The sequence below is a fragment of the Bubalus bubalis genome, chromosome 15 (genome assembly GCF_019923935.1).
Source record: "Bubalus bubalis isolate 160015118507 breed Murrah chromosome 15, NDDB_SH_1, whole genome shotgun sequence".
In the NCBI taxonomy this organism is placed as follows: Eukaryota; Metazoa; Chordata; class Mammalia; order Artiodactyla; family Bovidae; genus Bubalus; species Bubalus bubalis.
Genome location: NC_059171.1, coordinates 8,779,172 through 8,840,119, shown reverse-complemented (window position 1 = coordinate 8,840,119; position 60,948 = coordinate 8,779,172). Strand labels below are relative to the sequence as shown.

At 38.6% G+C, this 60,948-nt stretch overlaps 1 protein-coding gene and 1 pseudogene across 3 annotated transcripts; both read left to right on the top strand.

Moving 5' to 3' along the window:
• Positions 1-3,925: 3,925 nt before the first annotated feature.
• C15H8orf88 (chromosome 15 C8orf88 homolog) lies at positions 3,926-40,465 on the top strand. Of its 3 annotated transcripts, XM_045162772.1 has the most exons (7): positions 3,935-4,081; positions 4,602-4,711; positions 11,698-11,796; positions 15,104-15,177; positions 23,941-24,013; positions 28,507-28,613; positions 39,660-40,465. In XM_045162772.1, exons 3-7 carry the CDS (start codon positions 11,718-11,720, stop codon positions 39,681-39,683), a joined length of 357 nt encoding a protein of 118 aa, XP_045018707.1. In that variant the 5' UTR covers positions 3,935-4,081; positions 4,602-4,711; positions 11,698-11,717; the 3' UTR covers positions 39,684-40,465. The 3 variants fall into 3 exon arrangements, with proteins under 3 accessions (XP_025120796.1, XP_025120794.1, XP_045018707.1); XM_025265011.3 differs by lacking the exons at positions 4,602-4,711; positions 39,660-40,465 and adding an exon at positions 34,685-34,744 and having other exon boundaries at positions 3,926-4,081; XM_025265009.3 differs by lacking the exon at positions 4,602-4,711 and having other exon boundaries at positions 3,929-4,081.
• A 15,630-nt stretch (positions 40,466-56,095) lies between these two features.
• On the top strand, positions 56,096-57,883 carry LOC102392617 (annotated as a pseudogene).
• The last annotated feature ends 3,065 nt before the right edge of the window (positions 57,884-60,948 follow it).

Here is a 60,948-nt window from a genome sequence, read left to right as displayed (position 1 = left end):
CCAAACTAATAGATAGGCTCTGTCTGATCGTATGTGTCCTCTGTCCTTACAAAATTTGCTCTTTGTACTGCCATTCCTAAATATCACCTTTAACACTTCTAATTTCTTGATTATTCCAGTCTGTCATCTATATTTATCAATGAATCCCATAACCACAAAGATAAATGCCACTACATATTTTTGATCTTTACCTTCAATTACTCTCCAACATTGCTTACCTGTCTTCAGTTCTCTCTGCAAATTTCCTACATTTACCATTTGAAAACTTTAGTCCTAAGGCCCCTTACCACACTTTGCACAGCAGACCCCCTTCCTCTTACAGTGGTTTTTCATCTAATCTTCCTTTTGTTCCTTCCCTCCACCTACCCTCTAGATTCATCCCATTCCTCTTCAGGGGACTCACAATATTTTTTCATTATTTCTGAGATCTGTCTGGCTGCCTAAATCAACAACTAGCCTCACCATTTTCATTTTTCTTTCTCACACCCTCTACAATCCATTAGCTCTCCCTGTTCTCTAAAGTGTGTGCACTTTTCTTCATGGCTTCTCCCCTATCTTAATTGTGGCTCTCATCAACATGGCATGTAAAAGTCTATTTGAACTGGTCACTCTGCTTCTGTTTTTGTCTTGCCTGCTGCCTGTACCTCTCCTCAGTCCATTTTCCACATTAGTCACTTAGGTGATAATTTTCCATATACACATAAGATCTTATCATACCCTACCTAAAGGCCTTCAGCATCTCTCCACATCGTTAGAGATAAAAGGCTCTTCCCTTCCTCTGCCTAATATTGAACCACTACCCTAGCAGTGTCTCGTATTTTGTGTTTCTGCAGTACTGAATTACTGATATTTTTTGGTATTTCAATTCTATATGCTTCTGGACATGTCTTTCTGCCTGCAAGGACTATCCCTAACTTGGTAAACTCCTTTTTATCCAGAAAATCCTGCTAAGGCATTACCCGCCCTGTAAACCCTTCCATGATACTTTCCTTCCTTCCACCCACAAGCAGAATTCTTTCCTCATACTACTTGTATTCCATGTAAATGCTTCTGCTACATATACTACCTATACTTATTGATTTATACTCTTAGACTGTTGTTCTCTTCTTACTGCTAAACTTTGTTTCTCTCTCACCTCAGGACATTAATAGCTACACTTACTTTCCCCTAAATACCTTCTTCCTGTCCTACAGCAGCATCAACTTCTAGCTTAGATGATTCCTTTTCAAAGAGGCATTCTATCTCCAGTTGTACCATTCTAGTCAAGTTTTCTTTGCTTGCCTTTACACAGTCTCCTTTGGAGGTTACTGGCCTTTTGAGTCCCCTTTCTAAATACTTTTTTCTGGAATGGATATGTTTCTTAATCAGCATCCTTTCCTAATGTTCTAATTTATCTGTAACATGTATGTATATGTTATTTACATATGGGGATATATTTTCTCTGTGTGTACATAAAAAAACTCAACTTATCCTTTTATGTTGGCACGTTCCTTCATGTTTACAAGTTCCAGTCTGAATTCATCATTTCCCTCCCCAAAAATGTTCTACCTTTTGAGTTCCCTATCTTATGTCATCTTGTTATCTTATTCACTTGTTCACCCAACTCAGAAACCCCTATAGGTTCTCTTCTTCTTCACTCAATCCTTCTGTCCAATCTGTCACAAAACTGTTGATTTCACTTCAGCAACATCTCTCAGATCTATCCTTTATACTTCATTATTTATCTCAGATATCATTATTTCTATTGGAGTTGAGAAATGGAGTATTTCCTGCCATAACAGTAAACAAAGATTAAGCCATGAGGAAAGTCCAATGATATCACAGTCATCAGCAATTCTGGCCTTCCACATGTAAATTCCTGAGCCCTAATGGTACACAAGAAGACTAATACCTATGATCTGGCAGTCATCAGGCTGTAGCCACGCCCTACGGTGAGCTCAGAGGAAGTCAGGATGTGAAAAACACAGGATACTGGCCCCAGATAGCTGAGATGCATATGAAAGGAATGATTTCAGTGATCCCAGACCCTTGCATCTTACTATACATAGAAAAGCACTAAATTCCTTAACTTGGGATATCTGGTTTTCTTTAATTCACAAAAATATTTCTGATATTCAGACCACCTGCTTTTGGTTGCAAAGTTCTATATAACTTGACTCCTCCCCAACCCCAACTTCACAGAGCAGTTCTCTCAGGGCAACTTGAGATGCTGTCTCCTGGGCTGAAGTCCTAAAAAGTCCCACCAAATAAAACATAACTCTCAACTTTTAGATTGTGAATATTTTTTAAGCTGACAGAGTTATTGCAAACACTCCTGAGGAAGACTTCTGTGGCCTAATATGTCAACCACAAGTTGGCATTTGTCATGAGTGCTTGCCACCTACTTCTACAGGGATTAAATCATGTGCTGCTGCAGCTGACCTTCAACACCTTCTGAAGAAATTCAGGGTGGAAAGCAGAAATGAGGCACTCTATGCTCCAGAAAACTGGCAGAACAGATCTTAAGACAGAAATTCTCAGGAGTTGACCTTATGAGCTCAATATATTTCCCCACATTTAGAAAAGTACTAATATCCTTCATGGTGACAATTGTTTTTCGTGACTAGCAGAAGCTTCATGAGACCAGCAGGAACTTTCTATACAAAAATATGAGCTTGATTGCATACACTCCCTTTACCAATATCACATATAGACTCATCTTTTCTCCCTCCCTCTTTAGATCAGTTTCTCAGAGCTATCTGAGGTGCTGCTGACTCTTGGACTGTAGTTCTCATATTGCCCCAAATAAAACTTCACTCGCAACTCTTGTGTTATGCATTTTTCCTCAACAAATATTGCTATACCTTACACTCCTTCCTCCCAAATCTTCCCTTCATTGTGCTGTAAGAATGACCTTTCCCGAGTATTCAAAAAAGTAAGCTATGAAAGATTCAAACAGAAAACTTGTTTTCTTTCCCCACTGCTGTTTCCCCCAACTCCAACTACTGCTTACTAGGCAAGGTTTCTTTTCCCTTTGAACCATCTCTTCTCGCCTTCCTCCCCCAGCCGCAACAAACCAAGCATAAGCTGCTTAGAAAACAGCTGACATTCCAAGCCTAAGAGTCAATTCAGGCATTCCTTGCACTATGCTCCCAACTTTAATCTATTCCAACACGTGGCACACACGGCCTATGGCCCACCAGATTGTGAGCTGGGTAATGACAGGAATTTTCCTATTCACCCGTGTTCTGCCTCCACGTCCCCTAGTAGAGTAAAAGGACCAAAAGGGGGACTCTAAAACAACGGTGAAAAATATGAGTGAAGAGAATAAAGGTGATTAAAAAGAGGATTCGGATTCAGATGAAGTCGCTTCAACCAGTTTTGTTCAAGATGGCGGTCTGTGTGAGCTGTGTACGCCTGTCTGAAGTTAACCATGTCCCTTACTCCCTGACCGCTCTAATCTCAGCACTGCTTAGACTCAGGGCAGGGGCAGTGCGGGCAGCACCCACGGGACCTACCGGCCGCTCTGACGCGGAAGAGGCGCAGTCGTCAGCGCGCCCGAGGCCTGGCTCACAGAGGCGGCCTGGCTCACAGAAGCGGCCTGGAGCCCCCGCCCGGCCCCCCGAGCCGGCGGCTTGCCTCGCCCCCGCCCCGTCTCAGGCAGGTCGGACCTCCGGCTGGGGTCGTGAAGGCTGTTCATGCGGGCACGCCCCGTCCAGGGAGAGCCCGTCAGCACCTCAGAGAGGCCTCCCGCGGCCTCCTCGTCACCAGGAGCGACCTCCAAAGTGGGCAGCTTCGGCCCCTCGCGCCCCGTACGTCCAGGAAAACGCGCGCAGCCAGTTTAACGGTTCAGTTCCCGCCCGACTGCGGCAGCGCGGTAGGTCGGGCGCCCGAGGCTCCGCCCCGCGCGCGCCCCGCGCCCCGCGCCCGCCCCGCGCCTCTGGGAGCCGCCGTCTGCCCCACCCCCGCGGCTGTCAATCCCGGCCTCTAGCGAGCCGCCGGAGCCGTTCCCGGACGGGCACCCCCGGCGCTCCGCAGTAGTGTCTGGACTAAGCGCCGCGACGCGGCTGCCGGCCCCGAAACCCTCCAGGATCTTCAGGCGGTAGGTTGCCGGGGAGGACGGGCTGCGAGGCGAGCAGAAATCAGGACCGCGGGGAGTGAGGCGGCGAGTGGGCGCCGTCTCCGAGGACGGACACGGGGGAAGTTGGGGTGACGGGGAGAGAACTGGCTGGGGTCTGGGACGAGTCGGGCAAGGCCTCCACAGGGTCCCCAAGATGGGGCTCTTAGGACGCAAAGTGGGCGGGCAGGTCGGCAGGAAAGGCGCGGGGGCTGGGGCGGGGGAAAGCGGGAGAGAGGCAAGTGGCCCGGGGAGTTAGACTGCTGAAGGAATGTTGATAAAACAAAAATAAAACAAACAAAATGCCCCCAGAAGTAAGTGTGTATGGACCCCTGCCCCACGACCTGGTGGTAGGTAAGTGGGATGGTTTGAAGACTGTTTCCCGTGTCCTGGCATCGTCCGTACTAAACGCGACCAAGAGTTTGTTTTTGAGATTACTTTAGTTGTTTTTATTAATAATAAAGAGCAAACGAATAACTAATTACACTAAATTATATTCTGTAAGAAAAGAAAACCCAGTAAGAATAAAGAAACCAAAGACATATGTGGTCACTTCACAGAAGAAAGTCAAATGGCTAATGAACCGTATTTGAAGATGTTCTGTGCAACTTGTATGTAAGGATACGCGTTTTTACGAAAGTTGACATACAACATTTTGTTAGTTTCAGATGTACAACATAATATTTTATCAAAAATTTATAGTTGCTGATATTTTCGCAAAACTAAAAATAAAAACTATGAAAAAGGACAGTTACCTCAGTTTTGACAACCACCAACACGTATTACCTGGACAATTTATTCCAGCTAAATGTTAAATTGTATTTGTGTTAAAAGATGCTTCATAGGAAAAAAAAAATTTTTGTCAGAAAGCATGAAACAGAAAACAGAACACTCTCGGCTTATAACTTTTTGATATTTCAGTTTAAATATTTGATATTTAATTGTTCTAAATAATGACAACCTAGTTTATGGAATAGAAAACGTCTTTCAAGTCACGATTAGTTTATCCTTTAGTCCTCTGTATTTTCCATAATCAGTTTATGCTGCTTAATTACATCAGCATTTGGCTTTAAGAAATCATAACTTTGTAAAAGGTATTTTGAAGTTGAAAACTGAGATTAAATCTTACATAATCCTATATGGGAAATATACATGAGATAAATGAAAGCATGTTCTTTTCACTTCTCTCAGCATATTTCTTAAATTTTATATGCTCTTATTTCTTAATTGCAGCAGAACCATCAGCAGTTTCTAAAGAAATCTAGCATTTAAGTTGTATATTTTAAGTATAATACTGTTTCTAAGTGTAGTAGGTAGTAAGTATAGTATCTAATGGATTAGAATGGCAGTGTACCATGTCTGCAGAATGAGGAAAGCATATTAATCCCATAATATATTTAGTAGTCTAAGAAAAATTGAAAATTGAGGAAATGAAAATTATTAGCACACATCAACTTACTCAGAAGGTTTTATACATGTAAATGTTCTTCTCATAAATTTTTTCCATACAAGTACGGTCTATCCACACGGAGTAGTGGAGAGTCAGTTGTGTTTTACTTGCCAAACACACAAACTTAGAGACGATGGCATGAACTTTACAGTCAGAACCTCATTACTAACTGTGTGAACTTGTGCATTTCTCTTTTTCTTAGCTTCAGGTTTCTCATCTGTAAAGTAACTAATAATGAGTTTCTGCAACAGTTAATGTATGGCTCAAAATTAAATGAGGTAGTACATGTAAAGCATTTAATATGTAGTAAGATCTCATAAAAATTAAGTTTTAATTAAGAAAAGCATATATTGGGTAATGAAATTGTGCCCCATCTGATCAGTATATATGCTTATTATATCATAGTACTATATTTTAGAAAATTTTAGGTTAATTTATAATTTCAGAGTTGGTGGGCCCTTAGGATTCATATTTAGTTCAACATATTTTTTAAAAAAGAAATAATCTAAGATATAGTTAGTATTCTAGATGTAGAATAGCAGTGATATGGATTTCCTGACTTGCAAACCAGTGTTCTATTCATATCACTTGGCCTTAATAAGGCCTTAATAACACCATTTTAACAGATTGAAAGATAAAAACCATATGATTATCTCAATAGATGCAGAAAAAGCCTTTGACAAAACTCAGCTCCCATTTATGATTAAAATTCTTTTAAAAATGGGCATAAAACGATTAAAAATCATTTTAAGATGATTTGTTAAATATGTGTGAACTTGAAAAATAATAACCATTTCTCAGCATGTGTTAGTTAATATTATTAATTTTTGAGATATTGGATCAAAATGTTCTTTAAGAAATATTTATACCACAAAACTATATATTTACATTTCAAAGACAACTGTATGACAGACCCACTACTTGCTACCCAGTGGTGTAGGTAGGATTATGTTTTTTTACAACTGTTCTTTGTAACACTTGATATCATAAATGCCTACACTAGGTAGGACAACCCACTCCAGTGTTCTTGCCTGGAGAATCCCAGGGACAGGGGAGCCTGGTGGGCTGCCATCCATGGGGTCACACAGAGTCGGACACGACTGAAGTGACTTAGCAGTAGCAGCAGGTAAGACCAGTAGCTTCCAAAAGGAAAGGTCCAAAAGGAAACTTTTGGAATTCTACATTAGAGTTTGCTAAAGACTGAAGTTATTTTACATACTGATTTTGTAGTTCAGCTGTCTTTATTTTTAACACAATTAAAATTAAGAGAATTAAGAAAATTTTTAAGAGAATTAATTCTTAATTAAGAATTAAATTAAGAGAATTAATTAATTCTTAATTAAGAATTAAATTAAGAGAATTAAGCTTTGGTTTGTGGAGCCCTGTCCTTCATTATGATACTTGATCAGTTTTACAATAATAATTGCTTATTTATTATATAAGATAAGTACTTGCCTTTCCATTAATAACACTGTATAAGATATGATGCTGTTATGTAGTATGCATCCAAAACTTATTTCCTATAATATCACAGTCTCTATGCAGGCATAGTTTACTTTTAAAAAATCGTATTGAATAGAATATTGTATGAGATGTGAATTTATATCTGGAGACTTTGCTGTAGTTCTCTACTACAAATTGAAAGAGTGCATGCTTGCTAAATTGCTTCAGTCGTGTCCGACTCTTTGCGACACTATGGACTGTAGCCCGCCAGGCCTCTCAATTTGTAGTAGTTTTCCTACTACAGATTGAAAGGGGAAAGGGTAGGTGGGTACAGAAATATCTTTGGTGGGGTTTTTTTTTTGTTGTTTATTTATTGTATTGCAAACTCATATAATAGTCCTGTAACTCCTAAACTCTTGAAAATCCCTAGTTTGAATACTGTGGATTTGCTTTGCTCAGCAACTGGAATACACTTTACAACCTACCAACTCAATTTCAGCTGAGCAATGAAAAAAAAGTGTGTGCCAAAGTAGTCTATTGTATTCTTTTCATGGGGAATAGGATGGAAAGTTAATACTACTAATATTGACATTAGGGTCCTAATTTAAATGGTTAGGATACATATTAAATAATGACATATTAGATTGCTTTTAGGTCCATGTTAAAATATCTCTTTCACATAGAAAGTATTCAATCAATAAAGTGGTTTTTTTTCTTCATATACTTTTTGGGTTTCCTATTATATCAAAGTTGTAATGTCAACAAATACATACAGCATTAGTTTTGTTTAGAAGTTTGTTAATCACCATGCTGAAATACTAGTTAACATACTCATTACAAGTCTAGATGGGTGCTAACTTGGGTGGTTGTTGTTCAGTTGCTCAGTCGTGTCTGAATGTTTGCAACCCCATGGACTGCAGCACGCCAGGCTCCCCGTCCTCTGTCTCCCAGAGTCTGCTTGAACTCATGTCCATTGAGTTAATGATGCCATCCAACCATCTCATCTTCTGTCGTCCCCTTCTCCTCCCTCCTTCAGTCTTTCCCAGCATCAGGGTCTTTTCCAGTGAATCAGCTCTTTGCGTCAGATTTGCTTGACTCCAAACTTCAAGAAAAAGTAACTATTTTGTGCTTAGTTATCATTGCTAACTTTGAGAGGTTGTTTATAAATTTATGACTTTGACACTTGAATTATGTCCAAAGGAATTAGATGAGAGCATTTCTTTGGTGTGTAAAGAAAGTGATTAACCCCATTTTATACTTAGGGAAAAGGTCACTTAGACCAACTTCTGCTCAAGATCATACGGTTACAATCAGTTTCTGGAAAATTAAGTGAAAATCTGGTGGAGTTTTACTTTTGACTTCATCTTGATAGGCATCAAAATTTGGAAAACTTTTGATCCATTCAAACAGAAAATTTTCATTAAATAGGAGGCATTTAAATGTATAGATATATTTAGTAAAACTGATTGTGTTGTAGCTACTAAGATACACAAAGTCAGTTGTTTTATTTTTTACTTCAATTGTCTAATCAATTAGGCTTGTAATAGATTTTTTGTATGATATATTTTAGAAAAATTAATAGTCAAAATATAATATGGGCCACTGGAAAAAGAAAGAAAATCATTATTGTTGTTACTGTTCTTGTTATTTTACTATCAACCATTTGTTAGGAACTAGAGAACTTCATGTGAGCTTCATCTGAGCTTCCCTGGTAGCTCAGCTGGTAAAGAATCTGCCTACAATGTGTGAGGCCCTGGTTGGATTCCTGGGTCAGGAAGTCGCCTGGAGAAGGTATAGGCTACCCACTCCAGTATTTTTGGGCTTCCCTCATGGTTCAGATGGTAAAGAATCCACCTGCAATGTGAAAGACCTGGGTTCAATCCCTGGGTTGGGAACATCCCCTGGAGGAGGGCATGGCAACCCACTCTAGCATTCTTGCCTGGAGAATCCCATGGACAAAGGAGCTTGGTGGCTACAGTCCATGGGGTTGCAAAGAGTCAGACAGGACTGAGTGAGTAAGCCCACACAGAGAACTTTACATGAACTATTTTATTTAATGTTACTGTTGAAAGAAGAAGAGCAGCTGAAAGAGTGAGGGAACACCAGAATTCCTGAGTTTATAGATAAATGGTGAAACATAATAACATTTATGAATTCAACAATTTATTGAACATGTAGTGTATATTAGATGCTGTGGCAGCCCTTAGATGCTGTATATTAGATGCTGTGCTAGCTCTTAGAGAAAGTGCTGGAGCTATGATTTTATAGTCAGCTAATGTAATAAAAACCACACTGGAAGAGGGTATAAGGGTGCTTTGTGAACACATAAGAAGGGTGCTTACTGAAACCTGGACAGTTCTGCCTGTGTCAGCGGTGGGAAGAGAGGAAGGAGCTAGCTTGACTGAAGGGTGTTCTGTCTAGAAGCATGGGGATGAGCATATATGCCACTTTCTAGACTCATGAGCTGGGGCAAATTACCTAATTTCTCTAAGCATTATCTGGAAAATGAGGTTTAAAAAATCCTAAAACTAACATTTATTGAACTCTTATGATGTAGTGGGCATTGTGCTAATGATTTATACAGATTTTCTTGTGTAGTCTTCAAACCTAGGTAGGGGTTATTATTTTCCATAATTATATAACTAGGTGGTAGAGCTATGATAAGAACCCAGGTAGGCTGACCCAAGACCTGAGCTCTAACGATTAATAGTGCCTGATTTATAAAGTTGTTCTGAATATTAAATAATGTGGCATAGTTAATGGTTTACTGTGCATGAAACGTGGATGTTGGCTCATGTTTCTATTATCAATAATTCAGCAGGTGATGGGGAACTAAAGTTTTTGAAGCAGATATGTGTGTAAAGGGATCATAATTTGGAGAGAGAATAAGCTGTATTCTCCCATTTGTTCAGCAAGTGCTTGTTTTGCACCTACTTTGGATCCAGTCCAAGTACTGAGTTAGTTGCAAGGGACACAGGAGGAATGAAAATATTGTTCCTCACTTTGAGAAGAATCTGTCCCTCGCTTTGCTAGTATGGAAGATAAATCAGCCATCATAGTTTAGTATATAGTATAGTACAGTGTTCTCTAAATGCCGTGATGTGGCCATATTCATTTTGTCTCAGGTAAAGAGGTACATAGGGAAAGGCAGTATTTAATTAAATCAGACTAGGTGTTCAGGGAGATATAGTAGGAACTACTGGGAGACTAAAAGAGTAGTGGTAGGAGTAAAGAAAATAGATCTGAGTGATATTTTGATAGTAGAATGGAATTAGAGACTGATTATGGTGAGGGGCTCTAATTTAGATAAATTTAAGGAATACAACAGGAGGGACATCTTTGGAGTCAAAGTAATGAATTTAATTTTGGATATGTTGAATTTAAGGTACTTACTATAAGATATACATGGGAATATCTTTTGGCAATTAGATAGTTAATATAATAATAATACACTCAGGAGGTGATCATTCATCACCTCCTGAATTATTAATAATAGGAACAGAAGCCAACATCCATGTGTCATGCACAGTAAACCATTTACCTATGTCACATTATTTAAAAAGAGAGGTAGACGCGGATGTGTAAGTAACGGCATACTTATTATGTAGATAGGTAGTTGCAGTCATGAAAATAGATGAAAATAGCTAGGAGAATTAAAGCCAAATTTGGACTAATCCCTAAATTTAACTGGAGAAAAATAGGAATCATCTAAGGAAGTTAAAAGAGACAGTCAAAGAAATAGGAAACAAAACCTATAGAAAAGAGGGAAGTTAAGGGAGGGAAATGTTTTAGAGAGGGAATATTCAATTGTGAGAGATGCTGAAATGGGTCTCTGGTTGTTGCAGGTTGTTTTAAATTCTTGTTTTGTGTTTGTGTTTTCCACTTTAATTTATAAAATAGTTGTCTTCAAATGAATGTCATGGTTTTTTTTATTGTAAGTTCTATTTTTTTTGTCCTTTTTTCTTTTGTTCTTTTATTGAAGGATAATTGCATTACAGAATTGTGTTGTTTTCTGTCAAACCTTAACATAAATCAAACATAGGTACACATATTTCCCCTCCCTTTTGAACCTCCCTCCCATCTCTCTCCCCACCCCACCCCTCTAGGTTGATCCAGAGCCCCTGTTTGAGTTTCCTGAAGTATACAGCAAATTCCCATTGGCTATCTATTTTTACATATAGTAATGTAAATTTCCATGTTACTCTCTCCATACATCTCACCCTCTCCTCCCCTCTCTCCATGTCCATGAATCTATTCTGTATGTCTGTTTTGCTACTGCTGCCCTGTAAATAATTTCTTCAATACCATTTTTTCTAGATTCCATATATATATATATTATATATATATATATGTTAGAATATGATATTTATCTTTTTCTGACTCACTTCACTCTGTATAATAGGTTCTAGGTTCATCCACCTCATCTGAACTGACTCAAATGCATTCCTTTTTATGGCTGAGTAATATTCCATTGTGTATATGTACCACAACTTCTTTGTCCATTCATCTGTCCATGGACATCTAGGTTGCTTCCATGTTCTAGCTGTTGTAAATAGTGCTGCAATGAACAGTGGGATACATGTGTCTTTTTCAATTTTGGTTTCATCAGGGTACATGCCTAGGAGTGGGATTGCTGGGTCATATGGTGGTAATGTCATTGTTTTGTTTGTATATGTGTTAAAGCAATTTGTATTTTTCCCTCCTAAAGTATGGAACCTCAAGATCTTTATGATAATGGAAACCAAAAAGTTGATTGGTAAACCACTTCAACCAGCAAGACCTGTTCGTCATCTGAGTTCTCCCCCTGGTGAGTCTGGTATCCACATTTAAAAAATTAATTGGCTAATAGCTAATTAGTATTTGAAAGGCCAAATAATACATAAATAATATATATATAGAATACATAAATAGTTTATGGTGGATATTTAAAGATAATGAAAACCAATGATCTCTGAAGAATTTAGAAGTATTACCAATGAGAAGGGATTCTTTTTTTATTGATGTATATAATTGATTTACAATACTGTGTTGGTTTTAGGTATACAGCAATGATTCAGATTCAGTTTTTATATATATATATAGGTATGTATGTATGTATGGGCTTCCCTGATAGCTCAGTTGGTAAAGAATCCGCCTGCAATGCAGGAGACCTGGGTTCGATTCCTGGGTTGGGAAGATCCCCTGGAGAAGGGAAAGACTACCCACTTCAGTATTCTGGCCTGGAGAATTCCGTGGACTGTATAGTCCATGGGGTCGCAAAGTTGGACACAACTGAGTGACTGACTTTCACACACATATATGTATATACACCTATGCTGCTGCTGCTGCTGCTGCATCACTTCAGTCGTGTCCCACTCTGTGCAACCCCACAGATGACAGCCCACCAGGCTCCCCTGTCCCTGGGATTCTCCAGGCAAGATTTCTGGAGTGGGTTGCCATTTCCTCCTCCAATGCATGAAAGTGAAAAGTGAAAGTGAAGTCGCTCAGTCGTGTCTGATTTGTAGCGACCCCATGGACTGCAGCCCACCAAAGCTCCTCCATCCATGGGATTTTCCAGGCAAGAGTACTGGAGTGTGGTGCCATTGCCTTCTCCGATATACACCTATATATATATATATATTTTCAGATTATTTTCCATTATAGGTTATTATAAGATATTGAACATAATTGTGCTATATAGCAAATCCTTATTGCTTATCTGTTTTATGTATAATAGTTTGTTAATCCCATACTCCTAATTTATCCCTTTGCTCCTCCCTTTCCTCTTTGGTAACCATAAGATTGTTTTCTGTGTCTATGGGTCTCTTTCTGTTTTGCCCATAGATTCATTTGTATTATTTTTTAGATTCTATATATAAATGGTATCATATAATATTTGTCTTTATCTGACTGATTTCACTAAGTATACTATACTCTAGGTCCATTCATACTGCTGCAAATGGCAATGTTTCATGCTTTTTATGGCTGAGTAATATTCCACTGTGTATATATACCACATCTTCTTAGACCAGTCATTTGTTAGTGGGCACTTGGGTTATTTCCGTGTCTTGGCTATTATAAATAGTGCTGCTGTGAACATTGGGATGCAAATATCTTTTCAAATTAAAGAGTTTTTGTCTTTTTTGGATACATAATCAGGAGGGGGATTGCTGGATCATAAGATAACTCATTTTTTAAGGAACCTCCATACTGTTTTGCATTGGAGAAGGAAATAGCAACCCACTCCAGTATTCTTGCCTAGAGAATCCTGTGGATGGAGGAGCCTGGTAGGCTGCTGTCCACAGGGTCACACAGAATCAGACACAACTGAAGCGACTTAGCATGCATACATGTGTTGGAGAAGGAAATGGCAGCCCACTCCAGTGTTCTTGCCTGGAGAATCCCAGGGGCGGTGGAGCCTGGTGCGTCTATGGGGTCGCACAGAATCGGACACGACTGCAGTGACTTAGCAGCAGCAGCATATACTGTTTTGTATAGTGGCTGCACCCATTTACATTTCCACCAATGGTGATTGGAATTGCTCTCACCAGCAATTATTATTTATAGATATTTTCATGATGGCCATTCTGACCTATGAAGTGGTACCTCATTGTGGTTTTGACTTGCATTAAGAAATGGATTCTTAATGGTCTACTAGTCCATAGTCTACCAGACCAACAAAGATGGGAAGAACAGTTTTTGCTTAAGAGCAACTCATGGATTTTTTTTTTTAATGTCTCATTTTCATGGTTAACAACTGGCTTATGCTCAGAATGATACTGTCAGTGCAAATCATGTTCTGTGATTTTGATCACTGCTGATCAGCCATGCTGGAGAGAGCATTAGCCTTTTAAAAATATACCTAATTGAAAAAAATTAGTCCAAAGCAGATTAAGGCTGTACTTTAGCTGAACAGAAAGTCTTAATTTTTCAGGAAATCTAAAACTGAATTTTCTAAAATTAAAATATTTTCTCTTGTGCATAATACTAAACTTTTGGACAAATTCTTGAAATTCCAAATTGGAATAATAATTTTTTATTCTTTTTCATTACTAGCTATATATACTTATATTTTACATATATGTGTATAAAAATTACTTTAATTCTGCTTAGTCCATGTGTTCAACTGAGTAACTGGCTACTTAGAAAAGGGAAAACATAGCACTTTGATTGATTACAAAGATGAAGCAGAAAAGATAGAAATAACACAATTCCTCAGTCCTCCACTTGTTCTTCCATCTTTGGCTTCTACAGAGAAGATTGTCTACATTTTGGTCATGTTTCCTCTGAAGATAGCCGTGACTTAGGACAGACAAAATGAATTGAGATCTCTGGACCATAGTTCAGCAATGCTGATGTGATTCAGCATTCTTCTGGAACACTGAAGAAACAGTTGTATAGGGCCAAGTCTCATTTTGTCCTAAAGCAAAGGAAATAAAACCATTGTCAGCTACTTGTTTCTGTGACTAGGCTTTTTATAGTATCTCTCCCTCCCTCATTTGTACAGGTTCCATTTTTCACGGATGCTTTCCCTTGAAGGCTATTTTAGCGGTGGGTAGAAGTGGGCTGGTAGCCCTGATCTCTCATTTCATTATGCCCTCTTAAGATGTGGACAGGAAAAAAAAAAAAAGATGTGGACAGGAGTAGGGGTTTATTAAGCAGAAAAGTTAGGTAAATCAGAAATTAATTTTAGCATTAAAGCATACTTCTGTACTGTTTGGGCAACTCACATCCCCAAAGAAATCTACTTTTTATTCAAGACCCATACTGAATTATTTCCTTTTGTTAAGCCTTAGTTGTTAAGCCTTAGTTGATATGCCCAAAGCCCAATCTTCTCTCCCCTGGTATCTTCTCTGTACCTGTCACATAACTTATTGTTATTATAATCATTTTTTATGAGCTTGTTTTAAAAAATAGGCTATGAAGTCTTTTATCTCTGAACTTTTTTCATGTTTATAAACCCATCTCCTAACACAGTAGCTGACATTTCATTGTGTTGAGTAAATGAACTCTCAGAAAACATTTCAAAACAGTGCCTAGCATATCCTAGATACTTAAGGTTTTTTAGGTGGTATTATACCATTTATTGAAGTAATAAGTATTTAAAACAGTTTTTTTTTCCTCTCTCCTAACAGGAGCAGTATTCCCTTTCAACTTTCAGAATGAATATCCATGCAACACCCAGTACTTACAAAGTGGAGTTAGCAGAGTAAGTCTTAGAAGTTATAAAAAAATGAAGCATTGCAGACTGGAAAGTAAAATTTGTTAGATGGCTCTTGTGTGTCAGGTACTATATTAAATGCATCAGATACTTAAATAAGTTATGATATATTTCAGGCATACACTTAAGAGAATAAAATACTCATTATGCCCATTGCTCACCATTTTCAAATCTCAATATTTTTTTATTTTAGAAAATTAAAAGAAATCTTACATACATAGTTAAAAACACCTGTATATCCCTGAACCTTCCCATTTGCTTCCTGTACTTCCCCAGGATAAGTATCCTCAATTTGTCTTTTGCCATAACAAATAGACTTGTTTGTATGTAAAGCTACCACATTTCTTGTTCCATTTTTTTGTTGAGGGGTATGACCCTTGTTAAATAAGCAGGGTGACACTGTACAGCCTTGACGTACTCCTTTTCCTCTTTGGAACCAGTCTGTTGTTCCATGTCCAGTTCTAACTGTTACCTCCTGACCTGCATATAGGTTTCTCAAGAGGCATGTCAGGTGGTCTGGTATTCCCATCTCTTGAAGAATTTTCCACAGTTTATTGTGATCCACACAGTCAAAGGCTTTGGCATAGTCAATAAAGCTTCCAACCAGTCCATTCTAAAGGAGATCGGTCCTGGGTGTTCTTTGGAAGGAATGATGCTAAAGCTGAAACTCCAGTATTTTGGCCACCTCATGCGAAGCGTTGACTCATTGGAAAGGACTCTGATGCTGGGAGGGATTGGGGGCAGGAGGAGAAGGGGACGACAGAGGATGAGATGGCTGGATGGCATTACCAACTCAATGGATGTGAGTTTGAGTGAACTCCAGGAGTTGGTGATGGACAGGGAGGCCTGGCGTGCTGCGATTCATGGGGTCACAGAGTTGGACACAACTGAGCAACTGAACTGAACTGAACCGATGACCCTTGTTTATATTTTATAATAGAAATAGAAATATTTTATAATAAATGCTTTTATATAATAAATATCCATCTATATGTTATGTTTTATACATGTTTTAAAGGTCTTCTGGAATATAAACCTGGAGTAGATTTGCTATATACTGTCAGATTACCCTCCAGAATGATTTGTACAAGCAATGCATTAACTACTCTGATTTTTCTACAGCCTTACCTTGTTATTGTCAAACTTTCACTTTTTTCATGTTTAATGTGTGAGAAATGTGTCTTTCTTGGTTTTAATTTTTAATTCTCTATTACTTTGAAATGCAGCATCTTTTTTTTTATGTTTAATTTGGCCATTTGGATTGTCTCTTTTGTGACATCACTGCATATTGTCTGCCCATTTTTCTTGGTCTGTGAAAGAATTGTTTATTTTTGTGTGTTTCTTTTTTCAAATTTTAAAATCTTTATGTAGTCATAGTGTCAAATTTTTTTATAATTTCACTTTTTGTGTCACTGTATGAAGTCTTCCCTGCCCTAAGCTCAAAAGACATTTTTCCTACATATTCTTCTAAAAAGTTTAAAGTTTTGCTTTAATATTTAGGTGTATAATCTACCTGAAATTAATTTTTATATGATATAAATAAAATCAATTTTTTTCATATAGTCAGTTGTAAAGTACAAGTCATCGAATATTCTTTCCATATAGACTTATGCCATCTTTACTGTATAAATCTTTATATAAACAGGGATTGTTTCTGGACTTTGCTTTTCCATTGGTCTATTTGTGTATCTCTGTGTCAGTACCTTGATATCTTAATTATTCTTGCTTTATATAAATTTTAAGCCATTGTAATGTTTTGTTTAATCTATCCCAGCAGTTAAAATTTACCTACTTAATACAGTAAGAATATTGTATAGTATAGTAACTTTCTTTGGAACCCTTGACCTTCTTTTGAAAGCTTTATAAGTAAAAAGGCGTATGTTAATATTGCAAAACCTTATACAAAATAAATTAATTAGATTTACTTCTAAGCCTAAAATTTTGTCTGCTGCTTCAAATGTAATTCAAAAGCTACCAGAACCTATGTCAGAGATATCACATGATTTTTAACGGACACTTTTTACCAACTTTTTGTATTTTTTAAACCAACTTTGTTAAGGCGTAATTTACATACAGTAAAATGAATCCATTGGTTCAATGGGTTTTGACAAATAATCAATATATACCTCATGTAACCAACCCCACAATGAAACTGTAGAACATTTTCAGCTTCCCCAGAAGTCTCTTTTATTCCTTTTCAGTCATTTACTATTTCCACTTCCATTAATCCTAGTGCTCCCTCCTGCTCCGGGCATCTGCTCATCTGCTTTCTTTAGCTATAAAGTAGTTTTGGCTGCTCTAAAATTTCATATAGATGAAATCACACAATATATTCTTTAGTGTTAGGTGTTTTTTTTTTGTTTTTTTTTGGTTTTTTTTTTGCTCAGCATAATGTTTTTGAGATTCTTCCATGTTGTAGATATTGGTAGTGATTTTCTTTTAAATTTGGAGTAGTATTCTGCTGTATGAATATAGGATAGTTTATTTATTATGATAAATATTATGAATAATGCTCTGTGGATAGTTGTGTTCAAGTCTCTGTGTATACATACACACAATAACCAGAAGTGGAATTGATGAATCATGTTAAATCCGTTTAGAAACTGCTAAAATGTTTTCCAGAGTGGTTGTACCACCAGTAGTGTATGAGTGTCCTGGTTACTTCACGTCCTTGGTGACACTTGGTATAGTCAGTCTTAATCTTAGCCATTTTAGTGTGTTAGTAGTTGTATCTCATTGTACTTTATATTTGCATTCCCCTAATGATTAATGAAATGGAGCATTTTATCATGAGTTTATTTACCATCTGTCTTTTTCTTTTCTTTTTTTCTTTCTGATAAATTATCTGATCAAATCTTTTGCATGTTTTTACTGTTTGGGTTGTATACCTTTCTTTCACTGAATCATAAATTTGTTGACATCAGTATATCGTACATGTGTGAGTTTATTTCTAAACTTCATTATGTTCTACTGATTTATAATGTGTTTTCTCCAGCTTTATTGATATATAATTGACATATAACATTGTGTAAGTTTAGGGTATAGAATGTGATGATTTGATTAATACCTGTTTATGTTGCAAAATGTTTACCACAATGAGTTTAGTTAACATATTCTTCATTTCACATAATCACTATTTTGTTGTTGTTTTTGTTGTAGTGAGAACATTAAGATTTATTCTTTTAGCAGCTTTCAAGTATTCAATGCAGTATTGTCAACTATAGCCATCTTACTGTACACTAGATTACCTAGATTACGTATCTTTAGGTCCACATCAAACTTTACAGACTGTTGTAGCCAAGTCAGATAATGAAAATTCACCAACTTTATAGTTTTTCAGATTTATCTCCCTTATTCTGGGTCCTCAGCATTTCCACAGAAATTTTAAGTGAACCGGTAAATTTCTACCAAAAAGGCTTATTGGAATTCTGATTGTTTGAAATCAGTTTGAAAAGAATTACCATCTTAATATTGTCTTCTGATCCATAAGCAAGACATTTCTCTCTGTACTTTGTATTTTTTCAGCAAAGGGGTCTTGAACTCTTGTCAAACTTATAAGCATTTTGTATTTTTTTATACTATTGTAAGTGGTACTTTTTTTATAAATTTCAAATTCCACATTTTGGATGCTAGAATACAGAAATACTATTGATTTTTGTACATTGACCTTGTTTAACTCACTTCTTAGGTCTCATAACCTTTTTGTAGCGTATTCCCTCCCATTTTTCTCTACTGTCAGAATTTTACTTAAACTTGTACTATAAATACACAGTACATTGTTACTAATTTTTGCTTTTGTATACTATCTTAAAATAATTTTTTAAAATATAAGAATGAATTTTAACCTTCATTTATTCCTTTTCCAGCACTCTTAATTTTTTTATGTAAATCCATTTTTATGTCTGGCATTACCTTCCTTCTGCCTGAACAACTTCTTTTAGTCTGGGTTTTTTTTGTTGTTATTACCTCACAAAAATTACTTGAAAACATTGACTTAACAATTCCTTATTATTATCTTTCATGGATCTGTGGCCTTAGTGGTTTCGGTGGCCATTTCTCAGTACTGTGGTTGCAGTCAGATAGGGTCTAGGCCTGGAGTGCTTTAAAGTCTTGACGGGATTGGATGGCCCGATGGCTCACTCACATGGTTGGTAGAGTTTAGCTGCCCCGGTAGACTGGAGGTAGCCCCTACAAATGGCCTCTCCAAAGGGCCTGGGCTCTTTACAGCACAATGTCTGGGCTTCAAGACTAAGGCCTGGAAACCAGCCTGTCATTTTTAGATTGGTCTTGAGCAGTCACAGATCTTGCTCAGATTCAATGGAGAGATGAGAAAATGTCAAGAATTTGTGGCCATTTTTGATGTGTTTAAGAGTAATATGAATTTCCTTTCATCTGTATTTACCAATTGAAGGCCTTTGCCCATTCTTTTTTTATAGACTCCATTGTTTCTGGGAGCTCTTTCATACTACAGAAATTAGCTCTTGAAGAGTATTTTTCCTGTTTAGATTTTGTCTTTTAATATTGTTTATAAATCTTCCTCTTTAAATTTTCACCCTGAAATGGATGTTGATATGAATTTGTCTCTTCCTGTTCTCCTTCCTTTGTCTCAGTGGTGTGCATTTGTGTAAGATGAATGAGAGGGGCTGGAAACATTTTTGCTAGAAAAGTGGAGGCTCAGTAGAATACCTGAGCATGCAGATGGGGTATTTTACTGCAAATTGCAAAATGCCTTGCCTTGGGGGAAAAAGCCTGGTGTTTATTTTGCTTTGCTCAAGCCTATTCAACTTTTTTCATTCCCTAAGCTAGCCATTCAATATCACAGTAATCCAAGTCTATGCCCCAACCAGTAACGCTGAAGAAGCTGAAGTTGAACGGTTCTATGAAGACCTACAAGACCTTTTAGAACTAACACCCAAAAAGATGTCCTTTTCATTATAGGGGACTGGAATGCAAAAGTAGGAAGTCAAGAAACACCTGGAGTAACAGGCAAATTTGGCCTTGGAATACGGAATGAAGCAGGGCAAAGACTAATAGAACTTTGCCAAGAAAATGCACTGGTCATAACAAACACCCTCTTCCAACAACACAAGAGAAGACTCTATACATGGACATCACCAGATGGTCAACACCGAAATCAGATTGATGATATTCTTTGCAGCCAAAGATGGAGAAGCTCTATACAGTCAGCAAAAACAAGACCAGGAGCTGACTGTGGCTCAGACCATGAACTCCTTATTGCCAAATTCAGACTGAAATTGAAGAAAGTAGGGAAAACCACTACACCATTCAGGTATGACCTAATCAAATCCCTTATGATTATACATTGGAAGTGAGAAATAGATTTAAGGGCCTAGATCTGATAGATAGAGTGCCTGATGAACTATGGAATAAGGTTCGTGACATTGTACAGGAGACAGGGATCAAGACCATTCCTATAGGAAAGAAATGCAAAAATGAAAAATGGCTGTCTGGGGAGGCCTTACAAATAGCTGTGAAAAGAAAAGAAGCGAAAAGCAAAGGAGAAAAGGAAAGATATAAACATCTGAATGCAGAGTTCCAAAGAATAGCAAGAAGAGATAAGAAAGCCTTCTTCAGCAATCAATGCAAAGCAATAGAGGAAAACAACAGAATGGGAAAGACTAGCGATCTCTTCAAGAAAATCAGAGATACCAAAGGAACATTTCATGCCAAGATGGGCTCGATAAAGGACAGAAATGGTATGGACCTAACAGAAGCAGAAGATATTAAGAAGAGATGGCAAGAATCCACAGAAGAACTATACAAAAAAGATCTTCACAACCCAGATAATCAAAATGGTGTGATCACTGACCTAGAGCCAAACATCCTGGAATGTGAAGTCAAGTGGGCCTTAGAAAGCATCACTACAAACAAAGCTAGTGGAGGTGATGGAATTCCAGTTGAACTATTCGAAATCCTGAAAGATGATGCTGTGAAAGTGCTGCACTCGATATGCCAGCAAATTTGGAAAACTCAGCAATGGCCACAGGACTGGAAAAGGTCAGTTTTCATTCCAATCCCAAAGAAAGGTAATTCCAAAGAATGCTCAAACTACCACACAATTGCACTCATCTCACAGGCTAGTAAAGTAATGCTCTCAATTCTCCAAGCCAGGCTTCAGCAATATGTGAACCATGAACTTCCTGATGTTCAAGCTAGTTTTAGAAAAGGCAGAGGAACCAGAGATCAAATTGCCAACATCCGCTGGATCATAGAAAAAGCAAGAGAGTTCCAGAAAAACATCTATTTCTGCTTTATTGACTATGCCAAAGCCTTTGACTGTGTGGATCACAATAAACTGTGGACAATTCTGAAAGAGATGGGAATACCAGACCACCTGATCTGCCTCTTGAGAAATTTGTATGCAGGTCAGGAAGCAACAGTTAGAACTGGACATGGAAAACAGACTGGTTCCAGATAGGAAAAGGAGTACGTCAAGGCTGTATATTGTCACCCTGTTTATTTAACTTATATGCAGAGTACATCATGAGAAACACTGGGCTGGAAGAAACACAAGCTGGAATCAAGACTGCCAGGAGAAATATCAATAACCTCCGATATGCCGATGACACCACCCTCATGGCAGAAAGTGAAGAGGAACTCAAAAGCCTCTTGATGAAAGTGAAAGTGGAGAGTGAAAAAGTTGGCTTAAAACTCAACATTCAGAAAACGAAGATCATGGCATCTGGTCCCACCACTTCATGGGAAATAGATGGGGAAACTGTGGAAACAGTGTCAGACTTTCTTTTTTGGGGCTCCAAAATCACTGCAGATGGTGACTGCAGCCATGAAATTAAAAGACGCTTACACCTTGGAAGGAAAGTTATGACCAACCTAGATAGCATATTCAAAAGCAGAGACATTACTTTGCCAACAAAGGTTCGTCTAGTCAAGGCTATGGTTTTTCCTGTGGTCATGTATGGATGTGAGAGTTGGACTGTGAAGAAGGTGGGGCACCGAAGAATTGGTGCTTTTGAACTGTGGTGTTGGAGAAGACTCTTGAGAGTGCCTTGGACTGCAAGGAGATCCAACCAGTCCATTCTGAAGGAGATCAGCCCTGGGATTTCTTTGGAAGGAATGATGCTAAAGCTGAAACTGCAGTACTTTGGCCACCTCATGCGAAGAGTTGACTCATTGGAAAAGACTCTGATGCTGGGAGGGATTGGGGGCAGGAGGAGAAGGTGACGACAGAGGATGAGATGGCTGGATGGCATCGCTGACTCGATCGACGTGAGTCTGAGTGAACTCCGGGAGTTGGTGATGGACAGGGAGGCCTTGTGTGCTGCGATTCATGGGGTTGCGGGCAGTCGGACACGACTGAGCGACTGATCTGATCTGATCTGAAGCTAGCCGTTTAGTACCATGCTTTCCAGCTCAAGGCTGCTTTTCTTCAGTAAACATACATTTTTCAGTCATCATCCAGTTCTAACTCCTATTAACCCTATAAGTATTGTTTATGCATCATTTCCTATGTAAAGCCTTTCCTGAAATTTCTAAGTCAAATTTAATGCCCCTTCCTCCCATTGCACTTTCTGCATATCTTTATTTAGAGAACTTCTCAGGTTTTATTGCAATTTAGTATTTTATTTTTCTGCCTACTTTTTAGTTTGTGAGTCCTCCAAAAATGAATCCTGGGATGTCATGTTCATCTTTGTATTCCCAATACAAAGCACAGTGTCAGTCATGTAATATGCATTCTGTTTTTGACAAATGAGTGGGTTTTAAAAGTCTACTGCTACCCACTTTGTGCCTTTACAAGAATTAGAGGAGGAATAGAAAATTATACAAAAATGCAGATTTTGTTAAAATACGATACTTTTCTGCCATCTGGAAGGAAGTCTGGCATATCCATGCTGTGAGTGGTGCCCCTTTAGATGCACATCCTTAGTAACTGTGTGCAGTAGCCATCAGTTTCAGAAACTATCTCAACTACCTCTTACCTGTATACTTTGGGATTTGTTACTAAACACTTTTTGTCTTGATTTCCCTTGCCTGTAGTATGGTGATCATAATGCTTGCCTTATTTCCTTGTAAGACTATGACAATTAAATGAGATAAGACACTTTAGAAAATTTTAGTAGGTGTATTTCCTTAAATACTATGAAAGATTTGAAATTTTCTCCATTTTCAGTGATTAATATGTGCAGGCATGATATAATAAATTTACTGTTTTTGGATGTTATTCAGATATGTTGACAAATACAAAATGAATACACTTAGGCTATACAACATGGTTTGTTTTAAAGGTATCTGACCTGATGATTTAATATACATTGTGATATGATTACCAAAACCACGTTAACTAACACACACAATTTGTATGGAAACACAAAAGACCCAAATAGCCAAAGCACTCTTGAGAAAGAAAAATGGAGTTGGAGGAATTAAGAACCCTGACTTCAGACTATACTACAAAGCTGTAGTCATCAAAACAGTATTGTACTGTCACAGAAACAGAAATACAAATCAATGGGACAGGGTAGAAAGCCCAGAGATAAGCCCGGGCACCTGTAGTCACCGAATCTGTGACAAAGGAGGCAAGACTATGCAGTGGAGAAGAGACAGTCTTCAATAAATGCTGCTGGGAAAACTGGACAGCTTCACATAAAATAATGAAATTATAGTACTCCTAACAACATGTGCAAAAATAAACTCAAAATTGATTAAAAACAAAGTGTTATATAAAATTTTAAAACCTTAGATAAAAAGTATATTTTTTTCTTCTATCAATAGTGTAAGACGAATGGAATGCAAGCCTTTTCTCAAGGTCTTAATGAACAACAACATCATTCTCCAGTTAAAAAAGGTAAATTTTTACCATAATTACCAACTTTCATAAGAGATTCGTAACAATCATGTAAAGTTAATATTTGCTTACCTGGAAACCTTATGTACATTAGAAATTTTATTATATTCTTTTGGTTGATTTCTGTATATTACAAATTATAGGTTTGACTGCTCTAAACAGACTATCATTACAGTGACAAGATAGAGGTTTATTTCTGTCTTCTGTAATATGTAAAATTTTAAGCTGGTATATTAATTCTGTTCTGTGAAGTTGCTACTAGCCCCAGTATTAAACTGTCCTTGGTTTTACCATCTTTAATATGTGGCTTCCATCTTAATGCCGAAGATGAATGCCTCTGCTCCGGCCATCACATTCTCTTTCTAGCCATCAGGAAGGAAGTAGGGAGGAAGAAGGTTCTTAAAACTATGACTCAGAAGTTGCATATATAACTTCCACTTAATGTCTCATTGGCTGGAACTTAGTCATGCTGTACAAAGCAGACTGGAAAATGTAATCTTTAGCTCTGCAACCAGCTAACTTTATCACTGAAGCAGAAAGGAAGAACTGCTCTTGAGAAAAACCAATAGTCTCTCCCACACCGGCTACTTTTTAATGAAATAAAGGTTTTTTATTAATGTAGTTTCCAAATTTTGTCAACCAATCTATATATGTAATTTACGTGTAATTAAACCCTGTTAACATTTTCTTCTAGTACTTCATATTCTAAATAAAATAGTTAAATTGTTTCTATATTTTTCATTTCTATATTATATTTTGACAACCTTTTTTGGAAGATGAGATTTTATATCTTCTACATCAGTCCCCTCATTTCTTCAGCCCTTCTATCTACCCCCTTTCCACCATATACTTACTAAGTTTCAGTTAGAGTATCATCACTCTTTATATTATATATAACTGTGTAATTGCAGTAGCTTAGCTGAAAAGTGGAGAAGGCAATGGCAGCCCACTCCAGTACTCTTGCCTGGCAAATCCCATGGACAGAGGAGCCTGGTAGGCTGAAGTCCATGGGGTTGCTAGGAGTCGGACATGACTGAGCGACTTCACTTTGACTTTTCGCTTTCATGCATTGGACACGGAAATGGCAACCCACTCCAGTGTTCTTGCCTGGAGAATCCCAGGGATGGGGGAGCCTGGTGGGCTGCCGTCTATGGCGTCGCAGAGTCAGACCCAACTGAAGCGACTTAGCAGCAGTAGCAGCAGCTGAAAAGTACATACCTGTTTCATAAAATCCATCCTTTTTTCTGGAGCTCATGTTTACCTTGTTTTTCTATGTAATATTGTTAATTTTGCCCATCATTTGCTCCAGCAACTCTGCCACACTTATCTATATTTTCCTTATGGTTGGAGAAGGCTCTTGAGAGTCCCTTGGACTGCAAGGAGATCCAACCAGTCCATTCTGAAGGAGATTGAGCCCTGGGATTTCTTTGGAGGGAATGATGCTAAAGCTGAAACTCCAGTACTTTGGCCACCTCATGCGAAGGGTTGACTCATTGGAAAAGACTCTGATGCTGGGAGGGATTGGGGGCAGGAGGAGAAGGGGATGACAGAGGATAAGATGGCTGGATGGCATCACTGACTCGATGGATGTGAGTCTGAGTGAACTCCGGAAGTTGGTGATGGACAGGGAGGCCTAGCATGCTGCAATTCATGGAGTCGCAAAGAGTCGGATACGACTGAGCAACTGAACTGAACTGAACTGAAAAATGTATGAATTGGTATTTTTTCCCCTGGAGATGACTTTTCTTTTAGACTACTCCATTATCCAGTTCCAGTATGGATTAATTCCTCTTCAGTACTACTATAAAGCTGTTGTCTTGGAATGAATTTTGCTGTTTTTATCTGGAGACATCCTCTTTGCAATTCTTAGATTTCTTTTTTCATCTTTTTTTCTTGAAATAAAACTCATCATTTAAGCCATTATAAATGTACAGTGTCATGCAACCATCAGTTCAGTTCAGTTGCTCAGTCATGTCTGACTCTTTGCAACCCTATGGACTGCAGCACTCCAGACTTCCCTGTCCATCAACTCCCGGAGTTTACTCAAACTCATGTCCATCAAGTTGGTGATGCCATCCAACCATCTCATCCTCTGTCGTCCCCTTCTTCTCCCACCTTCAATATTTCCCAGCATCAGGGTCTTTTCAAATGAATCAGTTCTTTGCATCAGATGGCCAAAGTATTGGAGTTTCAGCTTCAGCATCAGTCCTTCCAATGAATATTCAGGACTGATTTCCTTTAGGATGGACAGGTTGGATCTCCTTGCAGTTCAAGGGACTCTCAAGAGTCTTCACCAATACCACAGTTCAAGAGCATCAATTCTTCAGCGCTCAGCTTTCTTTATGGTCCAACTCATCACATCCATACATGACTACTGGAAAAACCATAGCCTTGACTAGACGGACTTTTTATTGGCAAAATAATGTCTCTGCTTTTTAATATGCTCTCTAGGTTGGTCATAGCTTTTCTTCCAAGTAGCAAGCATCTTTTAATTTCATGGCTGCAGTCACCATCAGCAGTGTTTTTGGAGCCCCCAAAAATAAAGTCTGTCACCGTTTTCATTGTTTCCCCATCTATTTGCCATGAAGTGATGGGACTGGATGCCATGATCTTAGTTTTTTGAAAATTGAGTTTTAAGGCAAGTTTTTTTAAGGACAGACTTTTTGGCACAGTGGGGGAAGGAGAGGGTCCAATGACGTAAGAGAGTAGCATTGAAACATATACATTACCATATGTAAAATAGATAGCCAGTGGGAACGTGCTGTATGATACAGGGAACCCAGCACCCATGATCAGTGACAACCTACAGGTGTGGGATGGGGATGGAGTTGGGAAGGAGGTTTAAGAGGGAGGGGACATATGTATACTTACGGCTGATTTGTGTTGATATATGGCCGAAACCATCACAATATTATAACATAATTATCCTCCAGTTTAAAACCACAAAATTTTTAAAAATGAAAACAACTGAATACCCAAATAGATACATGAAGCAAAGTCTTGAAGGGACCAAAGTGCAAGAGTTTCTTCCCCACAGATTTGATAATATTCTTCTGGTATATGGATGTGTTCACCCACCTGGAAACTTTGCAGAGCCTGCACTTTTTTTCTTAAACAGGTTTGTTTTTAAATTTTCATTTATTTATTTTTGACTGTGCTGGGTCTTCACTGCTGCATGGGCTTTTCTCTATTTGCGGCAAGCATGGGCTACTCTCGAGTTGCAGTGCGTGGGCTTCTAGTTGCGGGGCCTCTCTTGTTGCTGAGCACGAGCTCTGTGGTGCACGGGCTTTAGCAGTTGTGGCTCCCGGTCTCTAAAGCACAGACTCAATAGCTGTGCACGGGCTTAGTTGCTCTGTGGGATATGGGATCTTCCTGGATTAGGATCAGACCCACATCTGCTGCATTGATGGGTGGATTCTTTAATACTGAGCCACCAGGGAAGCCCCCAAACCTTGTAATTTGGGGATTTTTTTGGAAGCTTCATCACATAGGCACAATCTATCTTTAATTCAGTCTCCAACCCCTGTCCCCTTCAGAGGATGTAGGAGTGTGGCTGAAAGGTCCATGCTTCTCATCATTGCTTCGTCTTCCAGCTGACCAACCACTACCCAGGATCCCACCAAGAATCATCTCATTAGAACAGAAGACCAAATCACCCAGAAAATTTTAAGGAATTTAGGAGCTCTGTGTTAGGAACCCAGAGTCAAGTAACAAATATTAGAATGAAAGATGCTCTTAAGTTTTCTTATCATTTAGGAAATTACAAGGAAAAGAATCTCTGTACCAGGAACCAGAGCAGTATGTATTTTTTCTATTATTTCACAATATGGAAATCTCAGTTGCCAGTCCTTTTCTGTTAGCATTTTAAAAATTACAGCTCCACTATTTCTGACCCAGTAAATATCTAATATAGACCAAGATGGTGATAGTCTGTGATGAGAAATCTGCAGATATTTGACTCATTCTTCCCCTTAAAGTTAGGGATCCTATCCTGTAGTTTTGTCACCGTTACCTCAAATAGTCCTTGATTCACAGTAGGTTTACAATAGATGTTTCTTGAATTCATGTTGATTATATAAATTTTTCATAAGTTAATACAAAAATATGAAGACAGGCTTATTAGAGTTCCACTTTGGCAGGATGTGAATTGCCCAATAGGTATTATACCTGCTATATTTTATAAGATTTCTCTACTACTTGTGAATAACCAGATTAAAGAGGCCATGCATTTCCAATTTTCTGAAAATTTTCCATGGTTAATTGGCTTTGTTTCCATGTAAAAGTAAAATCGGAGGCAGTAGATGTTTGTCAGAGTTTTTTCCCCCTCCCTTCTCCTTTATGTAAAAACTACTTACTATTTTACAAAATAATGGACTGATAATAGACATCCAGTAAGAAAGGAGTCAAAGGTGTTCTGAGAGACTCTGTGCTCTCAGAACAGAGAGCACAACATCTCTGTGCTCAACATTACGTTTGATGTTCCATATCTACAGAGAGAATCAAATACAGCAGAGATTTCCTGTTGAAGCTCTCAAGTGTTTCCATCTGCAGAAAAAAACCAGACTTTCTGCCTGATCATCCCATTGTACTTCAAAAACCAGTAAGTAATTTTCTAATTTTGTATCATTTTAATTCTAAATATATACTAGAGATTTCCATATTATTTTAATTCTAAAATATTTGCCTTTTAAACATTTTTAATCTTTCCAATTGTTAAATATAATTCAGAAAAGTACATAAATCTAAATATATGACCAATTATGTAACTAATTACCACTCTTGTCAAGAAATAGGATGGAATTACATTTTAGGAAATACTTTTCTGTTGAAAGGTCATGGAAGGAGATCCTATGTTATCTTCTAAAAGTGTTATTGTTTTGTTTTTCAACTGACTTTTATAATTGATTTTACCATAGGTTGTGAGAGACACAGGAGATTTTACTATATATTATGAGATACAGGTGAAGTTTTATTTTTCACTGCATGGATATCAAGTTATCCTAGCAATATCTAGCAAAAGGATAGACCTGCCATCTATTTTTATATTTATGTGTGGTCTGTTTATGGGCTGTCTGTCCTGTTTGGTTACTTGTTTTATACAATAGGACAACATGTTCTGCAACATGACTTTATTGTTTCTTTGCCTTTATTTTTTTAAAACATTTTATTGCCTATAGTCAATTAACAATGCTGCGGTAGTTTTAAGTGGATAGTAAAAGGACTCAGCCGTTACATATACGTGTATCCATTCTCCCACAAACTCCCCTCCCATCCAGGCCTCCACATAACACTGAGAAGAGTTCTCTGTGCTGTACAGTAGGACCTTGTTGGTTATCCATCGTAAATACAGCAGTGTGTACATGTCGATCCCAACTTCCCTAACCATCCCTCACCCCATCCTTACCCCACTGGCAACCATAAATTTTTCTTTGTGAGTCTGTTTCTGTTTTGTAAAGTTCATTTGTATCATTTCTTTTTGGATTCATATAAGGGATGTCATATGATATTTCTTCTTCTCTGTTAGAGTTACTTCACTCAATATGACAATCTCTAGGTCCATCCATGTCACTGCACCTGACATTATTTCATTATTTGTAATCGCTGAGAAGTAGTCCATTGTATATATGTACCATATCATCTTTATCCATTCCTCTATCAACAGACAGTTAGGTTGTTTCCATGTCTTGGCTGTTCTAAACAGTGCTGCAGTGAACATTGAGGTACATGTATCCTTTCAGACCATGTGTCTCTCTGGATATATGCCTAGGAGTGAGACTGTAGGGTCATATGGTAGCTCTGTTGTTGCTGTTGTTCAGTTACTGAGTCATGTCTGACTCTGCAACCCCATGGATGGCAGCATGCCAGGCTTCCCTGTCCTTCACCGTCTTCAAGAGCTTGCTCAAACTCATGTGCATCGAGTCGGTGATGCCATCCAACTGTCTTATCCTCTCTCATCCCCTTCTCCTCCTTTCTTCAATCCTTCCCAGCATCAGCGTCTTTTCTAATGAATCGGCTCTTCGCATCAGGTGACCCATGTATTGGAGCTTCAACTTCAGCATCAGTCCTTCCAATGAATATTCAGGGTTGACTTCCTTTAGCATTGACTGGCTTAATCTCCTTGCAGTCCAAGGGACTCTCAAGAGTCTTCTCCAACACCACAGTTCAAAAGCATCATTTCTTCAGCACTCAGCCTTCTTTATGGTCTGACTCTCACGTCCATACATGCTGCTGCTGCTGCTAAGTCTCTTCAGTCGTGTCCGACTCTGTGCAACCCCATAGACAGCAGCCCACCAGGCTCCCCTGTCCCTGGGATTCTCCAGGCAAGAATACTGGAGTGGGTTGCTGCCGGGGTCCAGCCCTGGCTGATCCAGGGTATTCGAAGCGGGGACGGCGTCGGCGACCTATTTAATTATTTATTCATCAAAGATATAAAGAGTAATAGAATGAGGATAGCTCAGTAGGAAAATTCAGTGGAGAAAAGAGGCTGAGTAGCTTGGTTTACGCGGGGGACCAATGAAACTTCAAGACAAGAAGTTTGCACCACTTACGTAGGCCGCAGGCGTCCTTCCGTTCTCCCGAAGGAGAGGAGACACTGAGGCCTCCCTGGTCGGATCTTAGAAGCCCAGGCATAATTAGCAAGCATGGTGGGTTCCGCGCTCCAGATGGAGACTCGGCCAGAATTTGAAAGAGAGAGCGACATGGGGAGACCAAGTTTTGGTGAACAAGGCCCGCACTTTATTTTCCAAAGTAGTTTTTATACCTAAAGTTGTGCATAGAGGATAATGGGGGAAGGGGTGGAGTCATGCAAGGACAGCAGTTCCTGGTCCTAATCGAAGCCAGGCTTTTCAAACTTATCATATGCAAAAGTTCAGGTGAATTACATCATCTTCTGGCCAGGAGGCCTGTTAACATTTTAAGAAACTTATCTTTCTCTAAAGGTGATTATTCCAAAGTCAGGCACCAGCCTCCAAAAAAGCATTGGACAAAGCTGCATTCCTACAGGGCAAAGGTGAGGTGGGCTCAATCAAGAAAAGAATTAACTCAAGGGTCCAACATTACAAACATTGAGGCTACTACTTACATTTCTATACACCCATTATATCAATCAATACACTGCCAAGGACACAGTAGGTAAGGAGTATGGAGACTTAGCAGCAAACATTGGCCCAACAAGTGAAAAACCCTTCACCAATACAATTTCTAATCAATCTTTTAACTACTCAAAGGAATCTGTGTTTAGGCAGTTTAGAACATCTCCTGCCTCTCACAGTTGGGAGGCTCTGAACAATCACATGTGGCCAGAAAAACCTATTCAGGCAGGCTAGAGGATTTCCAAAGGAGTTTGTAGGTTAAACACGTTCACACCCAGGAATTATTAACTGGAGCTGTAAGCTAACTCTTTTTTCAGAGAGAGGTAGTGGGGGACAGCCCTCCGTAAAGTCAGAGGTGTAGGTGAAAGCACAAAGCAGAAAGTAGGCAGACTCTGGTTTGGGGGGTAGATGCTCGAGAATTTCCAGGGGGACTCCTGAGGCTCGATCCCGCCTTTGCGTATGCCGAGCCTCCTTCCTCATGACCTTTGTCATGGGCGGAATTCCTCACACTGGCTCCCGGCAGTGATAGAATTCCAGTTGAGCTATTACAGATCCTCACTCAATATGCAATATGCCGGCTCCTGGCAGGTTGCCATTTCCTTTTCCAATGCATGAAAGTGAAAGGTAAAAGTGAAGTCGCTCAGTCGTGTCCGACTTGTAGCAACCCCATAGACCGCAGCCTACCAGGCTCCTCCATCCATGGGATTTTCCAGGCCAGAGTACTAGAGTGGGGTGCCATTGCCTTCTCCAATCCATACATGACTACTGGAAAAACTATAGCTTTGACTATGTGGACCTTTGTTGGCAAAGTAATGTCTCTGCTTTTTAATATGCTATCTAGGTTTGTCATAGCTTTTTCTTCCAAGGAACAAGCGTCTTTTAATTTAATGGCTGCAGTCACCATCTGCAGTGATTCTGGAGCTGAAGAAAATAAAGTCTGTCACTGTTTCCTTTGTTTCCCCATCTATTTGCCATGAAGTGATGAGACCAGATGCTACTTTTAGTCTTTTAAGGAACCTCCATGCTGTTCTCCATTAGTGCTGTACCAATTTATATTCTCACCAACATTTTAGTGTGGATTTTTGATAATAGCCATTTTGACTGGTGTAAAATAATCTCATTGTATTTTTGATTTGCATTTCTCTAATAACTAAGCAATGTCTATTTGTACATTTTAGAGACCCTTGTTGGGCACATTATTTGCAAATATTTTATCCCAGTCTGGGGTTGTCTTTTCACTTTGTTTATGGTTTTCTTTGCTGTGCACAATCTTTTCAGTTTAATTAGGTCTCATTTGTTTATATTTGTTTTTATTTCCATTATTGTGGGAGATGGAATGAAAAAGATTGCTAAGATTTATGTCAGTGAGTATTCTGCCTATATTTTCCTTTGGGAGTTTTATTCTGTCTGGTCGCACATTTAGGCCTTTAATCCATTTTGAGATTTTTTTGTGTATGTGTTAAAGAATGACCTAATTTTATTTTTTGACATGCAGCTGTCCAATTTTTCCAACATCATTTGTTGAAGAGACTGTCTTTTTACCAATGTATAGTCATCCCCTTTGTCATAGATTAATTGATCATAGGTGCATGGGTTTATTTCTGGGCTGTTATATTGATCTATTTTTCTATTTTTGTGCCAGTACCATACTGGTGTGATTACTACAGTTTTGTAATATAGTCTGAAGTCAACAGCCTGATTCCTCTAGCTCTGTTTTTCTTTCTCAAGATTGCTTTGGCCATTTGGGGTCTTTTGTGTCTCTATACAAAATTTAAGATTTTTTGTTCTAATTCTGTGAAAAATGCCATTGGTGATTTAATAGGGATTGCATTGAATTTGTAGATTGCCTTGGGTAGTATAGTCATTTTGACGATATTCATATTTCCATTCCATTGGTATGGAATGGTATATTTTTTCCTTCTGTTTGTGTCTTCAGTTTCTTTCACGGGCATCTTATAGTTTTCAGAATACAAGCCTTTGTGTCTTTAGGTAAGTTTATTCCTAAGTATTTTATGCAGTGATAAATGGGATTGTTTCTTGAATTTCTTGTTCTCATCTTTCATTGTTAGTATATAGAAATGCAGTGGATTTCTGTGTATTAATTTTGTAACCTGCAGGTTTATCACATTCATTGATGAGCTCTAATAGTTTTTTGGTAGAATCTTTAAGATATTCTATGTATAGTATCATGTCATCTGCAAACAGTGAAAAGTTTAACTTCTTCTTTTCCAATTTGAATTCCCTTTATTTTTCATGTCTGATTGCTGTAACTCAGATTTCCAAAACTGTGTTGAATAAAATTGGTGAGAGTGGACATCCTTGTCTTACTTGTGGTTTTAGAGGAGATGCTTTCAACTTTGCACCATTGAGTACGGTGTTAGTTGCAGGTTTGACATATATGGTGTTTATTATATTGAGGTATATTCAATCTGTGCCCACTTTCTGGAGAGTTTTTGTCATAAATGGGTATTGAATTTTGTCAAAATATTTTTCTGCATCTATTAAGATGATTGTATGGTTTTTATTCTTATGTGGTGTATCAAATTGATTGATTTGTGTATACCGAAGAATCCTTGCATTCCTGGGATAAATCCCACTTGGTCATGATGTATGATCCTTTTAATGTGTTGTCAGATTCTGTTTGCTAGGATTTTGTTGAGGATTTTTGCATCTGTGTTCATCAGTGATTTTCTTTTCTTATGGTGTCTGTCTGGTTTTGGTATTATGGTGATGGTGGCCTCATAGAATGAGTTTGTGAGTTTTCTTTGCAATTTTTGGAAGTTTCAGAAGGATAGGTGTTAGCTCTTCTCTAAATGTTTGATAGTATTCACTGTGAAGCCATCCAGTCCTTGAATTTTGTTTGTTAGAAGTTTTTTTTTTTTTAATGACAGTTTCAATTTCAGTTCTTTGATTGGTCTGTTTATATTTTCTGTTTTTTACCTGGTTCAGTCTTGAGAAGCTCTAACCTTTCTAAGAATTTGTCCATTTCTTCCAGATTGTCCATTTTATTGGCATTTAGTTGGTTGTAGTAATCTCTTATGATCCTCAGTATTTCTGTGGTGACAGTTGTCACTTCTCATTTTCATTTCCAACTGTATTGAGTTTTCTCTTTTTTTTCTTGATGACTCTGGATAAAGGTTTATCAAATTTGTTTATCTTTTCAGAGAAACACCATTTAGTTTCATTGTTCTTTCTTATTATTTTCTTTGTCTCCATTTCATTTATTTCTGCTCTGATCATTATGATTTTTTCCTTCTATTAACTTTAGGTTTTGTTTGTTCTTTCTCTAAGTATTTTAGTTGTAAGGTTAGGTTGTTTATTTTTCTTGTTTCTTGAGGTAAAATTGTATTTCTATAAACTTCTGTATTAGAACTGCTTTTGCAGCATCCCATAGGTTTTGGATCATTGTGCTTTCATTTTCATTTTTCTTTAGGCATTTTTTTATTTCTTTTTTGATTTATTCAGTGATCCATTGTTTGTTTAGTAACATATGGTTTAGCTTCCTCCTGTTTGTATTTTTTATATTCTTTTTCTTGTGGTTTACTTCTAATCTCATTGTGTTGTGATCTGTGATTGGCAGTCAAATGGGCCTTAGGAAGCATCACTACGAACAAAGCTAGTGGAGGTGATGGAATTCCAGTTGAGCTATTTCAAATTCTGAAAGATGACGCTGTGAAAGTGCTGCACTCACCATGCCAGCAAATTTGGAAAACTCAGCAGTGGCCACAGGACTGGAAAAGGTCAGTTTTCATCCAATACCAAAAAAAGGCAATGCCAAAGAATGCTCAAACTACCACACAATTGCACTCATCTCACACACTAGTAAAGTAATGCTCAAAATTCTCCAAGCCAGGCTTCAGCAGTACATAAACCATGAACTTCCAGATGTTCACGCTGGATTTAGAAAAGACAGAGGAAGCAGAGATCAAATTGCTGGATCATCAAAAAATCAAGAGAGTTCCAGAAAAACATCTATTTCTGCTTTATTGACTATGCCAAAGCCTTTGACTGTGTGGATCACAATAAACCTTGGAAAATTCTGAAAGAGATGGGAGTACCAGACCACCTGACCTGCCCTCTTGAGAAACCTGTATGCAGGTCAGGAAGCAACAATTAGAACTGGACATGGAACAACAGACTGGTTCCAAATAGGAAAAGGAGTATGTCAAGGCTGTATATTGTCACCCTGCTTATTTAACTTATATGCAGAGTACATCATGAGAAACGCTGGGCTGGAGGAAGCACAAGCTGGAATCAAGACTGCCGGGAGAAATATCAATAACCTCAGATATGCAGATGGCACCACCCTTATGGCAGAAAGAGAAGAAGAACTAAAGAGCCTCTTGATGAAAGTGAAAGAGGAGAGTGAAAAAGTTGGCTTAAAGCTCAACATTCAGAAAACGAAGATCATGGCGTCTGGTCCCATCACTTCATGACAAATAGATGGGGAAACAGTGGCTGACTTTATTTTTTGGGGCTTCACAATCACTGCGGATGGTGATTGCAGCCATGAAATTAAAAGATGCTTACTCCTTGGAAAGAAAGTTATGACCAAACCTCAGTTCAGTTCAGTTGCTCAGTCGTGTCCAACTCTTTGCGACCCCATGAATCGCAGCACGCCAGGCCTCCCTGTCCATCACCATCTCCTGGAGTTCACTCAAACTCACGTCCATCCAGTCAGTGATGCTATCCAGCCATCTCATCCTCTGTCGTCCCCTTCTCCTCCTGCCCCCAATCCCTCCCAGCATCAGAGTCTTTTCCAATGAGTCAATTCTTCGTATGAGGTGGCCAAAGTACTGGAGTTTCAGCTTTAGCATCATTCCTTCCAAAGAAACCCCAGGGCTGATCTCCTTCAGAATGGACTGGTTGGATCTCCTTGCAGTCCAAGGGACTCTCAAGAGCCTTCTCCAACACCACACTTCAAAAGCATCAATTCTTTGGCGCTCAGCTTTCTTCACAGTCCAACTCTCACATCCATACATGACCACTGGAAAAATCATAGCCCTGACTAGACGGACCTTTGTTGGCAAAGTAATGTCTCTGCTTTTGAATATGCTATCTAGGTTGGTCATAAGTTTTCTTCCAAGGAGTAAGCATCTTTTAATTTCATGGCTGCAGTCACCATCTGCACTAACCAGATGGTTGGATGGCATCACTGACTCGATGGACATGGGTTTGGGTAGACTCTGGGAGTTGGTGATGGACAGGGAGGCCTGGCATGCTGCTATTCATGGGGTGGCAAAGAGTCGGACATGGCTGAGTGACTGAACTGAACTGTGATTGGATAAATACTTGATATGATTTTATTTTCTTATGTTTATCAATGCTTACTTCACATGGTTCAGCATGTGGTCAGCCCTGGAGAATGTTCTGTGTGCACTTTGGCTTCTGCTTCTGTGTATTCTGCTGCTTTAGGATGGGAAGTTTTATAAATATCAGTTAAATGTATCTGGTGTAATGTGTCACTAACGTTGTGTTTTTTATTGATCTTCTGTCTGGACGATCTCTCCATTGATGAAAGTGGGGTGTTAAATTCCTCCAGTACTATTGTGTTACTGTCAATTTTTTTCCTTTATGGATGTTAGTATTTACATTATATATTGAGATGCCCCTGTGTTAGGTGCATATATTTAACAATTGTTACATCTTCTTAGACTGATCCCTTTATCATTAGGAACTATCTTTTTTTGTCTAGTATAACAGTCTTTGTTTTAAAGTCAATTTTGTCTGATATGAGTATTGATAATTCCATTTTCTTTTGATTTCCATTTGTGTGGTATACCTTCTACCCCCTCACTTTCCCTATGTTTGTGTTTCTAGATCTGAGGTTGGTCTCTTACAGACAGCATATATACTTGTCTTGTTTTTGTATCCACCCTACCAGGCTTTGTCTCTTGACTGGCACATTTAATCTATTTATATTTATGGGTAATCATCAATATGTGTATTTCTGTTGCCATTTTCTTAATTATTTTGGGTTTGTTTTTGTAGGCCTTTTTTCTTCCCCCCTCTTTTGTTCTCCTATGGTTTGGTGACCAGCATCTTTAGTGTTGTGTTTGGGTAGCTTTTTCTTTTGTGTCTTTGGGTTTCCAGAAGGTCTTGGAATAGGAAATGACAACCCAGTCCAGTATTCTTACCTGGAGAATCCCATGGACAGAGGAGCCTGGCAGGCTACAGTCCATGGGGTTGCAGAGATTCAAACAACTGAGCAGCTGAGCATAGGGAAGTTTTTTTGGTTTGTTTTGTTTTTAATTAATTGGAGGATAATTGCTGTACAGAATTTTGTTTTCTGTGAAACATCAACAGGAATCAGCCATAGGTATACACATGTCCCCTCCCTCCTGAACCTCCCTCCCATCTCCCTCCCCATCCCACCCTTCTAGATTGTCACAGTGCCCCTGTTTGAGTTCCCTGAGTCATACAGCAAATTCCCGTTGGCTATCTATTTTACATATGGTCATGTAAGTTTCCCTATCAGTGTCTCCATGCATCCCACCCTCTCCCTCCTCCCCTGCCCCCATGCCCTTAGGTCTGTTCTCTATGTCTTTCTCCATTGCTGCCCTGGAAATAAATTCATCAGTGTCATCTTTCTAGATTCCATATATATGCATTAGTATATGATATTTATATTTCTCTTTCTGGCTTACTTGTACCACAGCTTCTTTATCCATTCATCTGTTGATGGGTATCTTGGTTGCTTTCATGTTCTAGCTATTATGAATAGTGCTGCAGTGAACACTGGCGTACATGTGTCTTTTTGCAATTTTGGTTTCTTCAGGGTTTATGTCTAGTAGTGGAATTGCTGGGTCATGTGGTGGTTTTATTCCTAATTTTTAAAGAAGTTTTACTATAACAGTACATATATCCACAAGTTTTTTTTTTTTTTTTTTCAAGTTGGTACTCTTTCCTGCTTAGAGGAATTCCTGTAACGTTTGTTGCAAAGCTGGTCTGGTGCTTTTGTTTATCATTTTGTTTGTCTTAGCTTTTGTTGGTCTGTAAAGCTTTTGATTTCTCCATCAACTCTGAATGAGAGCTTTGCTGGGTAGATTATTCTTGGTTGTAGTTTCTTCCCTATTATCACTTTAAATATATCATGCCACTCCCTTCTGCTTGCAGAGTTTCTGCTGAGAATTCGGCCAATACCCTTATGGGAGTTCCTCTTGTATATGATTTGTCCTTTTCCCTTCTTGTTTTAATATTTTATGTTTGTCTTTGATTTTTGTCAATTTGATTACTGTGTGTCTCAATGTGTTCTTCCTCGGGTTTATTCTATCTGGGACTCTCTGTGTTTCCTTGACTTGATTGACTGTTTCCTTTCCCATGTTATTTTCTCAGGCCTTTCCCTTTCTCTTCTTCTAGGACCCCTATGATTTGAATGTTGGCATGTTAAATATTGTCACAGAGGTCTCTGAGACTGTCCTCATTTATTTCATCCTTTTTTATTCTGCTCCTCAGCAGTTGTTTTCACCATTCTATCTTTCAACTCACTTATCCATTCTTCTGCCTCAGTTATTCTGCTATTGTTTCCTTCTAGTGTATTTTATATTTCAGTTATTGTATTTATCTCTGTTTGTTCTTTAGTGCTTTTGCTTAGTTGCTCAGTCATGTTTGCCTCTTTACAACCCCATGGACTGTAGCCTGCCAGGCTCCTCTGTCCATGGGATTCTCCAGGCAAGGATATTGGAGTGGGTTGCCATGTCCTTCTCCAGGAGATCTTCCTGACCCAGGGATCAAACCAGGTCCCATGCATTGCAGGCAGATTCTTTACCAGCTGAGCTTTTGTTTAACATTTCTTGCATCTTCTCAAACTTTGCCTCCGTTCTTTTCCCCAGATCCAAGTCATTTTCACTGTTGTGATTCTGAATCCTTTTTCTGGAAGGTTGCCTATCTCCACTGCATTTAGGTTTTTTTTGGAGAGGTTCTGTCTTGTTCCTTCATCTGTTTATGATCCTCTCCCTTTTTTGTTTAACTTTCTGTGGTTATGGTTTTTCTTTTAGAGGCTGCAGGATTGTAGTTCTTTTTGTTTCTGCTCTCTGCCCTCTGGTGAATGAGGCTATCTAGGAAGCTGTGCAGGCTTCCTGATGGGAGGGACTGGTGGTAGGTGGAACTGGGTCTTGTGTGGTTATCAGGGGCCATGCTCGCTGAAGCTTTCATCTGCTTTTCTGCTGATGGTTGGGGCTGCTGTCCCTCCCTGTTAGCTGTTTGGCCTGAAGCAACCCAGCCTTGGAACCTACAGGGTTCACATTATTTTGGACAAATCATATACCCTGAAATTGAGTTTACTTCTGTTTTTTGCATTAATAACATTGTTAAAAAATTAGGTACTACAGAAACAGAACTGGTTTGGAGTATAATCTGTTTTAAAATGAATTGCATATGTTCTTCTATGAAAAAACTATTTTTTTTGACAAATTCCAGTTACTTTAATAGTTTCTATAGAAACATACATTTAGATCTGAAAACAATAAGCCACAGAATTTGTTCAATAAAATAATTATTAAAAGCTACACTCATTCAACCTAATTGGTAAATTAACATTTTCTTCTTTATTACAGGAAAACAACCAAAGCTTTAAGTAGCATTTTAAGAACATATGTATTTGAAGATAAAGAATTATTCATTTTCTATTTTGGACACCTGCAAATGAAGTGGATCTAGTAACAATAACTGTAATGACTGTGCCAATTCAATTTATTTTTAATTTCGATGGTTGGGTATTTGGTTTCTCCTAAAATGAGAAAGAGATTTAAACCTTAAAAATTTTCTAATCAGTTTCAGCTTTGTAGGCAGTTTCCTGCATAAATTGGGAAGTAACACTGAAAAGTAAGAATTTGGTTAGTGAAATGGGAAGACTGTGTATTTATAATTTGAATGCTACTTGCAATTTTTTGTTTTTCATCACTTGTAATAATGGAATGGAAATGTAAGCTGTAAAGATTCACAAATATAAAGTATTTGCTACGATGTATATATGATACATAATTTCTTGTTGCTTTAAAGTTGCTTTTGTTTTGTTTCCCACTGATTTCATACTAGCACTTGAAAGTATCTTTACAATCTCCATAGAGGCTTAGAATAATTCAGGATGTTCAATGAACAGTTCTCAATGACAGGAGGTAGAATATTTTAAGAGGTATTTCTTTTCAAATATATGATTGATCTCTAGGTTTGTGATAATAACAGCATTGTCTAAGATTCTTTTATTTCCAAAAGAGGAATAATTGAGGCATTTGCAAATAATTGAGGTGCATTAAATTTCAATTCTGTAATTTCTTATAGCAACAACATGTATGGATGAAGAATCTGGGGGTTTAAACTTTTAGCTCCTAGAAATTTTATACAATAAACCTGCAATTTGTCATTCTGGATATTATTCTTTAAAAAAAAAAAAAAGTTCCAGCGCAGTAGCACAGATACTGAAAATTGTTGATATAAAGGTAAGTGTAAACTCTCCCTGGTTTGAATCTCTCAGATCCCTGGGTCCATTGGCAAGGAATCCAAGGACATCATTTGTCAGAAAGTTTATCTTAAACTGAATGCTGAACTCCTAAAACCATGACCTTTTTCTTCACTTGTCTTTGGGCTTGTTACCCAGATTCAAACTTTAGTCCAAGGTTTCCCATCTTGGTCTTTATTATACTACTTTTCACTGTTTTGTTCCCCAGAAAAAGATTGCTCTTTAAATAGAAAAAAAGCCTTCACTAGCCATAAATTTATTAGTTTACTTAAAAATGAGAATAACCTACGGTCCAATTTTTTTCACTTGTTTTTGCCCTATTATTTCTGTTATATCATAGGTTCTAGTATTTATATGTGTATGATACACACACACTTTCACATACATACACAAAAATACATGTAATTCATAGAAGAGCTAGGGTCATGTCAACAAAAAAGTAATTAAAAAGATTTACCATATAAGTAACTTGGTTTGCTTTATTATTTATCTATTCTTAAAGGCTTTTGACTCTACTTAAAAAACGTGATAGAACCTATTCCAATTTGGAATCTAAAGTGCCCTTTACTTAGCACTGTTACTGAGAGCAGAACCCTTTTGAAGTCATACTACCACTCCACTTGGAAACTGCCTAGTATCCACAGGATTTGATGTATTTTCTGAATCTACTGAAATGGACCAGCCAGAAAAATATATTGATTGGCTATAGTTTGTATTTTTGTAATCATTTATAACCAGGATTTTCAAGAAGATTTGTATATCAAAAGTCCCCAAGGTTTCAAACTCTTTTGATCCTTTCTTACTGTATATAATCAAAGTGCAACTGCAGAGACTGTTTTATTATCTCTTTGCCTTTGTACATACATACAGCGTATTTAAATAATCATTGTATGTCTCTATTCGTATTGTTCTTTGCTTTGTATATAAATTAAAACAGTTGAGCCAGGTGTTGTTTCATAGTGTTTTCACGTTTAGAAATGACCAGACACACACACACACACAATATGACTATGTATGTCAATATTCACTACCTACTTCTAGTAGAAGCTGTGGAAAATTCTTTAATTTTATTTGACTTGATTGAGGGTATATAAAGGTCTTTGTTAGACTTTATATTAGTTTATGTTATATGAACTTTTATATTTAAAAAGTAAAATTTTAGTTCAGCCTTTCTTTTTGCCTGAGTTATCCAACAGTTAAAAAAATAGGAAAAGTTCACTTTATATTTGCTTCCCAGAGGACCTGTAGTTTCAAAGGAATTTGGACTAGAGAATAACATGGTAACAAATTTCTATATGCATTGAATTTTCATTAGCAGTATTTATCAGAATAAAGACATTATATTAAAAATACTTCATTTATGAGCTTGTACAGCAGAGTATATAAGGTACATAGTCTTAGTTGATCTAGTGATGCTGAGATTAGTCATTCTAGGGTTGAAACAGTAAAATAGATGTTTTTTGTCCACTACATATTTTATTATTTCCCTGAAGTTTTATACGTATTTTATAATTCTTTGTTCACCTAGGTTAAAATTTTGGTTTTAAAACGTTTGAAATTGTTGTTGTTGTTTAGTCACTAAGTCATGTCTCACTCTCTGAGCCCTCATGGATCTGCATGCTAGTTTCCTCTGTCCACTATCCCCAAGAGTTTGCTCAAAACCTTATTCATTGAGTTGGTGTTGCTATCTAACCATCTCATCCTCTGTTGCTCCCTTCTCCTTTTGCCTTCAATCTTTCCCAGCATCAGGGTCTTTTCCAGTGAGTCAGCATTTTGCATCAGATGGCCAGAATACTGGAGCTTCAGCAACAGTCCTTCCAATGAATATTCGGGGTTAGTTTCCTTTAGTAGTGATGGGTTTGATCTCCTTGCTGTCCAAGGGACTCTCACGAGTCTTCTCTACCACAGTTTGAAGGCATCAGTTCTTCAGCACTCAGCCTTCTTTATGGACCAACTCTCACATCTGTACACGCTGTTGCTGCTGCTAAATCATGTCAGTCGTGTCCAACTCTTTGCAGCCCCATAGACCGCAGACCACCAGGCTCCTCTGTCCCTGGGATTCTCCAGGCAAGAATACTGGAGTGGGTTGCCATTTCCTTCTCCAGTGCAGAAAAGTGAAAGTGAAGTTGCTCAGGCGTGTCTGACTCTTCACGACTGTACATGACCCCTGGAAAAACCACAGCTTTGACTATACAGATCTTTGTTGGCAAAGTGATGTCTCCTCTTTTTAATATGCTGTCTAGGTTTGTCATAGCTTTCCTTCCAAGGAACAAGCATCTTTTAATTTTATGGCTGCAGTCACCATCTGCAGTGATTTTGGAGCCCAAGGAAAGAAAGTCTGTCACTGCTTCCACTTTTCTTCCTTCTATTTGCCAAGTGATGGGACCAGATGCCATGATCTTAGTTTTTTGAATGTTGAGTTTTAAGCCAGGTTTTTTACTCTCCACTTGCACCCTCATCAAGAGGCTCACTTTCTGCCTTTAGAAGAGTATCATCTGCATATCTTAGGTTATTGATTTTTCTCCTGGCAGTGTTGATTCCAGCTTGTGATTCATTCAGCCCAGCATTTCACATGATGTGATCTGCATAGAAGTTAAATAAGCAGGGTGACAATATGCAGCTTTGTCCTTGTTTCCCAATTTTGAACCAGTGTGTTGTTCCATGTCTGGCTTTAACTGTTGCTTCTTGTACTGCATACATGTTTCTCAGGAGACAGGTAATGTGGTCTGATGCTTAAAGAGATGGGAATGTCTTTAAGAATTTTCCATAGCTGTGATCCACACAGTCAAAGGCTTTCTGCTGGTGGTGGTTTAGTTGCTAAGTCATGTCCGACCTTTATGACCCAATGGACTATAGCCTGCCAGGCTCTTCTGTCCATGGGATTCTCTAGGTAAGAATAGTGGAGTGGGTTGCCATTTCCTTCTCCAGGGGAAATCAAAGGCTTTAGTGTAGTCAGTGAAGCAGAAGTAGATATTTTTCTGGAACTCCACTGCTTCCTCTGTGATCCAGCAATTGTTGGCATTTTGATCTCTGGTTCCTCTGCCTCTTCGAAACCCAGCTTGTTCATGTAGAAGTTCTAGGTTCACATACTGCTGAGGCCTAGCTTAAGGGATTTGGAGCATAACCTTGCTAGCATGTGAAATAAGTACAATTGTATGATACTTTGAGCATTCTTTGGCATTGCCCTTCTTTGGGATTGGAATGAAAATTGACCTTTTCCAGTCCTGTGGCCACTGCTGAGTTTATTACTTAAATGCAAATGTCTATTCTTCATAAGAAAATTTAGACCTCTGGACCATGTGCCAAAAATTTTGAACCACATTTTCTTAAAGTAAAGCTGCCCTCTTTTCTTGATATGTTTAACTTACATGCATGGAATGATGATACCAATACATGGTAATGCATGGTATAATGGTGTTGCATTATTAAATGATACCATGTCACAAAACTGTTCACTTGCAAAAAAAGTTTATAACTTGACAGATGGGTAAAAAGTCTATCAATTATAGTGAAGGCTGGTATATGCTCATGTATTAATACTAACTTTTCTAAGCTTAAACAGCAGAAAGATATTTCTCACAATTTTAGAGACTAAAAGTCCAAAATAGAGTGCAAGCAGAGTTGGCTTCCTTGAGACCTTCCTCCTCGGCTCACTGTTGGCTACCTTCTTGCTGTGTCCTTGTGGCCTTTTCTCTATGCACCCACATCCCTGCTGTCTGTCTCTCTGTGTATATAAGGGTTTCAGCCATACGTTAGCTTTGTAAGTAACATAAAGTGAATAGTTACAGCATCCTGAGTTGAGAATGGTGTAGGTATTACTGAAGAATAAATTCTACTCACGGAAAATCAGATAATTAAAAATCACAAAACACTGATTTAACCTTTATAATTTATGACATCGACAAAAGCTGTCTTATGAAGTAATATTCTAGAAGTTACCACTTTAAATATTTTTTCAATTTTGTTCCTCTATGTATATTTTTTCATATATTTTCATATATATGCATACTTTTCCATATATTAGCGTTTTGTGACTAAAGGGTTTTAGTTTACAATGTAGCAATGTAACAGCAAATACTGAGAGTAATAGTGAACTTTGAAAGTTGAGCTAAAAGACACATTAAAGATAAAGTCATAGGAGACATTTAAAAAGAGTAAATATATTTAAATGAAAGTAGAGGGTAGACTGGGGCTTCCCTGGTAGCTCAGCTGGTAAGGAATCCCCCTGTAAGGCAGGAGCCCCCGGTTCAATTCCTGGGTCAGGAGAATCCCCTGGAGAAGGGATAGGCTACCCACTCCACTATTCTCAGGCTTCCCTGGTGGCTCAGATGGTAAAGAGTCCACCTGCAATGCGGGAAAACTGGGTTCAGTACCTGGGTTGGGAAGATTCCCTGGAGGAGGGCGTGGCAACCCACTCCAGTATTCTTGCCTGGAAAACCCCATAGACAGAGAAGCTTGCTGGGCTACAGTCCATAGGGTTGCGCAGAGTCGGACATGGCAAGTGACTAAGCAGCAGCAGAGTAGACTAATAAGTACAGAGAATTTCCCTGATTCATGTTTTAGATGAAAACTTGTTTTTCACTTGGAACTATAAAGAAAATGTTTAAGAAAATCTTAATTGTTCGGGATCCAACATAAAGCTGAAAAGAGAAAAAAATAGTTTTTTAAATAATGAAAATAATGCAGGGCTAAGTTAGTTCATAGTGCAAATGATTGTCAGAGTATTTTCTCTCATCTTTATTCTGTGTAATTACTTACCTCAAGTTACTTTTTCCTGACTTGACTGAATTTTCCTATGCAATTGTTAGTTGTACCATATCTTTTGGCACTTGGTTGCAGTCTAAGTTTTTGTTATATGAATAGAACTTGTCTTGGCTGAGAGGGGCGTCCCTGGTGGCTCAGAACGTAAAGAATCTACATGCAGTGTGGGAGACCTGGGTTTGATCCCTGGGTGGGGAAGATCTGGAGAAGGAAATGGCAACCCACTCCAGTATTCCTGCCTGGAGAATTCCAGGGACAGAGCAGCCTGACAGGCTACAGTCCATGGGATCGCAAAGAGTTGGCCCTGACTGAACAACTAACACTTTCACTTTCACTTTGTCTTAGCAATGAGGTTTTAAATGCCCTGAGCAAAAAATCATGTTGTTATTGTTTTAATTTACCCAGTTCAGAAAAGTTGGGTATAAGCAAGTGGATATTCTTTAAATAATACTTTTTAGTAACATTGTAAAATGCAAAATATGTTCCCCAGTAAATATAAGTATCCCAAAGACAAACCTATGGCAAAGAAATAAGTTTGGTGGAATGAGGTGAGAAACAGACAAATGGAAAGTATTAAAATTTGTCTTCAAAGCTGTTTAAATAATATCCTGACTGTTAATGACTGATCTTGCTTTCTTACATATTATTTTTTCCCATAGACATAGTGCTTTCTCTTCTGCTGAGGGATATTCTGCTCCACCGACCAATCCTCATACTCTTGTCTGGGTGTTTAATGATGGCTCATCAGCCTAGGCTCCATATTCCAGTATGCCTCATTTAAGTTATTTTTAATATTTGTGAGTTCATAGGAATATATTTTGGTTTATATTTTTGTATCTAGGTGCAGACTGGTTTAGTTGCTTTATTAACATTTAGGTACACCACTTAGAAATCTTAATTAAATACAATATTATTAGGAATCTTTATTTGTGAATTAAATTAGTTAATAGAAGCTCACTCATTCTGTGTTTCTAATAGCTTTTCTTTCAGATTTTAATTTTAGGTCAAACTATATGCAGCTAAAACACTTTTAATTGTTTTTATTTTATAACCACATAATAAACATAATGCACAAAACTAGTTCTTAAAAATATAAGAAGTCACATGGACATTAAGACCATAAGTAGTATTTATAAGCTAATTTCAGCTTTGTGTCCAGAGAGATGTGTGACTGTTTGTTCCTGAAAGGAGTCAGCTGTTAATAATGATTAAACTTTCAGTTTAGAGTAGGATGCTCCAAAAGATATTAAAAATGTTGTTTGAAATAGGTTTTAAAAATCGTGTTAGAATCAAGGCTACCTTTTTTTTTTTCTATCAGATTCTGGTGATCAGTGTAGAAATTAGGTATGTGAATTGAATGCAATACAGGGTAGCAGGTAAAGGGCATTAAATTGTATTGAATTTGAGCTCCAAGTACAAGAATTCAGTTTTATTTGCACTCAGTTTTTCTTTTAAATTAGGAAATGCTCTAAGAGAGAGAGAGTAATATAATGCATGTATCAGTACACTAATAGTGCATAGCAAGTTAATCTAAGGTAGTGAAGTAAAGTTAGGCCATAGAAATCTATCAGATGGCTATAAATGTGCTATTCTTACTATGATATTTATCTTGCTAACTCTAGCCTACCTCTCTGTGTTCTTTTTCTACTGTATACTTGTTCAAGTGTTTTCTGTCCTGGAAAGTCTCAAGACATCAATAAGAACAAGCTTCTTTCTTTACTTCTACACTATTGTACCAGTGGTTTCAAGATTGGGAGAGGTGAAGTCCAGGCTCCCAAGGTTGTAGCAGAGAACAAGAGAAAGATGAGGGCTCTCTAAGAAAGAGAGAAGGGGGCACAGTATCTTCCAGAGAAAATGTATCAGTTTGGATGAGAAAGAATGGGGGTTAGAAATAGGAAACGGGAAATTAGCTTAGGACATTTATTCACAGAGTTCCAGAGTCGGAGCAAAAGCAGTCTCAAGAGAGAGAACTAAACACGTGGTGAATCAGAGGGAAGACCAGGACCCCAGCAGACCTGGGGGACCGACGGCCTGGAGCTACCGCACAGACGGTTGTACTTACCTATATGCTTACCTGACTCACAAGCACAGTCACATGCTTGTGCAGCCATCACACGTGTCTTTTCATTGTGTGCCAGGTTGACGGAAATGAGTGCAAAATATTGGATTGGCCAAAAATTTTGTTCAGATTTTTGTATAACTTCTTATGGAAAAACTATGAACTTTTTAGCCATCTCAATATCTTTTTTTTTTTTTTTACACAGAAGGCAGGAGGGCCAGTTCATTCTTACAGACTGCATCCTCAGTGCCTTTTAACCTTTGTTCCCTTTCAGTAAAACATGGAAGTCACACGCATGGGTGTGTGCTCAGTTGCTAAGTCATGTCCAATTCTTTGGGACCCCATGGACTGTGGCCACCACGCTGGAGTTGGTTGCCATGTCCTCCTCCAGGGAATCTTCTGGACCCCAGGATCGAACGTGCGTGACTTACCTCCCCTGCCTTGGCAGGTGGGTTCTTTACCAGCTGAGACACATGGAAAGCCCAAAAGTCACATATTACCTGTCAAAGCTATTTGAAATTTCAAAATAAAAATACTAACTAAAAACAAAAACAAAAAAAGATTGGGAGAATTGAAAATGGATATAATGTCAGACACAAAAATTCTGTGTCAGAACTTACTGGGATGCTATCAAAGTCCTTCCTTATTTCTTTATTTAGAAAATAATTTGTTCCCTTGTGTCCCACCCACACTGTACTAATTCTGCACTAGGGCAGGGGATGTGAACATAACATGGGGCTCTTGTTTTCCTGCATTTCTATGCACAAAAGCTGTAGCAGTCATATTTACGGAAGTTACTTAAATTAGTTCTTTTCATCTCATTTATAACAGACTGTTCAAGCCTGATATAATGTTAAGCTAAAACCTTTTGTGGTAACTTTAAGGCAGTCACTGAGGTCTTCCTTAACAGCCTTTGTTACGAACTCACAACTTTCCTAAAGCTATGGTGCATCCTAATTTAAACTCTATGAGTCAAATTGTTAATCATGAGAAATTTCAACCATATTCTTGGCTTTCTTATTTGAGGGTTAAATCTGAGATACATAGATATTCTAAAAGTCTACCATCTCTTGGCCAGATAAACATGTCCTTTCAGTTCAGTTCTGTTACTCAGTCATGTCTGACTCTGCGACCCCAGGGACTGCAGCACTCCAGGCCTCCCTGTCCATCACCAACTCCCAGAGCTTGCTCAGACTCATGTCCATTGAGTCGGTGATGCCATCCAACCATCTCATCCTCTGTCGTCCCCTTCCCCTGCCTTCAGTCTTTCCCAGCATCAGGGTCTTTTCCAGTGAATCAGCTCTTCGCATCAAGTGGCCGAAGTATTGGAGTTTCATCTTCAGCATCAGTCCTTCCAAAGAACACCCAGGACTGATCTCCTTTAGAAAGGACTGGTTGGATCTCCTTGCAGTCCAAGGGACTCTCAAGAGTCTTCTCCAACACCACAGTTCAAAAGCATCAGTTCTTTGGCACTCAGCCTTCTTTATAGTCCAACTCTTACAACTTGTCCTTTAGATCTAGAGTAAACGCATAACTAAAGCTCAGGCTGAGACTGTCAGAGTCAGCCAACTTGAAAGCATTCACACCTGATCTCCCCCACCACCTCACCTAGCTCAGTTTAAGAATTGATTTTTTCACCTTCAATTTATTACCCAATCCATCAAAATCCACCCTAATTTTAAAATTCCTACCATTTTATTAAAACTTCTCTTGTCAAGTCCAGCTTTCAGTCCCATACTCTTCAGTCATGCTCTGCTATAATAGGCCCCCTGAGAAGCACTGTACCTTGCATGTTATTCCTCTTTTGGTTTCCTTGATACTCGACTGGGTTTGCCTTGTGGCTCAGTTGTATGACTCTCCTATCTGACTGGTGGCCCTCAGTCTCCTAAATGAAAGGAGGCTTCTCTTTCCCAGCCCTTTAAGAAAAGGCAGTTCCCCAGGCTTCTGTTAGGTATTTTCTTCTTACCTACACACTTTGTCACCAATCCCAGGCTTCAGCCACCATTCTGCATAATTAACTCTTAAACATTTTTATCTGCAGGGGAGCTGTAGAGGTTATCTTCTTGACTCAGATGCCTAGACAATTGTCCTACCTAACCTAATTTCTCTCCTCCCTATGACATTCACCTTTTCCCCTCCTGTCACAGTTACTACTGATTAGAGCATTCACTGTCCCTCTCAAAAATCTTTAATGACTCCCTGAACTAGTCAGTCAGTTCAGTTCAATTCAGTTGCTCAGTCGTGTCCGACTCTGCGACCCCATGAATAGCAGCACGCCAGGCCTCCCTGTCCATCACCAACCCCCAGAGTTCACTCAAACTCACGTCCATTAAGTCAGTGATGCCATCCAACCATCTCATCCTCTGTCATCCCCTTCTCCTCCTGCCTCCTATCCCTCCCAGCATCAGAGTCTTTTCCAATGACTCAACACTTCGCATGAGGTGGCCAAAGTACAGGAGTTTCAGCTTTAGCATCATTCCTTCCAAAGAACACCCAGGACTGATCTCCTATAGAATGGACTGGTTGGATCTCCTTGCAGTCCAAGGGACTCTCAAGAGTCTTCCCCAACACCACAGTTCCAAAGCATCAATTCTTCGGTGCTCAGCTTTCTTCATAGTCCAACTCTCAAACCCATACATGACTACTGGAAAAACCATAGCCTTGACTAGATGGACCTTTGTTGGCAAAGTAATGTCTCTGCTTTTGAATATGCTATCTAGATTGGTCATAACTTTCCTTCCAAGGAGTAAGTGTCTTTTAATTTCTTGGCTGCAATCACCATCTGCAGTGATTTTGGAGCCCAGAAAAATAAAGTCTGACACTGTTTCCCCATCTATTTCCCATGAAGTGATGGGACCAGATGCCATGATCTTCGTTTTCTGAATGTTGAGCTTTAAGCCAACTTTTTCACTCTCCTCTTTCACTTTCATCAAGAGGCTTTTTAGTTTGGAGTACCTCAAGGCTGTATATTGTCACCCTGCTTATTTATATGCAAAGTACATCATGAGAAACACTGAGCTGGAAGAAGCACAAGCTGGAATCAAGATTGCCGGGAGAAATATCAATAACCCTACTACTGTAAGAAGTTCAAATTCTGTGTTACAACATTTTTAATTCCCATTTCCTCCTCTCCTCTCTCTGCATGTGTACCACATATAAACCTTATGCTTTAGTTGTATCTTTGCACCAGTTAATGTCACACACTTAACATTTCTTGAAATTGCTCACATCTACGAGTCACCTCTAAGTACCCTTCTCCATCTTTATTTGCCCAAATCTCATTGTTTGAAGTCCAGCTCATGGACCACAAAACGTGACACGAGAGAGCCTGACACACCGTCTTGGCTGGTTGGTTCTCCCCCAACAATATTAAGTACTAAATTAATTGTTTCCCTGTTTTCTTGTGCAGTAACTCTGAGATGTCAACTATGAAACAGACTGGTCACACGTTAGCTCCAGGAAAAGAAAAAAGTTTTACACTAACTTGAAGTAAAATCTGACTAAAGTAATATTAATTTTCTTACATGCTTTGTGCTTGTTAAAGTCCCTTGGGTCATGTATGACTCTTTGTGACCCCATGGACTGTAGCCCCACCAGGCTCCTCTGTCCAAGGGATTCTCCAGGCAAGGATAATGGAATGAGTTGCCATGCCCTCCTCCAGGGAATCTTCCCAACCAGATTGAACCCGAATCTCTTATGTCTCCTGCATTGGCAGGCAGGTTTCTTTACCATTAGCGCCACCTGGGAAGCCCTTTATTATATGGGAGAAGATATAAAAATAATTTTAAGTATCATTGCTATAGAATGCATATTGTATTATAAGCACAACTAACAGCAGTTTTAAAAAATGGATCTGATTATCATTTTAGGATATGCATACAAAAACCTGAGAAAGAGTTTTTGAATCATTTTCCTAGCATATTTTTGTGATGAAAACTAACATTTCCCGGAGAAGGCAATGGCACCCCACTCCAGTACTTTTGCCTGGAAAATCCCATGGACAGAGGAGACTGGTGGGCTGCAGTCTGTGAGATCACTAAGAGTTGGACACGACTGAGCGACTTCACTTTCAATTTTCACTTTCCTGCATTGGAGAAGGAAATGGCAACCCACTCCAGTGTTCTTGCCTGGAGAATCCCAGGGACGGGGGAGCCTGGTGGGCTGCTGTCTGTGGGGTCACACAGAGTTGGACACGACTTAGCTGCTGCTGCTGCTGCTAAGTCGCTTCAGTTAGCACCCTTTAATTACTTGTTTCTCTCCTCTAATTGGTTGCATCCTTGAAGGCTGAGAGTCATTTCTATATGTCCAGATGCAGAAGAGTCTGAACCCATTAATGAATAATAAATGAAAACCCATAGAATTTCCAGGGTCTAGGTTAAGAGTACTTTGTCATGCAATTAATACTTCAAAAGGCATGAGAAATTATGTCACATCTTGAATATTACAGCTCAAGTGACTAACAAGTTATAACAAGAGTATTTTACTCAAATCACAGTTATTTACCCTCTGCTCCTTTGCTTCTGCGTGAAATTCACTATTTTTGGTTTATATCTTTCTTTTTTCTTGTCTTTTACTTATCATTCCTCCTCCACACTGCTGTTCCTTTTATGGAAGTAAATTATTGTTAAATGTTTGTTGAATAAAGTTGAGGTTTCCTGGACTAAATGTTAACAACAGGCTCATATTAACAACTTTATCTGAGAAGAAAAATCGTTCTGGATTGCTTTGACTTCTAAGGGCTTTATTAATTAGACAGTGTTAATTAAAACGTACTTAACATGAAATATAGAAAGCAAAATTTTTTAAGAGAATATAGTTTATAAATTTGATTTTACCACCATATTTTCTCTCTCCATTTTCCAACTTAAAGAAATAGGAAAATTCGTGTGAGGCAGCAATTGGCTTTATAATTGACTTTTCAAATTCTAACATCATTTTTGATTAAACATAAGGTATAATCTGCTGGAAATTCAATAATTCAAGAGTCTAATAATCATTTTTGGTATCTATGTTTTAGATTAAATACTGGAAAATAGTGTTGATAAAGGTATAAGTTACCTTAAATAAATGGAACTGTGAGGATTATCTAAAATACAAATACCATTTTGACCCAAGAGTTATTTGTGAAAGTGAAAGTGAAGTCACTCAGTAGTGTCCGACTCTTTGCGACCCCGGGGACTGTAGCCCACCAGGCTCCTCCGTCCATGGGATTCTCCAGGCAAGAATACTGGAGTGGGTTGCCATTTCCTTCTCCAGGGGATCTTCCTGACCCAGGGATCGAACCCAGCTCTCCCGCATTGCAGGCAGATGCTTTAACCTCTGAGCCACCAGGGAAGTACTATTTGTGGCCACATATAAATATAAAAATGAATTTTATCTATCATTAAACATTTAATTATCTACATATAGACAAATTTTTATGCAGTAAAAACTATATTATACTGCCAGATTTATACAGTTCTGTGCACCAATTTATAATGTTAAGAATTAGAGATATGTATGTTAGAGTTTCAGAAGTCTTCTAAAATTTATTTCAGCTATAGTAAATATCAATATAACACTTGTTCCTTTTTCTTTCTAATGAAATGTAAGGATTGTTGTAGCATAAGCCCTAAAATTGTCTTGAACATGGATGTCTGCAGTAAATCCAATAGGTAGCATACACATTAGACTTCTAATGAACAAAAAACATGGAAGTGATCAAATGAGCAAAGTGACTTCACACTTAATGATCAGTATCTACAAAAGAGACTTTTAAGTGTTTCATTTATTCAACAAATGCAATTGAACACCTAATGTATGCTGGGCCAAGTGATAAGCACTAGGAATCCAACAGTGCACAAGCTAGACACCATTTCCTGTGCTCCTGTCGTTTACAAATGCAGATTTTATGAAGTGAGTGTATGAAAGGAGGATGTCCATTGGAGTAAGGACACATACTACCTGGCCTGAGGGCTTAGCAATTTTTTTTTTTTAAGTATAAGATTTAATTTTCTTAAAATCATTAGTTAATCAAATAATAACACTTCTAGAGCTAATGTTGGGTAAGCAGTCTATGCTTTGGGGGAGGTGAAGAGAATCTTCCACAAAATACCTTCCCCAGTGGTTTTAGTCAAGAGCACAAATATCATTCAACAGTAAAAAATCAATTGAAGGCCTGCTAAGTGCAAGAGAATAAGAAGACAGAGTCATGTCTTAGCTCTTGAGAAGCTTCCAGTCTAGGAAAAAGATGGCTGTTAAAGAATAACAAAATTTGATAGATGTCTTAAGAGTTGGAGCTAGGGGAAATATAATCAAGGAGTAAAGCCAGTCAGCCATTGGCTGAAGGTTTCCAAGAGATTTTTAGGTACGTCAGTAGCTATGACTTTGGCATCTTTGGGGTTCTACGAGTGTCTCAATTTTGCTCCTCTTTGTCTCATATACAGTGTGTTCCTTCATGTGACTTTGGTATTGAAATGCTCCCCAACACACATACCCTCAAATGTTGAGTGGCCTAAAAGACTTGGTGACAGATAAGATCAGTTCTAAAGCTCTAAACATAAAGACTCTTTTACCTTTGTTGCAATTTTTCTCAAAATTGTCTTTTCTCCCTTCTTATTGAAGTAGAAAATCCAAAAGCAAAAATTTAGGTACAGGCCTAGGAAAGAGGAGTCAAATAGGCCTCTTTTACTTTCTTTTCATTTAGGCGTTTAGGCCAACAGCACAAAAGGAGTCCTACTTGTAGAACTCTATGACTCAGCCTTGCCCACTAGGGCTCTGGGATAAAAAGAGATTTATTGTAAAGAATGCGTGTGTGTGCTTAGACTTTTCCACTAGTCCCCGAGGAATAAGATGGATGACTTTTCAGAGACTTGAGGGTCCCTCCAAAGCCTCTTTTTATCAAAGATCTAACAGAAAACAACAGTATGCTGCTTCCTTCAAGAAATGTACCCAAATAACTTGAAATAATTTTATTGCTCCACATTCATCCCCTTTTTTCCACTTTAGGGAGGAGAATAATATCACAGAATATTGATTAAGCCGCTTTTTTCAAGAGTCAACGTTTTCCAAGAAACTACAATTCACACAATTTTCTCTCCTCTTTTGCAGGACAGGGCAAGGGGTGTGAAGGCACTTTGGGGCTGTCCTCTTCCCCTCCTCCCTCTCCCTAGGTTTGGAGCACAAGAAGTTAACTTCAGCAATACATAGGAGAGCTAACAGAGGTCTCTTGTTAGGCATTCTTTCCATTTCCACTAGTGCCCACTGGCATATTAGGATTCCCTTTGCAACATTAAAAGTGAGAGAGCAATCCTTGGAGCCTGCTTTCACCTGAGGTTATTTAGGCCTAACAAGCTAAAGAAATAGAGACCTTTCATGTGTTCAGCCCAATTTATTGTACTAGAGCTCTGTACTCTGCTTCTAAGCCAAATTCCCAGCTAATATAATTTTTAAAAAACTATTTGGTTGTTTTTGCCCTTGAAATCTGCTTTATAAGAAGATACCTCTCAGAAATATGAGGGAAGGAGTTAATTGATTGAACTAAGTTCAGAGGTACCCCTGAACTTAATGATCAGTATCTACAAAAGACACTGACTATAGTACCCCAATCCCATTCAAATTTCTAAACAGTGTAAGCATGAATAATTGATTTAAAAGTGAAAATGTGGGAATTCCCTGGTGGTCCAGTGGCTAAGACTCGTGTTCCCAATGCAGAAGGCCTAGGCTTGATCCCTCACCGGGAAACTAGATCCCGCATGCTGCAATGGAGAGTTCTCATTGCTGCAACTGAAGTTCCTGTGCACCACAACCAAGATGTGAGGCAGCTAAATAATTAAAATGCTCTTTTTGTTTGCAGTATTTTACTGATACTGGTCCCAGTAAAGGCCTCTCAAAGGCAGAATTATACAGAGCAGTAAAATTTTTACAAAATCTTGATTATGAACTTAAGACTCCCCATACCGAACAGATGAGACCCATGCCACTACCCACAACTGTTCATGAGCTTCTCTGTCTGCCTTGCTAGGCTTAGAATTAGAGAACTATTACCCATTAAGTTAGATGCAAATGATCTGAATACCAGTAATAAAATGTATATGGCGGAGTCATACTGCAACCATATGATTGATATTGTACAATGAATAAAACCACCAATTACTATAATATAACATGCCAGGGTTTCCCAAAACAAACGCTAGAGATTGTCCATGGCACGTATGTTTAGAAACAGTTATCTGTTTCCTTCAAGAGCATCCTGTAAATTCTGACTTTTGTATACTGAGTCTGAGAGGATTCAACCTGTATGGTTTTGTTTGCAGCTCCTAGCAATCCTATGAGGTGAGTAGGAAGCCACGACTATTCCTTTAGTAAAGCGGCCATGCTCAGCTCGCTGCTCTTCTCATCATTTCTAGTCTGAAACTCCAATAGTTTGGCTACCTGATGCAAAGAACTGACTCATTGGAAAAGACCATGATGTTGGGAAAGTTTGAAGGCAGGAGGAGAAGGGGACGACAGAGGATGAGATGACTGGATGGCATCACTGACTCGATGGACATGTTTGAGTAAACTCCAGAAGGCCATGGACAGGGAGGCCTGGCATGCTGCAGTCCATGGGGTCGCAAAGAGTGGGACATGACTGACTGAACTGAACGAACTGAGTCTGGAAATGCATATTAAATTTTATAGTAATTTGAAAGTGAAGCAAAAATACTAGTTTTAGAAAATAGACCACAGAGGTCAGTTCCCCCTCAGCCTCCGCCTCCGCCGCCCCTCTGCCAGCGCTCTGGCGCCACCTCGGGCCGGCGGTCCTCTGCGGGAGGGAGCGAGGCGGCGGGCGGCCGGGCTAGCGGCTGACGGGGGCGGCGGGGCGGCCGGCGCGTCCTGCAGCGCTCGGCGGCGGCGCGTTGTCTCCATGGGGTTGGCCCGCGCGCCCCTGCGCTCTGAGGTGGACAGCAGATTGTGTGTTTATCGAACATTTCCACTGTTGCACAGAGAGCACACGCATCTTCCGTAGACTTGGAATTCCTGGAGAATTGCCTTTGTGAAAAGTTGACATAATCCCTTTAAATTCCATCTCTTTTACGTTTCCTATTTTGTTGTGTCTCAAAAAGACATCAAGAAACCATGAACAGCTTTAGTAATGAAGAGTTTGACTGCCATTTCTTGGATGAAGATTTTACTGCCAAGGACATTCTGGACCAAAAAATTAATGAAGTTTCTTCTTCTGATGATAAGAATGTCTTCTATGTTGCGGACCTGGGACACATTCTGAAGAAACGTCTGAGATGGTTGAAAGCTCTTTCTCTGGTCACCCCCTTTTATGCAGTCAAATGCAATGATAGCAGAACCATAGTGAAGACACTTGCTGCCATTTGGACAGGATTTGACTGTGCCAGCAAGACTGAAATACAACTGGTACAGAGTCTCGGGGTGCCCCCAGAGAGGATTATCTATGCAAATCCATGTAAACAAGTGTCTCAGATTAAGTATGCTGCCAATAACAGAGTCCAGATGATGACTTTTGATAGTGAAGTTGAGCTGATGAAAGTTGCCAGGGCACATCCAAAGGCCAAGTTGGTTTTGCGGATTACCACTGATGATTCCAAAGCAGTCTGTCGCCTCAGTGTTAAATTTGGTGCCACGCTCAAAAAAAAAAAAAAAGCTCTTTTGCCCTTTTGGAACGGGCGAAAGAGCTAGGTATTGATGTCATTGGTGTCAGCTTCCACGTGGGAAGTGGCTGTACTGATCCTGAGACCTTTGTGCAGGCCATCTCTGATGCCCGCTGTGTCTTTGACATGGGCACTGAGGTTGGTTTCAACATGTATCTGCTTGAAATTGGTGGTGGCTTTCCTGGATCTGAGGATGTAAAGCTTAAATTTGAAGAGATCACCAGTGTAATCAACCTGGCACTGGACAAGTATTTTCCATCAGACTCTGGAGTGAGAATCATAGCTGAGCCGGGCAGATACTATGTTGCATCAGCTTTCATGCTTGCAGTTAATATCATTGCCAAAAAACTTGTATTAAAGGAACAGACAAGCTCTGATGATGAAGAGGAGTCAAGTGAATGGACATTTATGTATTACCTGAACGATGGAGTATATGGGTCATTCAACTGGTATCCTTTACGATCACGCACACGTGAAGCCTCTTCTGCAGAAGAGACCCAAATCAGATGAGAAGTATTATTCATCCAGCATCAGGACACCGACCTGTGACAGCCTGGACCGCATTGTTGAGCGCTGTAACCTGCCCGAGATGCATGTGGGTGATTGGATGCTCTTTGAGAACATGGGTGCTTACACTGTTGCTGCTGCTTCTACCTTCAATGGATTCCAGAGACCCATCATCTACTATGTGATGTCAGGGCCAATGTGGCAACTGATGCAGCAGATCCAGACCCAGGACTTCCCGCCCGGAGTGGAGGAGCCGGACGTCAGTCCCCTGCCCGTGTCCTGTGCCCAGGAGAGCGGCACTCGGCAGCCTGTGCTTCCACGCGTATTAACATGTAGATGCCACTCTTGTAGCTGTTAACTGCGAGTATAGCTTGATTTAAGGGTTTGGGGGGTACCATTTAATTACTGCTAGTTCTGAGATGTCTATGTGAATAGGGTTGCACAGGTGCACCAATATGGAAGACTGGGAGATGGGGTCACACTTATCTGTGTTCCTATGGAAACTATTTGAATATTTGTTTTGTATGGATTTTTATTCACTTTTCAAACATGCTACTAAAGGCTTCGACTGCTGAACAAGCATCTGTGGCTTGTGTATCAGCAGGATGGGCCAGAAGCTTAGTGTTGTGACCAGTTTTAACAAAAAGGAATAAAGGATCTTGACATAACTTGGCAAAAAAAAAAAAAGAAAATAGACCACACAAACTAAAGCTAAAACCTGTGGATATTGAGGCTTTGATAAGGATTAGGGAATGCAGTGAGGAGGTGTTGTATTTATTCAAAAAGAGCATGGATTTTAGATAGCTGATAACAGTTCTAATTTTTCCTAGATCTCATCCACTGGCATGGCCTTCTAAACTATACATCCCCTTGCTGAATTTCTCTCTTATCTTCTAACTGGTACTTTCATTTGCTTGCTGAACAACTCTCTGGGTGTGGGGGATGCCAGCTTGATTCAGATTATCTTAAGGTATGAATGGGGCTGGTCTGACAGGTTGAGGTTCTTTGGCAACATCTGGAGATAAGTAAGCTAAAGAAGGCAATTTATATAGGCAGCAAAGCATAGGGCCTACATCAAATCTGATACACTAAAATTAGTTTATTCTTTATAATACATTTCCTCTATTTGTGACAGGTATTATGAATTTTTTTTTATTTTATTTTATTTTTAAACTTTACATAATTGTATTAGTTTTGCCAAATATCAAAATGAATCTGCCACAGGTCTACATGTGTTCCTCATCCTGAACCCTCCTCCCTCCTCCCTCCCCATTCCATCCCTCTAGGTTGTCCCAGTGCACCAGCCCCAAGCATCCAGTATCGTGCATCGAACCTGGACTGGCAACTCGTTTCATACATGATATTTTACATGTTTCAATGCCATTCTCCCAAATCTTCCCACCCTCTCCCTCTCTCACAGAGTCCATAAGACTGTTCTATACATCAGTGTCTCTTTTGCTGTCTCATACACAGGGTTATTGTTACCATCTTTCTAAATTCCATATATATGCGTTAGTATACTGTATTGGTGTTTTTCTTTCTGGCTTACTTCACTCTGTATAATAGGTTCCAGTTTCATCCACCTCATTAGAACTGATTCAATGTATTCTTTTTAATGGCTGAATAATACTCCATTGTGTATATGTACCACAGCTTGCTTATCCATTCATCTGCTGATGGACATCTAGGTTGCTTCCATGTCCTGGTTATTATAAACAGTGCTGTGATGAACATTGGGGTACACGTGTCTCTTTCCCTTCTGGTTTCCTCAGTGTGTATGCCCAGCAGTGGGATTGCTGGATCATAAGGCAGTTCTATTTCCAGTTTTTTAAGGAATCTCCACACTGTTCTCCATAGTGGCTGTACTAGTTTGCATTCCCACCAACAGTGTAAGAGGGTTCCCTTTTCTCCACACCCTCTCCAGCATTTATTGCTTGTAGACTTTTGGATCGCAGCCATTCTGACTGGTGTGAAATGGTACCTCATAGAGGTTTTGATTTGCATTTCTCTGATAATGAGTGATGTTGAGCATCTTTTCATGTGTTTGTTAGCCATCTGTATGTCTTCTTTGGAGAAATGTCTATTTAGTTCTTTGGCCCATTTTTTGATTGGGTCATTTATTTTTCTGGAGTTGAGCTGTAGGAGTTGCTTGTATATTCTCGAGATTAGTACAAAGGATCATATGAATTGTTTTTAATTCTGTTATTTTTTTTCTTTAACTGTCCCCAAAAGTCATGTAAATAAATCATGAGGCTAAAAAAAGAAAACTTCAAATAAGCACAATTTACCAGCTGATTGATCCACGATGGCCAGTAGCTCTCCCATTGATGAAATATCTATATAGGCATTACCAAAACATGACACGAGGTTATCTGGTATTATACTAAAATGTAAATAGTTTAAAAATAATTGCAAAGCAGGTGCAAAAGCAAACAGGGTAACTGATACTTTACAACCAAAATAATGATCATCCCCTAATTTTTAGGTAACTGGTGTTTTAAAAATTAATTAGCAAAAAAACTGAATGTGGAAACAAGAACTCCTGTTTAAGACAAAAAAAATCATATAGACCTTTCTATGAGGTTTTAGCAATCCTTAAAAATCTTATGATCATAACACCTACTGGCTTCAATAGACAACACCTTTGTGTATACTCAGCTGGGAGGTACATCTTCCAAGGTTACTTTCAAGAAAATATGTATTTGCACAATAAAGTTTTTATTTAGTATTTGTCTATGCTTGCCCTTATTTTCATTTAATTATGCATCATAATAGCAATCACTGTTTCACCTGGTGAAACATTTTTTTCAATTTGTCTCAGAATATGAGAGTTTTTATTTTTTATTTTTGCAAATATAAAATTTATTTCATTTGACAAAATTTCAATGTGATCAATCAAAATATTTTAAAATTCCACATATAACTTAAAGCAAATGTTTTTGTCTTTCTAATAGTTACCTTCCCATATCTTGGTGGATAATTATTAATAATGTCTCTGGCCAGTGGTGATGTCACTGTGAATCAGGTGAAGGGCTAGCCACTGCAAAGGACTGATAAAAAAGCTCTTAGGAGCTTTAGACTAGCTTGAACTTTTCAATTAAAACTAAAAACAAGATTATAAGATTTTGTTTCAATTGTAAGGTTTTTAATTTCAAATAAATAAAAAAGGCCTGTTTTGGTCATCTTAGTTTTCTGTCTTTTAGGAGAAAATATCTGATAGTAATGTACTTTGTATGGGCTTTTCTCCCTTCCTTTATTTTTTCCTTTTTCATTATTTTTATTTTTATTTTTTTAATATAAATTTATTTATTTTATTTGGAGGCTAATTACAATATTGTATTGGTTTTGTCATACATCAACATGAATCCACCACGGGTGTACACATGTTCCCCATCCTGAATCCCCCTCCCACCTCC

Bases quoted from the DNA above. Each gene is read 5' to 3' on its own strand.
- C15H8orf88 (XM_025265009.3), top strand. From the start codon at position 11,718: ATGATAATGGAAACCAAAAAGTTGATTGGTAAACCACTTCAACCAGCA. The intron at 11,797-15,103 runs GTGAGTCTGGTA...CTCTCCTAACAG, and splicing joins TCATCTGAGTTCTCCCCCTG to GAGCAGTATTCCCTTTCAAC. The intron at 28,614-39,659 runs GTAAGTAATTTT...TCTTTATTACAG, and splicing joins CCATTGTACTTCAAAAACCA to GAAAACAACCAAAGCTTTAA.